Source organism: Phoenix dactylifera, chromosome 1, assembly GCF_009389715.1.
Source record: "Phoenix dactylifera cultivar Barhee BC4 chromosome 1, palm_55x_up_171113_PBpolish2nd_filt_p, whole genome shotgun sequence".
Taxonomy (NCBI): Eukaryota; Viridiplantae; Streptophyta; class Magnoliopsida; order Arecales; family Arecaceae; genus Phoenix; species Phoenix dactylifera.
Window position 1 is genome coordinate 31163383 of NC_052392.1, and position 72089 is coordinate 31235471.

The 72089-nt window shown below is 36.7% G+C and overlaps 5 protein-coding genes across 7 annotated transcripts in view; 4 read left to right on the forward strand and 1 right to left on the reverse strand.

The window, feature by feature from the left end:
- Window positions 1-3725, forward strand: part of LOC103704358 (tubby-like F-box protein 8) — a 4386-nt gene extending 661 nt beyond the window's left edge. For all 3 annotated transcript variants that reach the window (XM_008787608.4, XM_008787612.4, XM_008787613.4), the window contains exons 2-6: window positions 763-833; window positions 933-1420; window positions 1582-1669; window positions 2460-2592; window positions 2688-3725. In XM_008787608.4, coding sequence (XP_008785830.1) covers window positions 1064-1420; window positions 1582-1669; window positions 2460-2592; window positions 2688-3420 — 1311 coding nt within the window. In that variant the 5' untranslated portion in view covers window positions 763-833; window positions 933-1063 and the 3' untranslated portion in view covers window positions 3421-3725. The remainder of the gene's footprint in view (window positions 1-762; window positions 834-932; window positions 1421-1581; window positions 1670-2459; window positions 2593-2687) is intronic.
- Window positions 3726-11064: 7339 nt separating this feature from the next.
- On the forward strand, window positions 11065-23784 carry LOC103704359 (glycerol-3-phosphate acyltransferase 9). Its single transcript, XM_008787614.4, has 12 exons — window positions 11065-11491; window positions 11636-11693; window positions 13064-13182; window positions 15679-15778; window positions 19811-19906; window positions 19980-20076; window positions 20213-20300; window positions 20390-20486; window positions 21660-21745; window positions 22852-22971; window positions 23069-23167; window positions 23363-23784. Exons 1-12 carry the CDS (start codon window positions 11385-11387, stop codon window positions 23409-23411), a joined length of 1116 nt encoding a protein of 371 aa, XP_008785836.1. The 5' UTR covers window positions 11065-11384; the 3' UTR covers window positions 23412-23784.
- Window positions 23785-31259: 7475 nt separating this feature from the next.
- Window positions 31260-33269, forward strand: LOC103704360 (UPF0496 protein 4). The gene has a single exon (XM_008787615.4). It carries the CDS (start codon window positions 31571-31573, stop codon window positions 32780-32782), a length of 1212 nt encoding a protein of 403 aa, XP_008785837.2. The 5' UTR covers window positions 31260-31570; the 3' UTR covers window positions 32783-33269.
- A 7708-nt stretch (window positions 33270-40977) lies between these two features.
- On the reverse strand, window positions 40978-50693 carry LOC103704361 (bZIP transcription factor 12-like). The gene is made up of 4 exons (XM_008787616.3): window positions 49858-50693; window positions 49562-49633; window positions 49095-49124; window positions 40978-41398 (listed from the first exon to the last, which is right to left on the reverse strand). Exons 1-4 carry the CDS (start codon window positions 50545-50547, stop codon window positions 41318-41320), a joined length of 873 nt encoding a protein of 290 aa, XP_008785838.2. The 5' UTR covers window positions 50548-50693; the 3' UTR covers window positions 40978-41317.
- A 7423-nt stretch (window positions 50694-58116) lies between these two features.
- Window positions 58117-72089, forward strand: part of LOC103704362 (sterol 3-beta-glucosyltransferase UGT80B1) — a 26674-nt gene continuing 12701 nt past the window's right edge. The window contains exons 1-9 of the mRNA XM_008787617.4: window positions 58117-58706; window positions 58798-59132; window positions 61975-62126; window positions 62591-62833; window positions 66782-66893; window positions 67672-67842; window positions 68959-69022; window positions 70746-70803; window positions 70895-71072. Of these exons, the coding sequence (XP_008785839.3) occupies window positions 58844-59132; window positions 61975-62126; window positions 62591-62833; window positions 66782-66893; window positions 67672-67842; window positions 68959-69022; window positions 70746-70803; window positions 70895-71072 (1267 nt within the window). The 5' untranslated portion in view covers window positions 58117-58706; window positions 58798-58843. The remainder of the gene's footprint in view (window positions 58707-58797; window positions 59133-61974; window positions 62127-62590; window positions 62834-66781; window positions 66894-67671; window positions 67843-68958; window positions 69023-70745; window positions 70804-70894; window positions 71073-72089) is intronic.

Consider the following 72089-nt stretch of genomic DNA (forward strand, 5'->3'; position numbering starts at 1 on the left):
GTGATCTTAGAGAGAAAAATGCCTAATTTCGCTACTGTTTCCATTTTTTACACTTCTACTGCTCTGGGCGGGAAGATAAAAAAATAAACATCTCTTGAATTTGATTTTCGACAGCTTCTCTTGATCCCGAGGTCAGTTGTGACATCTTTTGGCTTCCAATTTTGTTATTATTTTGTGGATGGTGCTGAGATTTTGTTCCTTGGTTTCTTTTGCTCAATTACCGAAACATCCAGGGTGCTTTTAGTCATTTTCTCCCTTTTTTCCTGTGAAGTTTGATTTCCCCCCAATTCTTCATCTGGCCCAGATTGGTTTCTTCAACAGAGAGAACTAAGCTCGATGTAACTCTGTCATGACCGATTGTAATTTATTGATTTTGATTTATAATGCCTTTGATCTTAGACAAGCGATGTTCAGATCAGCAAATTTAGTTTCTAGGAGTTTTATGTCTTCTTCCTTGGCATCCAGTTTGGCCATCTATTTATGCAGTCATATGCAAACCGGAAAATACTGGAAGACTAATTATTTTGATTGGAGCCATGCTATAACCAATTCCCTCTATGAGCTTTGGGTTGTCTTTGCTTGTTATATCCAATTTTGTTGCTTTTTGATTAAATTGTGAACGACCTTATATGCTAGTATGATCATATCATCTATTTTAACCAGGATTTTGTAATTTTTGCTCAACATTTTTTCCACCTTTTAAGATTATTAAATTTACTGCTGTTCCTTCCTTTTTTTTCATTATTATTTTTCCTTTTGCAGCCATCTATATCTGGTGTGTTTCTGATTTGAAGGTTTTCCAGTTAAAACAGAACATTAAAATTTGAAGCAAGGTATGAAGTTGTCTTCTAGGTCTTCTGTTATCAGAGTTATTTTTTTGTTTCCTTCCTTGTTGAAGAATTTGAGAGACGGTCTTTCCATCTCATGTGTAGGTTGATGTTCTTATAATACCGAAAAAAAAAAAAACATCTGTGGTCCTGAGACGAGTGAAGCTGCTGTTTGTATGCCTGCTGACAGGCTCTAGTGATACTGGCTTGCTGCTTTGTGGTTTCAGTTTGCCTAGATGTCGTTCCGCAGTATAATTCGTGATGTAAGAGATAGTTTTGGGAGTTTGTCAAGACGTAGTTTTGAGGTGAGGCTTTCAGGCTTTTCAGGTCATCACAGGGGAAAGTCGCAGGGTTCTGTGTATGAGCTAGAAGACCAGCCTCCAGTGATCCAGCAGAGTCGCTGGGCTTGCCTTCCTCCTGAACTACTTTGTGATGTAATTAAAAGGTTGGAAGCAAGTGAAAGTACATGGCCATCACGCAAGCACGTTGTTTCCTGCGCAGCTGTTTGCCGATCATGGAGGGGGATGTGTAAAGAGATCGTCAGGAGTCCAGAGTTTAGTGGAAAGCTCACTTTCCCAGTATCCTTGAAACAGGTAATGTTTCATTTCTGTTGTCATGTGATGCTAATAATCTGATACCCATATAGTTTTTGATGTTGTATTGAAATTATAGGACTGCACTAACAGGAAAATGGTTGTGATATTTGTCATATGTAACTTTTTTTAAGTTATTAACTTCTGTTATATTTGTATAGCCTGGGCCTCGAGATGGAACCATTCAATGCTTCATTAAGAGGGATAAATCAAAATTAACTTATCATCTCTACCTGTGCCTCAGCCCTGGTAAGTATGTGCTTCCTTTTAATTGTTTTTGTGTACCCGATAATGTTTCGATAAACCTCTTTTTTTCTTTTTTAATGTTGATCAAATCTCAACAATCTTTCAGTGATTCCATGTGCTAGAATGATGTTAAATTCTTATTGATGTTGCAAGCTTGTTCAATTTGTGATCGAACAAACAAGAATGCTATCTATATTTGATGATGTTCATGCATTATAATGTCAATATTTGATATAAGAAGTTCATGTAACACCAAGTTCCATCTGTCCTCTATGGGACATTGATGAGGAAAAATAGATACTCTCTTTTTGCATAAAGGAAAAAAAATGATATTCTCATGTTTCTTTACCATGACTTTTCTCAAGTGTTTGACAGTATTAGTGAAAACCTGCTATTTTAACCAAATATTTTGTATATAGAATAGCTTGATTCATAGCAGGAAAGTACATCCTGTCTTGCTTAGGCACCAATAGTGTCATAATTTTTCATTTTTTTATTAGAGGCATGCTTCCGTTGATCAGTTTTTTTCTGTTTGTCTTCCCTGCTTCTATTGGTACCTCCCAAGATATAGCCATCTTCAGTCATATCAACAATTCCTTGCCATCTGTAGAGCTCATTTACCTAAATAACTTTTGATGCTGATCTGCAGAAGCATGTATCTTGTCAGTCATTTGTGTATACATTTAAGCTTTAATGATTCGTTTCTTGAAGGCTTAATATTTGTTTCTAGGCACCAACAATTTATGTCTATTTTAAAGATTAAATGTATTTGTGATTTTATTTCACTATGTAGCTGTGCTTGTTGAGAATGGGAAGTTCCTCCTATCTGCAAAAAGGAACCGCCGAACAACCTGCACAGAGTACATTATATCGATGGATGCTGACAACATATCAAGATCGAGCAACACTTATATCGGAAAGTTGAGGTATTTGAACTTAGTTGGCTGAAAACCTGTCGGCATTCCTATCTTTAAATCACGTCACAAAACCTTGGCTTGAATGCTGCCATTTTACATTACAGGTCAAATTTCCTTGGCACAAAGTTCATAATCTATGACACCCAACCACCATACAATGGGGCTGCCCTCTGTCCACCACCTGGACGAACAAGCCGCAGATTCTACTCCAAGAAAGTCTCTCCAAAGGTCCCATCTGGCAGTTACAACATAGCTCAGGTGACATATGAGCTGAATGTTCTTGGCACCAGAGGCCCAAGGAGGATGCACTGCATCATGTACTCCATTCCTGCTTCTGCCCTCGAGCCGGGTGGCACAGTCCCTGGCCAACCTGATCACCTCCTTCCTCGCTCTCTAGACGACTCATTCCGCAGCATGTCCTTCTCCAAGTCCTCTATCATGGACCGCTCCATGGATTTTAACAGCTCTCGCTTCTCCGACATCACTGGAGGGATCCAGGAGGGAGATGAAGAGGAGGAGAATAAGGAGGTGAGGCCTCTTGTGCTCCGCAACAAGCCTCCTAGATGGCATGAACAGCTGCAGTGCTGGTGCCTCAATTTCCGGGGCCGGGTTACTGTCGCCTCCGTCAAGAACTTCCAGCTCATCGCTGCAACACAGCCTGCTGCAGGAGCTCCCACGTCATCCCAGCCAGCGCCATCGGAGCACGACAAGATCATACTACAGTTTGGCAAGGTGGCGAAGGATATGTTCACCATGGACTACCGATATCCACTCTCGGCCTTCCAGGCATTCGCCATCTGCCTGAGCAGCTTCGACACCAAGTTAGCTTGTGAATAGAACAGTGAAAGCAGTGGAGAGAAGGAAGTTTTTATCACCAAAAGAAAAAGGAATAGCTTACAAAAGTGGGCATCCACAATGTGTTTGCTGTTTGTTGCTGATTTTTCTTGGTTGTTGGTGTATTAGGCACTAGCCTGCAACTGGGTTTTGAAGCATTTAGCTATCATCTGCTCGCTGAAGTCCTCTGTTATTGTGACAGCCTCTGGATAAAGTGATCAGGTGGTAGTTCCAATGGATGCAGTGGTGCTTTGTGTGTTTCTTCTTTCATGTTTTCCTTCAGCCTATTTATATGAAGATTTTATCTAGTAGTCAAAGTAAATAAAGAAAAAAATCTCAAACTTATGAGCAGAGGAATATCTTGAGAAGGTTTAAAATATTTTGATTTTTAATCAAAATTTTATATGGTAAATTATTCAATTATAATGATATAGAATTTGTACTTTAACAGTTGATATTAAGAATATTGATAAATGTCTATGTATGTTTATCAATTTTTATTATTTTTTGAGTTTTTTTTTTGCATGCATATTTTTTTAAATATATGAAACTGTATGAATATTTTTATAAAATTATTATTTGCATTTATTTTTTTATTTGTACTCGTATCAAAAAAATAAATGGTTTAAAACTAAAATGACTGAAATATTTTTATTAATAAATATGCCAAAAAAAAAAGTTATAAGGTATGCACGCATGTAGCAACTTTACAAGGATGTTTATGCAATTTCGCATATTTAAAAGAGTATACATTCAAAAAAATTATTAAAAAAAAATAAAATTTGTTTAGAACTTGCTAAGTTTTTTATGATTCAGTTGGATCGACAAGTCAAAAGAAGATTGAGCCAGTCAATTTTTTTTAAGGTTATGACTCAGTCAAATTGGAATATTAAGTGTTCGATATAATTATCATTATTGAATCTATGGCATCTATATATTCTTCATCATTTTTAAAATATTAAATCATATTAAATTTAAATTAATCGTAGATATTTAGATTAGTAAAATATTTTTTAGTGATTTATAAATGTTGAGTTGTTTGTTTTTAAGGCGAGAATTTCGTAAAAGCAACATGATTCATTCTATAAAAGTTGATATTAACATGATATCATGTGTCATAATAATATTAATTTTTTTTATTTTTTTATTAAGAACAATTGAATTTTTATTACTGAATTTTAATTATTTTTTTAATAAATTTTTTTTATGTGTATACTCTTCTAAATATATATAATTGCATGAATATTCTTGCAAAGTTGTTATTTGCATGTGTATCTTTATAAAATTTTCTTTTTGCATGTGTACCAATAAGAATATTTCAACCAATTTAAATTTAAAATATTTATTTTTTAAAGGTATTAGATGATATTGGTACATATATAAAAAAAGAAAGAAAAGAAATGTGTGCATGCAAAATAAATATTTTATGAACGTATACATATAAATAGTTAATTTTATGAGGATATTTATAAAATTTTATATATTTTGGAAGATATATATGTTAAAAAAATATTTATTTATTTATTTTTACAATGGTATGTTTGCAACAAATATATCTGTTATGATAAAATATGTTCTTAGTTGGGTTTTCATCCTCCTTTCAAAACTTCAAAAACTTTTTTGGGGGGAAAAATGGAGAGATCTGTTCTTCTGTTCTTCTTTGTTGTCTGCCAAATAGATGGAGCCATAAAATTTGGCTGGAGAAAGTGCTGTTTCTGGTTGTTCATTCAGATCTCGCTGGCACGATTTGGATGTATCCTGGCCAAGAAGTACAAAGGAGGACAGACTGTTGTTCAATGGGTTTCCTCAGTGGAAGAGGACAAGGGAATTACAAATACAGCTAAGAGAACTGCAAATACAGCTGGGAGAATAAAGCAAAAGGAAAACCCTGGTTCCATGATCAGAAAGAAGACAAAGGTTTACCTCAACAGCTGGTATTCCCCCACCCCACAGTAGCAGCCCTTCAGCCGTTTAACAAGTGTCATAGAGATTCTCCGATATTCGAAGTGAGCACGCGATTAATCAAAAAAGTATGGACCTGCGCTTGGAATAGTAGGTTTCTTGTAGTAAATGAATCAGAATATATAGGTGGCAACCATCTCAAAATAGATAATTTGTCAAACTAATAGGCAAGGATGGCTTTGGAATATAATTAATCTTTTGATACCCTCGATAATATAATTGATTTTAAATTTCTGCAAATACCCATTAATTTGAAAAATATAAAATGTAGACTATTATTATTGAAATCGATCATATATAAGATGATTTACTTATATAATATCAATATGATGGCTAATATTTTTGATCTCTTTTTCACCCTTTTATTGCAAACTTCTCAATGAGTAAATAAATGTGAGTTGTATTTCAGAAGAAAAAAAATGTGTGTGAATATTGTTGATCTCAAACCTACAATATAATTGATCTTTTGATACCCTGGATGTTAAAAATATTGATTTATTTGTTTGAATCTCGCAGACATCTTAAAAGACTCTGTAATTGTAACATATGCTTGCATAGCCTTTCACATACTCTTCTTGTTTAAACTCTGCTATGCTTGTTATGATAAAGGTCCAAATCTAATCAATTAAATATGATCAACTTATAGTTAGATACAAGAAGATTAGTGCTGAAGTGCTCCTAATTAATATAAGCTATGGGTCAAGTCTACTCTGATATTATATATGGTAATTCAAAACCTCACCCAAAAAGGTTAGCTAAAGAGAAATGTTGTATGGGTTCCTTGATCATACGTAACTACTCCAGATCTTTCTAATGCATAATCAATGTAGGACTAAAACATCTCTGCGTAGGCTCTCATAATAATCCTTCATCTTGGTTGAGATATATATAATAATCTTTCATCTTGGTTGAGATATGTATAGTTTTTTAGTGTTTTTTTTTTGTTATAAGGTTAGGAGAGATTAATCTTTCACCTGCCACTCTTATCTATCTTATCCTGCGTAGATTAGAACCTAGGCTCTTAGCAAACCGAGTCCAAGCTTGTAGAATTGTGGCTTTATTAATCAAAGAGGTACGAGGGTCCATACCATTTTGAATCAGACCCTAACTCTATGAACTCCAAGAATAAACTTGCTAATTTTACTTTTCAACACATACCTCATGATAAATAATTTAAAATCCGTAATCACATGAAATATTGAAAATAGATCTACCCATGATTTAATATGTAATTAGCATAATCAAGTAGGATATATGATCCAAAAGAATGCATAGTCCATTATATGGATCTAAATCTCGAGATCCGGATCATTTAGGATCATTTTGATCTGCACCGTAAGTTCCAAACCGCAAACCTTAAGATATTAATAATAACAATGAATATTACAAATAATTTATACATATAACATGCTTTTTTATTTTAAATATATAACTAAACTAGAATTAATTATCATACTGTCTAAAGGGCGGCCCTTCATACAATGCTAAGGTTGCTCCTTTGTAACTTAGGTGCTATAGGTTCGAAATATAAAAACAATCTCTCAATATATGAGGATAAGGCTGCACGTATCTATCCGGTTGTTCATTGCCAGTATAGTTGCTCGTTCAAATCTCTCAAACATGTTACCTGGTGTTTGAAAAGTTTGGAAACGGTGGCCCCTGTTATGTTCAATGTCGCCATGGTTTGTTGGCTGCCCATCACTTCACTCCAAGTGGCAGTGGTCATTTAGGCATTCCAATGAGTTAAAAGACGACGTGGAGCCCTCTTTTGGTGCTACCTGTGTCCTTGTGAAATTTGTTGTTTCAAGGGGCATACACTGGTTATCCGACATCTGTCCATGGAGTGGCAATCAGACAGCAAATCCATGAGGAATAAGTAACAATTCGTAAGGTAATATTGTCTCCAAATTGTTAGGGTTAATGATGGGTTTTTCTGAACTGATTCTCCATATTATTTTCGGGTAATGGGAATGCTAGTGAAGTATCATTGTTTGATGAAATTTCGTTATGTATCCTTAATTTGTTATAAATTTTGAAATGATAGAGAGGTCTCGTTCTTTCAGAAAGTAAGATATCTCGAAACTAAGCTGGAACGATTAAAATGTTCTCCCAAACTCTACCCCTAGAGTGGTTAACTGCATAAGCTATTGGCTTCTCGATATACATGATCAAAGTAGAGGCTATAAGAGGGCGTAGCTTCCTCACCCATCTAACCACTTTAGTGGGGTCACCCTCAAAAATAATGTGATCATCTCGTAGGATGATCAATTCAGCTATTGGAATGGTCGTGTCGTGTAAATGGCAATCACCCGCCGCCATGAAATTTGAATTAGGATCTTTAATTGTGACTCTCGCTCTAACACACTACCATCAAAATTGATCTTGAGGTAAATGGGGGACAGAGGCTCCTAAATGATGTAGATTGTCTGAGAAAGCGCAGAGTCTACCCTAGAGGAGTCCCAAATATCTCTAGGTTTCAAGTTCACTATTACCCCACGTCAATCTATCATGTGGGTCATATTTTGGGACAACTATTGAGAGTACTCTTCTAACCAAACATTCACCAGAAGTCCAACATACCAAGGGTTTGTTCCACCTCCCTCCATTGGTAGGTTGCTGACTCTCAGATTCACCACCATCTCATAATTAATTATAAATAGCAAATCAGTGAGATGGAGGAATAAAGGAGATCTAAGTGTCATCCATCACATCTATGGATCGTGACATCTATAGATTTACCACCACCAACTAGACAACTACCATTCTTTGAAACCATCGAAGCATGGGCACACATCACTTTCCACGTATGCACAAATCGAGAAATGGCCGGCAACTTATCCAAGCTCATGAATTACAAACTAATTTGTGGTTTGTTGTTATTGGTGGTCGTATTACTAATAACTATTGTTTTAGCTTCTTTTTCATTTGTTTTCGCATGTACAGATACATAAAATACAAATAACTTGAAATCTTTAATGTTAATTTATTTTTTTTAATGTTGATTGTGTAACTTTTCAAGTTTAAATAAAATGTCTGCATTTCTCATCGTAATGCAATTCTTTGATCCCTACCAAATTGTCCCCCAAAACTGAAATGACTATGACGACAAGAACGCAGTGACAACTATGGCAAATCCAGGAAGACTAGCTTCAAAATCTATTTTAAGCAAATCCAAGAGTTAATAGATGTAGTCAAGCTACAATAAGTATAGAGGTTGGTATCTGTTCGTCAAACAGAACTCTTAATTACCTTTCTTTCCTCAGAGTGAAGATGGGTTAATTGCAAAATAGTGACTAAGTATCAGAATTTATTCTTATAACTTCTCTCTCTCTCTCTCTCTCTCTCTCTCTCTCTCAAAATAGTGACTAAGTATCAGAATTTATTCTTATAACTTCTCTCTCTCTCTCTCTCTCTCTCTCTCTCTCTCTCTCTCTCTCTCTCTCCCACATAATAATATGACAAATAAGCATGGTGAAGATAGGATTGAAGAAATAGAATTAGCATCTAAATGATCATGGTCATAGATGAAGAACTCTGTAAATGGTCTGCAAGCTCCATTCAAAAATTTATTTTGGTGGGTGTACTTATACTAGAGCAGTGTGAGCAGCCGTTGTATCAAAAAATAAAAGTCGGTGGGCTAGCTCCATTTATGTAGGATTATTTGGGTTATTCGTTCGTTTTAACTCAGAAAATTAATTATGAAAAAGATGCTGATGACCATTTATTTTTTGTTAAAAATAACTTTATTTTTATAATGATTCTTCTTAAGAACTCTATTTATTTAAAAGGTACTTTTATTAATGACAATTCCGCTTCCTTTCGCTCGACCCTTCCCTACTGCCGTCGTCGAACGCAGTGACCTTCCTTCCATCCCAGCAGACCATCCATCTTACGTGGAGGCTGCGAGGGATAACGGTGAGGTTGGTGTCAAAACTTTTTATTCTTCAGGCGAAGCATGACTTTTTGGACATTTTTAATTCATCCATAGAACATTGAGTTACTGATACTCGTTTTGCAACCAGACGTCAAGGCTGTGTTTGGCTGCGGAATAACTTTGAAGGGAGGGAGAAAAAGTTATGTAGATAGTGAAGAATGATTGAGCTTATTGAACCAATAAACAAGAGAGAATGCAGTGGCCACTTTTAGATTGGGGCAATCAGGAGTCAAGCCTTAGAAGAATCCGATGAGTGCCATGCCATAGGAAGGTAGTGGAATAACAGAGGCAATTTAGGTTCCATGGAAGAGTCAGCATGGTGTAGATGATGGATTCTTGGTGGTGGAGAAAGGATCAAGGAAACCAAAGGCTATGGGGCTCTGGCTTGAGGAACCATGGTTGCAGTGATTGTAGTGGATATTGGTCAGAAATTGGTCATGGTGACCAATATGCAGAGCAGTAGTTTGGGCGTCAACGAAGAAGTGGGCAATTTGAGTTGAGGACAATTGTAATGGACTTAGCCGTAGGCTCATCGTATAGAGGATGCTGGCATGAGTGTCGCGTGGTGTTGCAGTGGGTTTGGCATGGGCCACAATTTATAGTGCTCTTTGATACTTTGAAACCCTCGAGGTGGAGTTTGAGTGGATGCCCGATTGGGGTATTGAAGGAAGCAATGGTTAGCTAAGGTGCGGCATAGCCATGGCATAATATCGGAGGGCTCAAGAAGTATGATATTTGACATTGAAGCGGATTGCCAGGATATATGGATACTTGAGGATTCCTCTTAATTGAGGAGGGGCAGAAGCTTTAGTCATGTTTCCGACTCCCCTAGTATTTTAGGGCTCGAATGGTCTTGTGTGGAGGTGTTCAAGGCAATGTTGATCGGACCAGCTGGCCATATTGCATAAAGAGGAATTTTTTCGGCTACCCTATGCGTTCTTGATCCCTATGATGGAGACAAGAGACAATAGGGGACTAGTCGGACAAAGAATTGGCCTACCCTAATAAGCAAGTCTAGTGAGCATTGCAGGGTGATATCTTGTGGGGATCCATAGGAGCTGGTCGCCCGTGGAGTATAAGTGTGGCTTACAGAATATTGGTCGGACCATATGCTTTGGAGCTAGGTCAAGGATCAAGGACGACTAAGAGGGTCATGAAAAGAAAAGGACAACTGATTTTAAGGATCAATCGGTCGAATATATTTACTTAATGGGTAGACTTAGATGCCAATGACATGACAGTGCATGATGTTTGAGCAAGTTGTGGATATAGAATATTGAGCCATATGATCATGGATTTTTGGGATCGCAGTAGTATGCAATGATGTGCGAAAAGGCCATGAACAATGTCGGACAGATGTGGCCACGGATGAAAAGGTACGTCGAGGATGCAAGACACAGATCGTGGTGCAAGAACTTGCGGAGAAGATTGGATAGCGAGTTCCGGTAGGGCTCGGACGTGCACGTTCAACTATAGCTCTTAGGGGCTACGAGGCATATCGGTTTGGTGGCTTTGCCGAGCGAGACTAGAAATGGATTTGTCTGAGCCCCATGCATAGCAATGGAGGTGTATGGTTGTGCCGTGATTTGATCTGTGTATTTTTGAAAGGTAATACGGTAGCTTGCGGATTCATGTTCACTTTTTTTCCAAGTCGAAGACCAACGATTTATTTATAAAATTAATTGAGCCATGTTATGCGGTGGTAGAAATCCATCCCTCTCAGATGCCTCCGAAACCCATCTTTATGCTCTCGCGAGTCTTCCAGTTCTTAGAGGGCAGGAGTTGTATCTTTCGCACGAAAGAAGGATTCACCTTCCTTCGCAGGCATCCACCGTTGGATCACGAAACATGAAATGACTAAAAGACTTCGGGTGCTTTGAGAGTTGTGCGTGACGAGATCCAACCGTGGATGTTGTGGAAGAACATTAATCATTCTTTGGTGCGAAAGACACAACCCGAACCCATCGAGTTGCTTCCCTAAAGTAGTAGAAGATCGTAATGGAGAAGGAGTAATTAGGGGAAAAAAAAAGCCCGACCTCCCCTTTCCTTCTCTCGTTCGGTGGCGGTCGTGATGGTTGGACTGCGGTCATCGAGCTCGGAGATGGATCTGGACCGGCCGAACATTGAGGAGTACCTCACCACCGACTCCATCGAAGAATCCCCCAAGAAGCTCCACTTGTATCCTCCTCCTATTGCTATCCTCTTCTCTCTAAAATCCCTCCCCTCTTTTGTTTTCTTGATCTTTATTTCCTCCTTTTCCGTGAATTCTTTGGTTTTTTCGTCGCAAAAAGGAATACTGACCTACTAATTCTTTTTTATCAGGAGGGACTTGCTCGACATTTCTCCCACGCTGACGGAGGCCGCTGGTGCTATCGTTGATGTAAGCTGCGCTCTCCCTCTCGTTCTCATCTTTGTTTCTTTTGATGCTGACCAGTGGATTTGGACTCCAGAATCGGATTATATGTATATAAAGGGTTATGCAATGAGATGATGCTACTGAGTTTTATGAAAATTAGGGTTAGTAAAGGTTCGAATTATGCGTCAAAGTGTCTGTTTTTTTTATAAGGATAATTCATTTTGGTTTTGTTCGATAGGCATGGTGTGTCAAGTGTTGAAGGCTTGAAGCTATTTGATTTAAAGGAAAGATGCTGCATGTATTTTAGAGTTCTTTGTGGCTTTCGTTTAGGTTCTTGAGTCTGGATGGTTTGTTTTAACATCGAATTTTTGATGTCTGCAATTTAGTTTGGGAGAGGTCTGTTCTTGACTATTTGTTGGGGGAAAATATTTTTCTTGATTGACCAGACTTGAATTTTCTGTTCTCCATATTTTCATGGGTAGAATTGTGGATGTGGATTGCAGTGTAAATATCAATTTTTGGCTCATCATTGTTGCTTCGATGCTATCCTTTTTTGAGTTGGTGTCAGCATTAAGTTGCTCAGAGCTTTACAAGGGTTGGAATTGTTTTTTACACATCAATTATTGTTGGGGGGGTCTTCCCCTTTCTAAACAGAATTTAAGTACCTCTCCTTATTGGAGACCTCTCATATCTTTTTTGTATATGCCTGTACCATCTCAATCAATTCTCCATTGTCCTTAATTTGTGCAACTCCAACAGCTCCTCTAATATGCAGACTGATAATTGAAGGTAACTATCATTTCTACACAACTATGGGGGAACTGGTATCTGATTTTTCATGGAGATTTTATGAACATAACTCTCTGGAAGGTGTTGTTTCTCAGGTCTGATTGTCATGCTTCATACAAAATTGGATTAGGAATTGGAAATTCTAGTTTAATAGTGGGTCTCATTGCCTAAGAATTCCTAGTTGTTGCCTTTACTTCTCCATGTAGCTGTATAGACTACTAGGTGAAGCGGTGAACTTATGCAAAGTTAGGTGAAACAAATGTTCATCTCACTGTAGTTCCATAAATGTTGACTTGATAATGGGAAACAATGCACATAAATCATCACTTTAAAATGTTCAACATTACTATGATTTTCTTGTATTAATGATGGAAAATTAGGACATGTATATATTGTTTATGTAGTCTTTTATAATGTGATTTTTATATTTCTTATTCAAGTCAACTTATCTGATTTTTATTTTGATATGTTAGTCATAATAAGTAGAGCATGTCTTTCCTGCCACATTTCTAATACTTGTAGATCCATTTTAAGTTTTTTTATTTAAAAAAATATATATTTTATTTTAGATAGATTGCCTTTGACATTTGTACTATTTCATCCAGGATTCTTTCACTCGGTGCTTTAAATCGAATCCTCCAGAACCCTGGAATTGGAATGTCTATTTATTTCCCTTATGGTGCTTGGGAGTGATTATTAGATACGGAATTCTTTTTCCCCTAAGGTATGAAATAATTTCTTATTGTGAACAACTAAACATGAATAGCCATTAGATTTTAATGGAAACAATACAAGGTGCATTTATAACTATAGTTCGCATCTTAGCTGCATAGTTTTCTCTTTATGTGCTAGTATATTTTCTATATTGCAATCTAGGTTGTTTGCGATGGCTACTAGGTGTTAACTACTAAGATGATGGATGATATGATGGATTGATTAGATGTTAACTACTAAGATGCTGGGAATCAGCAAACTGAGTTAGAGCCTTGTGGTTGCCATCCCTCTTAATGAATTATTCGTATAGGGTGACTTTAACAGATAGTTAAATGATTGTTAGGCAAAAAGAATAAACAGGGTCTATAAGCTTTGTAGACCTTTGTATTACCAGTCTTTGGTCTTAAGTGACAGCACTGTTAAATTAACCAACAATGTTATAGGCTAACCGTGTGGAGGAACTTTGCCTAAAAATACACTCATGTTCTGCATGTGTCCTTAAGCCAGGATGTGTTGAATGCTTTTGAAAAGTGGACCTTGTAAATTTCATGGTTAAGTTGAGAAGGAGAAGAGTTTGGTTTTTCGTGTTATAATAACTGGTTGCTCGACCACTTTCAATTCATATGGAAATACAAAAATAACAATCAGGGAAAGACTGGAGCCTTCATGGCTAAAATCTGGGTATTAGTCTACTTGGCCAAGCTACAAGTGTTGAGCCCTTATAATCATATCTATCTCGTCAGAAACAAAAGGTTGTCTTCTTATGCATCTGATTTTTTTTTTTGGCCAATCTTCTGCAACTGGATACTAAATGTCTGCAAGAGAGAACAGATTATCATGAAGCATTTTGAGTTGTTCTGCAGTGGGGAGTTAGTTTACCAACACCATTTTAAATTATATCAATGTATTCCACTCATCACATGAGGTTGTCGCCGAGCACTTTCCATGATTGGTGAAAAACTTGAGGAGCAAAGTCAGATGGGTTGCAGTTATATAATAGAACACACTAATAAAGGCAAACCCCTAACAAAATTTAAAAGTGGGGAAAGGATCAAAGTTGCACATGTTGCAGGTACATAGTACAACACACTAATGAAGGCAAAACCCCTATGGATGAAATTAAAATGGTCTATGACCTTTTATTCTGTCTAGGATTACAATATAATGAATTGTTTTTACATAGTATAATCCAACTGACCATCATATATGCTTATCTAACTCAATATGTATCAACATGTTTGCTTGGTTGATACTGAAAGCATGCATTAAGATGAGCCTTCATGAGGGTCACAATTTTGATCAAAACATTGGATTTAATGAAGCGTTAGTAGTAGGATGAACATTTTGAAGGAAGTGCTTTTGTCTGCTCATAAAAAGAATAAATTGCTTGAAACCTGGATAGAACTCTGGTTGGCACAATAATAGCAAACTTAATTTGGTCAGAAATTTGGTAGTGAAGCTTGACTATCACTCTGGATTGGAACAAGCCATAGCATGATATATTGCTTCAGTTTTGGAGTGTCTTCTTATTTCTTGCTCTTGAAGGAGATGGGAGCCTCCCATGAAGTTATGAAAGTTGACAAGTGAGGATTGATTAATAGGATCACCGACATAATCAACAAGGTAAGGTTCTAAGCTTTAGAATGTAAATGACAGAACAAAAACGAGTGACAATAGGGAGACTTGTACATGAAGACACTTTGACATGGGACAACAGCTATGAAACCCAAAAGATGACAGAGGGCCACTGCCTCTTATCTTAAACTGACGCTATAAATATTGGTTTAGGTGGTAAACTTCATTTCCTTATACAGTGCTTAACACTTAAACAGCCTATATCTTTTCCTATATATTGAACCTAAGGCCTGGAAGATGGTTTGGATTTGTGGTTGTCTTCTTATCAGCTATACAAAGGGATGAGGCTTTTTGTTTATGTTCTTTGCTCCAGCAACCTTATCATTTATAGGGAGGGTATTTCCATTTAATATATACAAGATTGATGCATTTAATATTAATAAGTGAGCGGTATAGGGCTGTTAATGGGCCAGTCTGGCTTGAGCATCCTGAAGACCCAGCCAGAAAACTTTGGCCCTAAAGCGTGGTTAGGTTTGAAAGTTAAAAGTGCAAATGAATTCAGTTGGGCGAGGCAAAACTATGTGGTGAAAAATAAATTAGGCTTGATTTTGGCACAGCATGCCCTAAAAATGTTGCCGAGGCTGTTGTTCAGCCCAGGCGTGGTATCCTCAGGCTAGGTTTAGTTTGGGCCAGCCTTGGGCTTGTGGTTTGGAACCCTTGCTTAAATCATGCTTGGGCTTAACCCAGCTTTTTGACACCCCTATAAAGGTAAGTCATCAGAGTGGTACATGTTAGTATCATGTATATGGTTGTCTTTTCTTGCATTTTTTTATGAAGATAATTAATCTTTTGCAGTTGAACTTTCAATTGTATACACAATCTTTTTAACTCCCATTTTTTCCCATTTGGTGCCATGCGCATACTGGTGTAGAGTTGCAGTCTTGACAGCAGGGTGGCTAGTATTCTTTGCAGCCTTTATTCCTGCACATTTCCTGTTGACAGCTCATAATAAGTGGAGGCGTAAAATAGAGGTGGGCCGTAAAACTCTTGTATTTAAAATACTGCAGCTGGACTTTAATGCTTGTATCAAATATTACTTTATTCCAAAAAAAATGTTTCTGTATTTGTTGCTTTATTTTTGTTTTGTTTTATCTGTGCATATGTGTAGTTTAGATTTGTAATTCTTAAATTGGTAATCAAATTTTAGTTTCATTTTCTAGTTTGTACTCTTCCTTCATCTTCCTGTTAACCTGTTCCTTTGTCACCTTGTTAACTAGAAGTGGACTTTCATCTTCTATCCCCTTTTTTCAGTTGATTTATATATTAACTCTTAGTTGTTTTCTAATAAGAGGTAAGAACAGAAAAAGAGAAGGGAAAATACCATTTCATGCTTAGTATAAAGCTAGCCATAACAACATTAATATGACTTTCCAAGCAAAACAAATAAGCTTTGTAAAGGTCAAATAATCAATGTAGAATTGTTAAGCATGACAAGTTGGTTTAGGAAGAGATTGCAAATAAATTGTGTCATTAAAAATGAAGTCTTTATGCCTATATAAAAAGAAACCCTTAATAAATGCTGCAACAATAAGTTCGTGTCCAAAATCAGTTTGGTCATTAGCTAGGTGTATATTTGTAGTCACCTTATGATATAGCCATACACATGAACACATGATATTATTGTTTTCTTGGTTTCATAGTACAGAAAGATTGAAAGATGGATTGAAATATCTATGATTTTTCATGTAGAAGTGTAAATGCATGCAAAAAGTAGGTGCTAATTATCTTGGTTATATTGTCAATTCTACTATTCTACCATATGGCACGAACTCCCGCGATGTGGCCATGTGAGAGGCTTGTCTAACCATATGCATTTTCGTGCCTGCTTTTCCCATTTTCACCCCTCGCCTCTCCCTATTCCATGTTTTAATGTCAAGGTCAGAGGTTCGAGTCCTTCTAGCATTTATGATTTATTTATATAAATTTTATTTTTTTAAAAATAAAATAACATTTGCAACCCATGCACCACATTCTAGTATTATTGTATAACAAGAAGTAGATATTTGTTAGTTGATCAGCTTTGAGGTCAATATAAGTTGTGAACAATATGAGTTTAACATAGAACGGATTATAGAGGTAGAATTGAGCACTACAAGAAAAATTTTGAAATAGCATTGGTTGCATAAGAAGCACGTGAAAACTAACTGAGAAGGCTTAGTTACCTGGAGGAATGTGTGTGGAAGTTGGCTTTGATAAATCAAAAAGAAGCAAGGATGGAAGGAGCTCTATTTCTTTGGTTTATTCTGCCTTAGAGATGATTGCGGTACCCGATGTCAGATAGTTTCTTCTTTCCTCTCTATCGAGATTTCTCTAGTGTTTGGTGAACTATGGAGGTTTGCTTTGAGTCCCATATTGGCCTATTAAGACCTGCTTTGTATGTCTAGATTATCTGCTTGTTAAGTGATAACTTCAGCATGCTTTTATATCGTTTAGGTTTTTGCATCATTGCAGTGGGCTTCTTGAAAATTTTTGGTTTGCTTAACCTGAATCTAGAATGTTGACATATGTCGAAAGATTCATGAGGCAAATGGGATTAGCATCCACTAGCTTGTTGGCACCGCGCTCCTAAGCCAATACTGGCAGAGTTATGCAGCCTGAGTTTGATCATCAAGAATTACACTTAGAGATCACACAAAAATTGAAGCCAAACTGGCTTGAAAAACCATTCCGATCCATGAGGCAAATGGGATTTGCATCCACTAGCTGGTTGGCACCTCGCTTCTCAGCCAATGCACTGGCCGAGTGATACAGCCCTAGTTCATTCGATCATCAAGAATTATGCTTCGTATATCACCCAAAAATTGAAGGGAAAGTGGCTTGAAGATGCATCAATTCGATAAAGGAAGTTCGCTCGGAGAACTGTCTTATTAAAATGTCAAAAGCCACCCCTTTTTACAATGTAATAGAAGCATATATAGGGCATGACCCATAACCCTAATTCAAGTATTAAATCCTAGGGCTAAAAACGGATCAAATACGGGCCGGATATTGGTATATCCATATTTATTCTAAACGGATAAATATATGAATCGGATATTAAGCATATTAATATTCATTTTAAATAGAAACAGATATAAGTTAGATATTAGTTATATCCATATTTTCTCTATCCGAATACGGTGATGAATCAGATACTATTTAGATATTAATCCATGTTAAGTGGAATTCAGTAATGAAAACTAAATAAATGACATATAATCGTAAAGGATGGAAATGAAATCCACTATCAAGATCACAAGCAATACACCATAAGTAAGTAATGGTCTAAAACATAGTTATTAAACTTGCACAAAGATTGATTTGACCAAGGTTTGGATCACTATCCAACCTGAGTTGTAATAAAAATGTATTAAAAATTAAAACTGTTTAAATAAAATATATAATATAAAGTATTAAAAGTTTTTTATATTAAATACTTTTTCATTGCAGCATGGATAAAAGAATCATGAATTATTTATTTTTAAAGAACCTTTAAGAAAACATTATATATGAATATAGGAATATGTTGAAATTTTTAATATTTTGAGTATTTAAAAAAAAGGTTTTCAAAATACTATAAAGATAAATGAAGTTATTCATTTTTTTATTTTTTGTCAAAAGGAAAAGGATTGAATTTTTATGAACATAATTAATTATTAAAATATAAAATACCACAAGATGTTTGAAATTATCACATTTTATAATGTGAACAAGCTTTGAGTAAGTATAATAAGTCATAACCATACAATAGAAATCAATCTTGTCACGATGGCTGAGTAGTATGCAAAAACTCAAGCTGTGTTGGGTTTGATCCCTTGTATGGGTGTGTATGAAAGAATTTTTCCCCCAATTATTAGGTGCTTGTGGACATTCTAATATACATACATCTGGATCCATATCTGGATCTAACTAGATACAAGAATTTCTATCCAAATCCAATCTGAACCGGATATGGAAACAGATTTGGTTGGATAATATCTAACCCATTTTCAGCTCTATTAAACTCCGTACAGAAGCATAATAGAAATAGGGCTCAGTGGTAAAGAAATATACTGAAATTGTTCTACAGCAAATATAGAAACCTAGGTAAAATTTGATATTGTCTCCAATAGAAAAATGTAGGAAAATTCAGTGATACTCGTTTACCGGATGGAAATAGAATCAAATATTTACTTGTCGAAGTTGTCATCTGCTAATCTGCTAGCTCCTGCGAAGCTTGCCATGGCCCAGCTGATCAGAGTACCCACTGGCTCTACCATGTGCTACATCAGAGAGATTCCAGTATAGATAGGTTGATAGATAGATGAGAGAGAGAGAGAGATCTTTGGTAAAATAAATTCTAATAACCTGCTCTGCTCTTTGATGTATAATGAAATGTCATCACTTTTCATAATGGTGCACAAATCTGACTTGTAACAGGACTGATTTTAAATGTTATAAATGTCTTTAACACCTTAAACCCACTCTTCAGCTCCTTTATGTAAATAGTAAATGACTTATTATTGAAGGAACAGAGTTATCATTTGATGTTCTAAATAATGATGCTCAGATAATCCAAGTCAAATATGACCTTTACATATTCTTAACAGTGCCAGTCATGCAAAATGCATAATTGAAACTTATGTGGCCATTTTGGCTATTGAAAAAGCAAACAGGTTGTCTGTTAACTGCAATTTGCAGTTTGAAGGTATGAATTAGTGAAGTGGCCTTACTTTGTTAAAATAGCAGTTCCATTTTATGTTTTGGATCCATCAACTCTTTTATTGTTCCTTATTGTCCTTTCTTCTATCACCAGTAATTTCAGATAATAAGTTCACGGTAAGAAACTCGGGGTGGAGGGGAAGTACCTTACCTCTCAGAGTCTCTAAATAGATATTTCTTTAAAATTTAATTTGGTTGTGCATTAGGTTGCCAATTCAGTTTGGGACCAATTTAGTTTGCTTCTTCTTAATAATTTATTGATATATGGTAGGATATCCTGGCTGAGTTAACTGTTTTCCCTTTTTCTCGAACATATTGTCCAGAGGAAGTTGGTTGAGATGATATGCAGTGTCTTTGTTGCTTCATGGACAGGGGTGGTCAAGTATCATGGGCCTCGTCCTAGCATGCGCCCCCAGCAGGTTCTTTCTATACATATTCTGCTAGTTGTCCATCATATGTTACTTTTATGTGAATACAACTTTATTTGCACAGGTATTTGTTGCCAACCACACTTCAATGATTGATTTCATCATACTAGAGCAGATGACAGCATTTGCTGTTATCATGCAAAAGCATCCTGGATGGGTCGGTAAGGGTCTAGAATGTTATTTTTTAAAAAATTTGATATCCTTAATTTTGTATTAGTTTCTTTTATGTATGGTTTTCAGATTCTCTTTTCAATATCTAGTGACTCTACTTCATTTTCTTTTTTGATTTTATGAAAGGATTTATTCAGAAGACTATTTTGGAAGGTGTTGGTTGTATTTGGTTCAACCGTACAGAATCAAAGGATCGTGAAGTTGTGGCACGAAAGTAAAAAAAAAAAAAGGCTTCTTTTGATTTACATCGTGATTGTCTCTGTGCATGTTTATGGTCTTGATAAGTCGAGCTTTCGTTTGTAGGTTAAGAGAACATATTCAAGGAGCTGACAACAACCCTCTTCTGATATTTCCAGAAGGAACCTGCGTTAACAACCATTACACTGTCATGTTCAAGAAGGTCATATTCAATCTCCTTCATATCATTATAGCTTAGATCAATATAATAAAACTTTGTCTGCTGAGGTTGAGTCACATCCTGTATTGCACTTTTTGAAAATTTTTGTATCATGCATTTAGACCAAAACAAGAAACGTTTGTTCTCTTTTTCCCCTATATATTACCAATGAAAAGAATGGTTTGCGCAGAAAGAAATTTTGTATCTTTGAAATTTGCTGATCTGCTCTATTAGTTATTAAATTTATGCTATTTATTCCGGAACTGAAAGACATTGGTAAAATTATCGTTCAATATAGCATTTACAGTCCTGAATGTTGCTTTTTCACTCAGGGTTCACCAAACTGAGGTAAATGAGGGCTTAGGCAATGAACATTAAGTGGTTAGGCTATCTATAGTTTAGCCCAAGGTTTGCCATACCGGTTGGCACCGGTGTATACTGACTTTACTAATACCGAAGCAGTATGCCGTATGGAGGGCGTACCGAATGTCGGTACGTCGAACTGAGTACCGTACTAGGCGTACCAATACTGTAATAGAATGGTACCGGTATGGGATCTAGTATTGGCAAGTCTGCATTCTCAGCACATATTAACAAAGCAGGAAGGGCACTTTCATGTTGGCTCACAGGTAGACCTTGTTAAAATAGAGGCAGTGTCCTGAAAATTGCATGTCCTTGCCTATGTGTAGTTGATATGTATTGCACATCACATGTTCAACCTTGAGCCAGATATGTAACAGGCATTATCTCTTGCCTTGAGCAAATGTAGTTGGCTAGGAACGTTGGCCCCATATCAGCCTGCAAACAGGCGTTCTATTGAGAAGTTATAGGGAGAACAGTGTATTTGTACAGTGGTAAGTTTAATAATTGTCTACTGCAAGATAATTCATGTTAATTATCATTATTCCATAATTATTAGCTGTTGAAATGTTTTTGTTGACCTTTTATTTGAGCTGAAAAATTATTAGTATTTTTCTGCCTTGTGTCTAACTCAATTATTTTGTCAAGGAGGTTTCTAAGGTTTTTTTAAATTTTTATTTAATATTGTCAGCATTTCCAGTAAGTCAATTAATTGTTTGGAATAGTATACTGTTCTCTTATTTTCCAACATATTTGTTACTTAATAGATGATACTGTTTGTTTCTGTTAATTGACTGATCTGATTGCTTTACACAGGGGGCTTTTGAACTTGGTTGTGCTGTTTGCCCAGTTGCAATAAAGTACAACAAAATTTTTGTGGATGCTTTCTGGAACAGTAAGAAGTAAGAAGCAATACGAGAAACAGTTTAGATAAATAAGCATCCTATGTTTTTTCGTTGGTTCTTTTTTTCCCTTAGTATATTGTATCAAAGCAAGAGGTACTTTGAACCAAGCTTTGCCGTAGAGATCTATACTGCCCCATACGAGGAGGTTACTGAGATTTGGTTTGGTATATGAGCAGAACCGGTCTAAATTGGTTCAAACCAAGGAGTCATATCTGCTTTCTATTACTACTTTTGTGATGGTATACCTTATATAGGAGATAAATTATATATTAGCAATATCCACATTATGCAAAACTAGCAATCCATTTTACTGTATCAATGAAAATTAATATCTTATGATCAAGGTAAGCTTGTTTGGGATTTCCAAGGTTAACTATTAGCATCGAAGTTTATCAAAGTGCAATTGGATGATCAATCTGAATTTGAATCATAGACTAGTTCCCAATTACTGATCAGCCACTGCATTCTAGCGTATATGGAAAATTGAAAATAGTAATGACTTCTGGCTTATCTGTTCGGCACCTTTCACACAAAATGACACAGGTTAACCTGTAACATCAAGGATTGTGCATTGATGCTTCTGTATTTGTACGCTATGTTTTACTGGTCTTACATAAGCAGGTGACAAATATCTTATATTAAGGATCATGACAATGTGTCACCCGTGGAGCTGACCATATGCTCTCCACATAAAATTGACCTATGATAATCACATGACTGTGTAAGTTATCAACAATAATTTGAAAGGAAAATGTTTATTAAAGTATGCTAGGATATTGTTACTGTGGGATAAGAGCCATAATCTTATCAGTATAAAAAAAAAACAAATGGACTAAATAGGGTGCACATGAAATGGATGGTACCAATAGGATTAGCATGCCAATTTGTGGTTGACCAGACAAATTGGGAATTGGCACTATTGATCCTTTTCTACACATTCAAAGTTACATACTAACTCATCATTGTTTGCCCACCTCCCCTCCCACCCACGGCCAGCTTGATGCATGACCTTGTCATGGACTACTGGCTTGTTTAAGCTATATGATGTTATTATGGACTTAAATTGCTTTGCTGTATCTGACAAATAGTTATTTGTTTGTCAGGCAATCTTTTACGATGCATTTGTTTCACCTTATGACATCATGGGCTGTTGTTTGTGATGTTTGGTATCTGGAGCCTCAGTACATAAGACCTGGAGAGACGCCCATTGAATTTGCTGAAAGGTAACATATTTTGCATCTTCAAGTATGATGCATCATCGTAAAAATGAGAAATTTGATCTGCTAACGTTTGGTCTGCTGCATTGCTTATGTCGTGTAGGGTTAGAGACATGATTTCTGTTCGAGCTGGTCTCAGAAAGGTCCCATGGGATGGATATTTGAAATACTTCCGCCCGAGTCCTAAGCTAACAGAGCGGAAGTATGCAAGATGTCTCCTTTTATTTGTCCACATTCCTCTCACAGCATTAACCAAAAAAAAAAAAGAGAGAATTTTTTTTAATCTGCACAGTTGGATGTCATATTCTGAGTTTCCATTTGCTTCTCTCTCTCTCTCCCCCTCCCTCCCTCACCCCTCCCCATATTATCTGAATCAAAAAGTTTGCCTCTTTTTCAGGCAGCAGATCTTTGCAGAGTCAGTCTTGCAGCGTTTGGAGGAAAAATAAAGAGCCATTGTGCGTTCAGCCTGAATGTGCCCCACTCTGGAGATCTACCATTACAGTATTGATATTCCTTCCTTCTAATTTTGAAATTCTATCTTTTACCGTGGCTATCATATTTTGATTTGGGAGCTCTTGGAAATGCCCAGCTTGCACTATGATGGGAATCGATAAGCTTTTGTAAATTAGCAGTGGTTATTATCCCAATGGAAGTAGTGTTTATATAAAGTGCATTTGGAGGCGTTAGGCATATTCAAGTCAGAAATATGAATTTGGAGCTCAATTAAGAACACATGCTGAGTGTAATCCAATACATTGGTTTCCTCCCTCTCTCTCTCTCTCTCTCTCTCTGTGGTAAAATCAATTGCCAACTTGTTTATATCTGTGATTTCTCATCTTAGATTACGACTTGTATCCATGCATGGTATTGCAGTGAACCATGAAGTTTATATAAGAGATCAATGGCTAGCTGTAGTAGCTTCAATTACTCAAAGAAACTCTAATCGTGCCTTTATCGGGTAGCCGGTGAAGTGTCAACAGCACGCCACCAAGGAGAGGGCCCCGCAGGAAAGTTAATGCCTGTGTGACTTTATTGGGAGATTTCTGCATTGAGCTAGTACTGCTCTTTCGGCGCTGCTTTATGGGTTGCCTTGTGATGGTTTCTGTTACCTTTTTTCTGGGAGCATCATCGGAGTTCTCTTTTTCATTTGAGACGCTTTACTCTTTTGTATCGTGACATCTTAGTTTCGCATCCGTGCCTACCGTCATTAAACATTTTCAACTACTTTTCCTCACCGGATGGAAACATTTGAGCAATGTTCCTCATAGCAGTGCTTGGGCACCCTTCTTCTAATCGTGTGCTCTTTCACTGTGAATTCCTCCAAACATAAGGATGGATCTTGTCACTGCCATGTTTGTTAATGCTAAGAGCCGGTTGGGGCCGACACGCCACAAAAATCCACGCCATACTGTATTTCTGACGGCACCACCCAGTTCTTTTGGAGATGATGATATGCCTTGTAGAGCTCAGGGAATGACTCCCTCTTGGACCTCATGTACTTCCATAGCTCTCCTAAGCTCAATGTGGCTCCTCCTGTAGTTTTCTGTAATTGTTAGGTAATGAAGGGCACCAATTATGTGCCGCAGCCTGCAGATGGTGTTTTTCATTTAAGAGCTTCCACCTCTGAGCTTCTTAAGGTCAATTTTGATGGATGCGTGCTAGACGGTGGCAGGAGGGATGGTGTAGAGTTCATCATTAGAGGCTCGAACTCTAAGGTGGTTTTGCTGGTGGGTGCTAGATCTTCGATATTTCTGTTTCAAATGTGGAGCTGACGACGGCTTGGGCTGATTTGTGTTAAGCCAGGCTTATTCTACAAGCCAACACAGTTGTGCTTGAGGATGACTCGGCCATGGTGATCGGTTGGATCTAGGAGGCATCGGTGGCGTGGGTAAGTGTCACCCTCTGCTTCGAGATATTTGGACTATATTAAGTAGAGATATTACCTTTCAGGCTAAGCATGTATATAGAGAGGCCAATGGGGCTGCATATTAAGTGCCCTCGTTTGTGGCCGACCATTCTGAGGGGCTCTGTGGGTTGGAGAGAGGGAATTGCCTAGAGTACTCCAAAATTTGTTATATTTTGACTTTGTTGGATGTATTCACACTAAATCTGTATGAGTCATCCATTTTAGTAGCAAAAAAAAAAAGCACAAGCCATGTAAAGGGCTTCCTCCAAACCTAGCTGAAACCACTGCTCACCCTTGTCGCAAGTGTTGCTCTGCCAGCCAAAGCACGAACCGTTCAGCTAATCAAGCCAGCTATAGCTCAGCTTCATGGAGAGAATTGCATGTAATTCTAATTTAGTCAGAGAGGACTGAAGTTGTGTAACTATTCTTGGCATGGTATTGGCTTCGGCAACATCTGCTCCTCCTTTTCCCTTCCATCGCCGCTTCATGATTTCCGTTGGCAAGTGTTAAAATGGAGTTTCGCTAGAGAGTTCATGTGGAAGAATTAGAATTAAGCAGCTGCAGAAGAAACTGGTATGGACTTATTGGACGTGGTTGGTTGAGGACCTATGGTGGATCGAATAAAGCGCAGAAGAAGAAAATAGTAGCTACTTCCAAGGAGCTAAGCCTCCTTAGATTGCAAAATGCAAGGGAAAACACTTCTGTAATATTTATTCATCATGCAGAGAGGTTATATAATCTCTTACAATGCTCTAATAAAGAAAACTACAATTCAGCTGGACCATTATTGTCTCAACTTCTAATTTCAAAAAAATCATAACTAATTGAGAACAATTCCCTTATTTAAGATACTGCAAATATAGATAGAATATAATCAGCTAATTATTGGCAATCCTACCTAACCAGTCAATTCTTGCCTCTCAATTTGATCTTCTAAAATAGTCAAGGCCAGCACATAACAGAAACACAAAAAGTTTTCCAATGTATTGGATGGCGTTTGATGCATGATGCAAAAAAGCTTGCACATAATTACTTTGGAGATGTTTCATATCAAGGTGGCCTGCCAAAACTGGTTTGAGCATTTTGAGAAACAATCAAAACCATCCTACAATTGGAGTAATTGCAGATGACTTAATAGTTGCATAACAAGTTCATCAAATATATTTCACCAAACAAAAATGCTTTAGTAACTCAAAACGGTCATCAACTCTCATGCATCTTAAATTTGTTTCAAGTTCCCGAGTCGGTAGACTCACTATTTTCAAGCTGACAAGAATTATGTGAAAAATCCATAACTGAGGTCTTGCGGCGTCATCGAGGTTTGCAGATTATTAATGGTTTCAGCACCTCCAATTACATTTATAAGAAGCAGGGAAAAAGATAACAGCCAGCATAACACATTATTCAGCACCATAGCAAGTCGTTAAACATAAATAATAGCCGTTATTTTCTCTCGTACCTTTCTCTAAATACAGTATAATTTTTCAAAATTCAAATATTTTGTATAAACTTTCAATGGGATCACAGTTTTTGTAAAGAAATCACAACTCTGTAATCATGTACCCCATCGATCATACCATTCCTAGTGTATCTATCTGTATGTGGTATTGAGGTTATTAAATCCAGGCCATGAAACAAAAGACAGATGGAATCGATACATAGAAAAGGGCAAGAAGGACTTGAGGAATTGGTGGACAATGATTTCTTCAGCTTTTGCTTTGATGTTGCTCTCAGAGGCAGTATCACATGACATAAATAAGTTGGTTGGCAATCCAAACAGGCTCTTAAATAAGACAGCTATCAGCATCAAAATTTTACATCACCTTTCTGCTACCATGATCACCTGACTTCACTGTTCATTGCAGCGTCCAAAAGCAGACGTTCTTACAGCATGATGTCATTCTGGCAGTATGTTTGTGGCTGAAGTCTTAGGGGTGCAAGAGGGGGAAAGCATGTGAAGCTACATAGTTTACCCTGATTTTTAACAGTAAGTAATTATAATTCTATATGGACTGCAGAATATAATTCTATCTCCTGTTTGATGCAATAACTCTATTCTGATTATTATAAAAACTCATTTGTTCTTGAGGCAGTAGCTTACCTTTTTCCTTTTGATTGTAGGAGTCTTCGGTCTCTCTTTTTTGTTTACTTTCAAATGGTCAATTATTCTAGATGGAAACAATGAGAGGTAGAAACTAATTCTATGTCGCGTAATCCGGTGCAAATAAGCATTGGGTCTTTCATGCAAGCATGGATCTGCTTCATGGTCTTGGTTAGACTAGTTTGAAATATGATATCCTGCCAAAATGCCTCACCATGGTCCCCTACCCAAGATTAGATGGATGGCAGCTATTGACATGAGAAATGGTGGATGGATGGATCATTGCTTTCTGCTTGCACCAAATTGGAGAACATCATTGACCATATGCTCTCTGTTGTGGTCCAATATAATGTTGTAGCACAAACATCAGTCCCTATCACAAAGCTAAATGGTCGGCAAAGCTTCGTGGCTCTGCGACCGCACGGAATGGGGCGGGGTGATCTTTCAAACCTTGCTAGTCCACAGCTGCACAGCCACAGGTGTTGAGGTGATGGATGTTCCTTGAATGCATGACAGGTTAGTTTCTTGTGCTTCCACCCAACACCATATTTTAGGGCTAATGACTTGTATGGTCTTCGCTGGACTTGATCAATGAGTCAGATATTGAATCACTAATTCAGTCTTCTAAGACATTTTGCATACGTTACCAAAGAAGTCAGAGGCATGCAAATCCTCCCCTGGCTTTGATTGACTAGTAGACACCTAGATTCCTCTAACGGTCGTTTGCATTCTTTTTCATTGAAGTCAATCGAATAATTCGGTGTTACGTATGTGTTTGTTAGTAATCATATAGTGGACTCCACCTCCATGATTTCATAAAATATATGCCAAATTAGCTGTCATCTTGATATGTTTCTAGCTCTGTTTCTCATAGCATTGGTAACCTGAAATTTTTTTTAAGCATGATAAATATATCATTCAGCATGCAGCCAGAGCATCGGCAGTTAAAGACCTATCAAGCAATCAAGGAAACATTCTGGTGTAGAGGTTAGACTCTCCTTTTCACTGTTGTCTCTTGATTAAAGAGGAGCATGAAATACAGGGTTGGTTCATTTACTGCATGCCGAATTGAAGGGGTGATAGACTTTTAAGTTTTAACAATGCATGTATTTCGAGGTTTTTCTTTTGTAACCTTCGGACTAATCTTATTGAACATGCATAGATTTTGATACCTTGGCATCCATCCATTCATATCTGGCAATACTTTTTCAGCTTGTTGCGTATACTGTTTCTTTGTTTTTTGTGAAATAGTTTTAAGGTGATCTTCCATCACATGTGTTTGAAAGGTCTCTCTGTTTACTGTGATTCCTGAAATCAGGATTGCGACAAACTGAAGCAGATTTCCAGCAAAGAGTTCATGACCCGAGGATGATGCCGGAGGCTATGGTGGCACAGGCTGGGGACTGCAATGCTTCGATCCACGTAATGCTGATACCAGTAGGAACCAACAAAACAAAGAACTTAAAAAATCTAGGATTCATATCACGTTCTATGTTTTAAATGTTTTGTTTTTTTAACATATTCAATGACAATGCAGCATTTCTACCTTAGTACAGTTGGAGCTGAAGCTGTCTAAAGGCTTGTCTCTGCCTCTGTAATCGAAACCATGTATAAATTAAGTAGAAATCCTTGTCTCGGAGTACTCCTGAGTCTCAAGAAAAAACAAAACATTGAGGGATTACTATAATGGCCGGCCATGGCTCATAGGTCTCAACGCTTATCAAGCCACTTGGTGCAACACAGCTTCAAGACTTGTTTTCTGAACAATTTGGTGATCTCCAACTGTTCTATTGGTTGATGTTCCATTTCTATCAATGTTCTTCAATATCACAACTGTGATATTATTGAGTGTTAACAAATAGAGAGGCTTCTATATTCCTTATAACTACTACATCAATATTATATACTGACCACCAGACCTCATCACCGTTACAAAAACTATAGTTCTGTTTTCATATGCTTTTGTTTATGGTTCATGGCATTTCAGTAATCCTTTATTGTGAGGAACCGTGCATGCGTGTCTTTAGCCCCACATCGGTCATTCGCTAGATAGATCTTGGGTACTTATATAAGATCAAGAAACCCAAAAAAATATCTTCCGACTAGTTTTTTTGGATGAGGTTCTGAATTGTTGGAAATGGTATTAGAGCAGACCCGGCCCATAACTTATGTAAACTAGGGAATACTTGACCACGGGCCGATCGTGATACTTGTGATTAGATTTGAATGGATTTCAACTCCTAGTCTAACAAGAACGTCAGGGCGTAAATGAGAGGAGCATGTGAGGAACATCGGTTATTCACTAGATAGATCTTGGATACTTATATAGAATCAAAAAATCCAAAAAAAATATCTTTCAGCTATCACAGTTGATATCAAATTTTTAATAGATCAATTGCAGCTTTATACTTTTATGTTCATAACCATGTCACCCAAAACATATGATGCTTCTATGCATGAAATGCAGCTACTTGATCATTTATTTTTTAGGGATAGAGAAGAGGACTATCTAGATCTGTGCAAGACTTTCACTTGTAAATCTAAAATTTTTGCTCAAATATCTCCCAGGTTCAAAATTTTAAAGATAATACCACTCAAAACTCAAATTTTGATCTATGCTTGGTTACAAGAGAGTGTGACCACTAAACTAATGCCATAAACCTAATGCACTAACTACCATTCACGTTATGCAAAACGGACAAGGCGACAGGTAGTGGGAGTTAGTTGCTGTCCGTCCCGGCCGCAGCTTTGTTCCTTTCATGGACTATGTGGTGCTCCTTTTGCTCCCATGTGAACTGGAATTCCCTGTATCAGTCTTCACGTGTCTTGTTATCATCTTAAACTTTAAATCATGTGAACTCAGATTCCTGCTTTGTAGCATATTTTATTCCAAGTCGGCCATAATATTCTATCTTCCGAACCACAAGATCTTCCGCCAAGGGGAGCGGATACTAAATAATAAGGCTCTGTTTGGAGGAGCTGTTGGCAGTGGAAGTAGAGCTGTTGAAAGTAGAACTGTCTGAAGTAGAATTTTTATAAAAATCTGTTTACTGTTTGGTGACTAAATTTCTAAAATGCTGTGGCACTTTAACATGTATTTGATAAACAAACTGAGAAATTGAATTAAAAATTTTGTAGAAATCGAGCATGTTGATTCATCTAGCTTACATTTTCTAACAACCTGTCCAAATCCACCAGCCCAGATCCTAACCATTGGATTGCAGAAAGAAAGGAAAAAAAATATTAAGATCTTTTTTTCTCTTTCTCATAGAATTTGGATTAGATGAAGCTTGGTTGATATAGGGCTATCGTTAAATAGACAACCCTAACTTTGTTTCATAGGTTAAACATTCTTATTATTTATTAAATTAGGTCATAATTGTGATTTTTTTAAGGATAGTGATAACTATGATCGAAGCTCAAATACCATCAATATCAACTTTCTGTGTATCTAATAGGCTCGGATTGCCAAGGAGCCCTATTCTTCAACATTATTATGAGTGAAAAAAAATTGTATGAAATTACTTAAAAGAAAATTGTAGTTTACCTTTCTTACATAAAATTTGTGATTGGTCGATTGACATCTAAAGTCTTCACCATCGTTAGCTATTTTAATGTATTGTATCAATCTCAACTGCCATATATAATTAATTAACTGATTGGTTAAGATTCGTAGACAAATTTGAACTATAAAATGAAAGCAAAACTCTCAAATACACCCTAAGCTCTCCCAACAATGATGATAGGAAGATATTTTTCCTTTAAATAAAAAAAAGAGACCCATCTTAATAAGTTTGTCAACTTCTCTTTGGACGGTTTATTAAGCACGATCAAGGTGTTACCGTCCTTCCCTTCTATCCACTCGCCACGTGTCCACTTGGTCACCGCTCATTCTTATCATTTAAACCATATTTTCCGCTATATAGCGTCCAAAATTCTCTGTCTTAATATTCTAAATATGGTAATATTTGCCCCAACAAGCTCACTAATTAATATAGAATTAATATAATCCGAGCGCCAACTAATTTCCCTTCCTCGCGACTTATTCCTGTCAAAATTCCTCCACTGTTATCCAGGATAATAAGAACTACTATTCCCCGCTCTTCCCGGCGAATCATACCGAAGACCGGAACCGGTCTTCGTCCGCCCGGCGCGCACCGCTCCCGACCGCATACGTGTGAAACCGGAACCGCCCTCCTCTCCCACGTGGCGCGGTCGCGTCTTCACTCGGTCAATTCACCGCACGCCATCCCGCCTTTTTTATAGCTTCTCCCTATCAAAATGATGGAAATGTTACGACGCTTTTCTTTCCTTTCTTTATTTAGGAAAATCCACCGGCCTTCCTTTCCCCTTTTTCTTTCCCCATTCGCCGTCGAGCCCATAAAGATCCGCCATTGCCGAACTCCTCCCAAGCTTCAGGGTTTCCTTTATATTTCTCTCTCTCGCCCTCCAGCTCCGGTCCCGATCCTCTTCCATCTGCTCTAATAATTCACTAATTCGATCGAATTCTGGGGTTTGTGATTGCTGAGGAGATTCTAGATCGCTGAATTCCGATGGTTTTGTGTTGAATTGAATTGATTTGATTTATTAAAGTGAGAATGCCGGCCACGGAGTACCAGGGCTCGTCGGTGCCGTTTGCGTCGATAGGGCGGACGATCCTGAGCATCCGCCGCGACCAGCTCCACTCCATGGACGGCCACGACGGCGGCTCCAGCCAGGAACAAGAGCTCGAGGCCTTCCAGCGCCACGTCGCCGACCTCTTCCTCGACCTCTCCTCCTCGGCCGCCGCCGGCGGCAGCGGCGGAGAGGACATCCTCTTCCTGTCCTGGGTCCGGAAGCTCCTCGACACCTTCCTCATCTGCCAAGAAGAGTTCCGCGTGATACTATTCAACAGCAAAGGGATCCTCTCTCGCCCGCCTCTCGACCGCCTCATATCCGACTTCTTCGAGCGCGGCGTGAAGGCCCTCGATGTCTGCAATGCTATTAGGGACGGGATCGACCAGATCCGACAGTGGAAGAAGCACCTCGAGATCGTTTTGGTGGCTCTCGATCCTTCCCACAAGACCCTCGGCGAGGGCCAGCTCCGCCGCGCCCGGAAAGCCCTCACCGACGTGACCATACTCATGCTCGACGAGAAGGAAGCCGGCTCCGTCCTTAATCAACGCAACCGCTCCTTCGGCCGCAGCACCCCCGGCAAGGATGGCAACCACCACTCCGGCAGCCGCCACCCCGGCGGTCACTTCCGCTCCCTTTCCTGGAGCGTCTCCCGCTCCTGGTCCGCCGCCCGCCAGCTTCAAGCCATCAACAACAACCTCTCCGCTCCTCGGGGGAACGAGATCGCCGCCACCAGTGGCCTTGCTGTCCCCGTGTTCACTATGAGCTCCGTGCTGCTCTTCGTGATGTGGGCTCTCGTCGCTGCCATCCCGTGCCAGGACCGCGGCCTTGGGACCCACTTCTCCATTCCCCGCAGCTTCGCGTGGGCGGCCTCTGTGCTGTCGCTCCATGAGCGGATCGTGGATGAGTCGAAGAAGAAGGACAGGAAGAATTCGAGTGGGTTGCTGAAGGAAATCCATCAGATTGAGAAATGCACTCGCCAGTTGGCAGAATTGATGGACTCGATCCAGTTTCCATTGACCGAGGAGAAGGAGGCAGAGGTGAGGCAGGGAGTGCAGGAGCTGCTGGCGGTGTGTGATGCTTTGAAGGAAGGGCTCGACCCGCTGGAACGCCAGGTGAGAGAGGTGTTCCATAGGATTGTGCGCAGCCGAACAGAGTGCCTTGATAGCATAAGCCGGTCTCACATTCCAGAGTGAATTGTTTTGATGCTGGTTATATGAGGAGTGGCATCAAAGGTGCGGTTTTTGCCAGTTTTATTATCGCGGGCTTATTTGTGTTTTGATTTTTTGGATGCAACCCATTAGAAGGAAGACATAGATAAGGAGAAGGAGCTGAAGAAATTTATCAAATGTCTCCTTCCACAATTAAGGTTAACCAGGTAGTGCTCCTGTATTTAGTTACCACTATACATCCCATAAAAAGTGGATTGCATTTTTCAGTTATGTTTCTGATGATGTTTCCATGTGCTGCTTAGGTCTAATGTATAATTATCCAACCATTTTGTTGATCCTTCAATCATCCATGATATTAGCAAACTCTGTGATTGTTTTCTGATTTCCATGGTACTATGTTCGCCTTGAAACTTCATATTTTGTAAATCTTCCAATGGGTGTGAAATACAATGTTACCCATTAGTGAACAGTAATGAAGTTCAGAGAAGGAGTAATTTACTTCTTTGCTTCATATTGTGGTTGATGTGTAAAAGAGTCAGGAATCTTTGTTGGGTTATGAATTACCTGCCAAATATAACTGTTAGATGTTCATATGCGTTCTCCACAGTGAAGACAGACTTCTTTCACATTTCCTGCAGCAATTTCTCTGGTTCATGTAAACCCTTATTTATACTCCTAAACATAATCATTAAATATTTTATCTGCATGCCAGTTATTCTTCTATTTCAATTTTTAATAGATATATTTCTTTAACTAGTTAAATTTGGTGAAACATTTGGTCATATACATGGTAAGTACAGAATTTAGGATGATTCCATCAAGACCAAATATTTGTAATTCATTAATTTCTAGGACTGGAACATGTCAGATTTTAAAAAGTGAAAGTGCAAAGATATAGAATAGAAAATACCAAAAACATCAATTTAGTCCAGAGAATCTTTAAAAAGTTTCCATGTACTTCATAAAATGTTTGCAAAATATCATGATTATTTGTAAAAGTTGTGAGAAATTTATTAAAATGAGCCTACTTGTTGACTCAGCGAAAAAATGGGGAAAATTTATGACAAAGTATTCAGATAATTTTTACGTTGGAGGATTTTGTTCTTACTGTCATGAGTATATGATTGCCTTTTTCCCCTAATGTATAGGCATATGCTATAACTGGTAACCAATGAAGTGGAATCTGAATCTTATGTAAGAAACATCTCCTAGTATGTGATCTAGAAGAACACAAATGATAGAAGTCTACAAGCAGCCCTAGTAGATGTTGAAGGTCCAGCCTATTAGCAACATAAACGATATTGGATGCTAATAGCCTTCAGAGTCCAAAATGTTCTTTTTGGTTGATCAGTTTTGCACTAACATGTGTTTCCCAATACATAATAATGTTTCCTGAACTATCGGTTTGGAGTCACTTATAAAAACTTGGGAAGAGAAGAAGCCACAACTTTTTTGACAGTTGGCAGTCAGTTCCTTGTATCTTTAAGTTTATTATATTTTACACTTAGTTATTGATTTTGTATGTGCTGGAAAAATCATAATTTTTTTCTTTTACCTAGACATTTGCTTGGATGTTGCGAGTTCTGTCCAATGAAAGAGCAAGAGCATCAGCTAATATTTTAAAAGACATTAGGAATCAGATAGGTAAGTTAATGTAATTATGGCTTTGTTATAGAGAAGCTATGGAAGATTGAGAGGAGAATAGTTAATTAAATTGAGGAGAATAATTTAAGGACAGAAAAGAAGAAATATGTATCAAAAATAATCAAAAGCAAATCTGGACATTTATATGTTGAAGAGGAACTATTTGCATTTTAAAGATAGAAGGTGAGCTATGAATGTAACAAGGTGTGATTTGGTATATGCTGTATTGAATGGTTCTCATGGTGTTCTAAAGATAGCTAACATCTTCTGTTTTTCACTACAAAAAGATACGAAGGCTTTAGCTTAATTACTAGAACTTCTTTTCCGGCATTTCATGAGAATCATTGTTGGGAAGACCATTCTGGTTAACCTTCTGAAAACATTGGGCATGCATGAGAGACATACCACAAATGTATGGAAACCTACCAGCTAAAGGGAGTAGAGGTAGCAGATCTTTTATCATCATATACTCAAGAAGGTTAAAGTTTGAAAACTTGACTGCTTCCAAATTTATTTTCTTGGTTAGCAAATTAGCAACTTGGCTCATCCTTATTGTTTTTGATCTTTGGCAGTTATAGATTTACTTGCACTGAAAGTTGTGTAGAGGCTTATTTAAAAAAAAAAAAGATTCCTATTCTTTCTATTTTTTGCCTTAAGTTTGCTATGGTTGCCTTTCAACTTCCAAATAATGATATACCTGTCTAGTTTTCTGCATCTATGATATGGATGTTTAGGTATATCCTACTAAAGGGACATAATCAAACATCATCTAGCATTTTCAGAAAGGGTTTCTTAATAGCTGTCTTTTTTTTTTTTTTTTTTTTGATTCCTACTCTTATATTGTAAGCTGAATCTTTATTTGAGTTATCGTGACAATTGGTTGTCATCGTGCCAATTCATAATCGGTAACCCTAACTGATTTATTTATGGTACTTAATAGTTTCCTTTAAGATGGCTTTAGCTTGGAAATCATATTTGATTGCATAGGTTGTCACATCTAAGGAATTTATTCTGTGGAGTAGAAAAGTTGAGCATTTGTCCATATGGATGTGATAATAACTTGAACTTGAACAAGGGAAGCCTGGCTTAAGCTCAACTTGTTTTGTTATTGAGCAGCTCATTCAATTTGAATCTCAACCTGACCTTCTCGTGAGCATCTTGTTTAAGAAATTTGGTGAGAGCATGAGATGCCTAAGTTATATGTGCGTATGTGTATATATGTGTGTTTGTGTATGTGAGTATATATATAGGATAAACACTAAAAATCATTAATTTTTGAGGCCTTTTATTCATGCATCAAATGAAAATAAATTGACCATTTCAACAATATATGATATCATGTGTCAGTTTTATCTGTAGTTTAGAAACATCCAAATTAGCTGCAATTTGATTTGCATTAAAACATTTAATTCAAAGTCAGTGGTTTAGACTTGCAAATTATATGGTTTATGCTTATTTTTGCTCACGAGCTATTTTTCCACCATTTATTTTTTGCCAGCTCAATGTAGAGGCAAGAGACCTCTAAAAAAATTTTTCAAAAAAAAAATTGCGAGCTCAATCCCAGCCTAACTATGTATGTATGTCTGTAATCTATATATTTCAATCTTGTAATTAAAATACATTATTTTTATGTAAATTATGTCAATTTTCCATAAAACAATATAAAATAATTTTAATTTATAATTAATAACTGAAGTAACATATAATATTTAGAAACATTTAGTTGAGAATCTTATGATGATTTTTTAGCTATGCTTAATACAAGAGATTCTAAATTTATTAGATGCCTATGATTGACATCTAAGTATCTTATCGATTATAGAGTGCTGTAAGGAGTAAAATGGCTCGTCAATGTCTTACAAAGCAACCAATTCCCCTTTTAAATCCAGTTATGTTCTCAAGGCACATGAGAGGATGAATGAGATAAGTAGTTTTGCCATAGGTGCAGAATTATTAAATGCCGTCGAATTTAGAATGATAATTCTGATCCAAAGATGTTGTCAGGAACAACCATTGATAACATGAACCATGGGAGAGTTGGAGAGGGAAATGTGGGGTTTTTGCTTCCCCAATTGGTGGCCATTTGACCAGGGCTGCAGTGTAAGGAAGAAAAAGAAGAGGAATGACTGACATGTAGCCATTGGCATGGCCATCAAACATTTCTCTAACCATATTGGAGACCAAATAATCAAGTTACAAGAACGGAGCTTGAGTTAGCTAGCCTAACCTCCAACAAAAAACCTCGTTCCCTCCATTTCCTCCTTACATGGTTGTGGCTTTTTTTTTTTTGAACTTTCAGGCTGATTTACACTTGTGCCTGAGCCTAAAACCTCGAAAAAATTTCAGTCCTGGGCATGGGCCATGTTTGGTCAAAAATTTTCCTGTCGCCAGGTTGAGTTTTGGTCCAACCCAATCACCCAAGTGCACCCGGGCACCTTGGTGGGAGATTGGCAAGGGGCTACTTTTTATCTCGAGCAAGTGTCTTCTTGTTTGATTTGTGAATGGCATTAAATTTTTTACTCATTCACTCTTCAAGTAACTGAGCATTACCGGAGTTCAAGTCTTATGACTTGGAGATCACTCCCCTCCTCCTATTACCTCCTCTCATCTAAAGTCTCTCCAGCCATCCTTTTAACCATTCTTTGTTGTGTGCTGAGAGAAAAGGGGTTAGGGCACCAAAAACATTGAGAAGGGGAGAGAGGAGAAGATAGAGGCTGTGAGCCAATAGGTATAGAGAAGGGGCACAAAGGGAAGATGGGGGGGGGGGGAGGGGGGTGTTGCAGGGGTTGTAGGGGCTGAGGAGAAGATGGAGAGCAACAAGCCCGTGATCAGAGAGGGGAAAGAGGAGATGAAGGACAATAGAAGAAGAGACCGGCGACCAAATATGTCATTTTCTCTCTCCTCCTCCTCTTCTTCTTCTTTTGTTTATCCTTCAATCCTGTTCTTTTTTAGTCTCCCCTCCTGTCCTTATCCTCTCTAATCCTTCCCTTCTAGCCACAGTAGCAAAAGTAGATGACAACCGGTAAGTCACTTCTCACCTCCATTTCTCCTTATATAACATTCTCCTCTTCTTTCCAATTTAATTTTCTTTTCAATAATGGAAAATTATTTATTTGTTTTATTGGGAATTATTTAACTTATCTGCCTGCCTAGCCACTTAAGCGTTCTTCCGTGTCTTTTAAAGGGATCGCTGCCTGGAATTGCCCAGGAGTGTTAATATGGTTTTGGTTGGGGTGGGGTCAGAATTGGTTTAGGCATTCTTTAGAAGGTTGAGAGCCTTAATAGATAGTTGATTATTTCATATTTTTTTCTCTTTGGCTTGATAAAGATTAAGTATAGTTAGAAAGACAGGAGGTTCTAATCTTTTTTGTTTCAGATTTTTTCAGAGAATTGTTGCATCATTGGCTGGTTCTAAGGTAGTGAATGGAGAGCTTTTGTTGTGGATGAAGTTTTTTTTTCGGAAAAGAAAGGAAAAAAACTTTATCATTATTTTAACTTTTGATTTGAGATTCTTTGATTTTATTTAAAAGTTACATCAAAAAGTTAAGATGACAGATCATTCAGTGTCTAACATTAGTTGTTCATTATGAATTCTGGCATGAATTGAATTATATATATAACAAAACAAGATAAATTTGATATGTTGGAGTGTGTTCTGCTTGTTAATTGAAATGCATATGATTGTATGACCATAGCCTGAGTTATAGGCTTTATATGTTCCTCTTGAAGGCAGACTGGTTAGTTAGGTCATCATGTAACTCAATGGGTACCAATAGACCATGGTCTAGGGAAAGCTTGCTTTTGGAAGCATCTTTAAGACAACAATATTATCAGCAATTGGATGAATTTCTTGACAGTTGATATTGAATAGTTTTCTGTGCAAATTCAACCTAGCATTTTTTTATCTGACCTGAACCCATATGGGAATAGAATAGGTGGGATGATGATGGTCACATATAACGTAGGATGTCTAATGGCTATTAATGCAGTATTAGAGATTCTAGCAATTGGCTATCATTTAAAATTTAGTGAAGAAGTCATCAGAGAATGAGGCAGGGGAGGGAATTGGTGATCATGTGCTGCTGCAACTTGTCATATGTAAGACATGAGAAGCTAGCTTGTAGTGACATGATTGATTGTCCTTATTCTTGGGGGATAAGACTCTCTGTGAATATGTTGCATACAGAAGGCCAGAGATGTCGGATCCATTTCTGTTTCTACACTTGGTGGAGGAAGGATTTCATGGATCGGCAGTGCTAGGTAATCCAAATTTGTTCAGCCACATTGATGGTGTGAACTACAAGGTTTACTTCTTTGATGTTGTGCAAATATCGTCTGTGTTATATGGGAGAATTGATTTATGTGCTGGTTGACTAACTTGTAAGCTGGATTTATTGCTTATTATGCCTGACTGTTCTCTGGCTGGTTATTGCAACTTATCTTTTATTGTTGCTTTCTTACCATATTAGTCATTTTTGTTCATACTGCTGAAGCTGGTTGTGATTGGCTGCCATGTTTTCCTTTCTTTTGCCTTCTACTTGTGACTTCGTTATGTGGAGAAAAGACTATCTTTGCTATCTTGACACAGTATATTGAAGGAAGAGAAACATGTATGTTGATTCTCCCAAGTGGCTAATGTTTCACAATTTCTAGCACATATATATTATAAATTGGATATTTTTGGGGGCAATGATGAATTAAGATTAAGATTTTTTCTTGCATGCCGGTGCTCTTGTGGAGCATGATTGGGTGTGGTAAACCCATTAGAGCACGTTGTTCAGCCTACTTTAGCCGCATATTATCATGGAAGGTGTTATGTTGCGGATCAGTTTGCTAATGGGTTTGAAATGGCGGTTAGTGGCAACAGGATTTCCCATCTTTTCTTCTTTTTTTTTTCGTCGTGGCTATTAGCCATGCATACAAGTTCACTCGTAGTAATAACATTTCTATCTACACTGGCAGTACTTAGCTCAGGAATCTGCACCCCAGGGGTCTCCTCATTCTCCTGTGGATCTTTTGGTTGCAATTTCTAACCTTTCCAATATATCAGGGTTAAAATTTCTATACCACTTCTTGCTGTTAGCTCGCCCCTTAGCTGCTTCGGTTGGATTTGTGCCATGGTGTCCTCTAATTGGTCAATCATCCTGTCATTTGGTTTAAATTCTTTCTCAGGGAAACAAATTGAATTTTCCTGATTCAGTTTCGATGATCTCATTAAGTACCATTTTGTGCTGATTCATTCGAGACTCAATTAATCTCTTGATATCCAGTATCCATGTGATCTTCTTTAGCGCATGCAAGTATCAGTACTAATATACAGGAACTGTTAGATGTGATGGTTTTAATGTTGTGCTGTTATTGGAAGGTAAAGCATTGTGAGAGGAATTCAAAGATTTGAGGAAACAAACATTATTTTTCGTTTGGAAACATGTACAGCTTGGAAGAATGGGTTGTTTTTCCAATGATGCAATGGAGAAAGAAAGCATCAATCAGTTTGCTGCTAGGTTAGAGAATTTGCTGCTACGGTGACAAACTATTTTTCAGAGTATAAGGCTCAGGGAAGGTATCATGAAGATTTTTTCATGAAACAGTTCAAAGAGTTGAGACTGACGGAAAGACTGACGTTGAAATGGTTTTGAGCTTTAAGATTTCACATGGTCACTTAGCAAGCTACTCATTATAGAACGCTTTATTTCCTGCAAGTGAGATTAGTTTGAGTTATAAGTCTAACCTAGCAGAGGGTTTCCGATATTTCCCATCCATGTCTCGGTAAGATGATCTTTGGTCTGGAGCGACGAATTCTAGCACTCTGAAGTTGTTTAAGCTTTTGAAGGACTCAAAAGTGGTTCTCCACGTAGTTTGTGCGATCAGGAAGCAAGCACAATAGTAATTCTCCACCAATTATTTTTGGATCATGATGATTATTTTACTGCCGAAAGACATGCATGCTTCTCACAGCACGATACCAATTTAAGCAGCTGAGTAAAATTCAATAGAATTCCTGATCCAATAAAGAATCTCAGTTCGGATTTGGTATTGGATAAAATAAAATAAAAATTCTTATGCTATACTATCAACGCAATGCGGTGCCGCTCCCTAACTGCTCCTTTCACCAACCAGTGTGGGACCAGCGGATTGATGCAGGTCCAAGGGGTTTGTGCAACTCAAAGGTTGGCAGAATCATCAGGTGCCATATCACAACACCATGTCAGATGAATAGCGATCAATAGCAATTTTCAATTTTTCACTTCACTCATTCATGGAACATGAGTGTTAAGATATCTTGCTTGCAGTCCACAGCTCTTAATCCAGGCAGGTGTTAACAGCATCTTGCCTGCGTTATGTAGCTACTAATCCATGAAGAGAATCAGAGCTGAAATTAAGAAATTTTATTGAGCTTTACAGGGGTATAGTGCAATATCATGACTTAATCAAAAGCTATCATGAAAATCTAGCATACACATGTAGAAACTATGATACTGGCAGCTTTAAACAAAGATGATAGAAGTTGAACTAGGTCAGTTTCCTACTGAGAGGTGAAGTTCATGCCATCATAATAAATTTTTTGCCCACAGTGAAGATGAGAATGTTTGAATGGTGAATTATTTTCTGTGAGATTTTGTATATTGAGAAAATACATATAAAGGTCACATCTAAGCGGCCTGCTTATTCAAAAGTCTCTTTACAACCCCCTTGTTCTTTCACAGCATAAAATTAAAACGGAAAAAGATGCAAGTCCATCAACCACTTTCCCTCATCCATCTAGAATGTTACCTTCGCTGCCTCTGTTGGCTGCTGTTCTACATTTTTACACATACTGACTTCCCCTCAAACAGTCACGGCTTTCTAAATTTCTTCTAGAGTTTCTATGAATGGAATTAAAAACCACCACTCAGGACTCCGTTGGCACCCTTCCTACCATTGCATGGAACAAGTTCTTCGCAGAGGTGGCTTCGGTTTTTTCTTCTCAGTAACTGGGATTACATTTTCCATCAGCTGCCCGAAAAAAATAGTTCAAGCCATTAGCCAGACAAAACCGAATAACTACTACCGTGCAAATAAACACGCTTACGTAGAAAAGTGTTAAGAGGACAAATTCGGGCTGTGCTGCCCCTCATGGGATGAACTATTTGACATTTTAAAGATTTACAACACCTGGACTGTGGCAGATATAAACAAAAATAATATATGTAGCCTGAGATATGACAGGAATGGCAAGCATGAGAAGTACAAATAATTCTAGATGGACGAGTCCAAAGGATGTACTGTTCCAGGGGGAAAGCAGCTAATCCCAGTTGCTGATGTCACAAAATAAAATGTTTCATATTATAAGAGAGGAGTGTTAGCTATAAAAAACTATATCATAGTCATCGGATGGAAGACCTAAAAAATTACTGCATCAGTTCCTGGTTTTGGAGACATACACAACAATGTTAAGAGAGTAAAATCAAGATACAGTCTCAAATACAATTAATCAAAAACAGCATATACATTAATCCAGTCTAAAATGCTCAATTCTGCTCCTAAACATAATAATTTAAAATTAAAAAAAAGTCAGCAACTAATCAAATGGTAAAGATTTTAATGCTACTTAGTACAAATTGATGGTATGAAAGTTTACCATGATCTTAACAAATAATACCTAATGATGTTAATTGATGGGGTTAGACTATTGAAAATACCCAAAATAGTTGCTAACTATTGGAAATACCCAAAATAGCTGCTTGCACAATAATTTCTTTCATGTACATGCATAAACTTGGAAAACTGGCATTTATAATATACTCTTTTGCTAATTTTGCTAGAAAACAAAATTGTTTCTTAGTTCTTAGAGAGTAGAAGTGCATTGAAGAGCATAACCATATATACCATAAAAGATTGATCAACATTATGGCATTTCACGTATTGTGTATGAAAAGATGGTCAACAGATTGCTTGCATGGTAGAATATAAGGGATTATAAATGCAAAAGCAATAAATCTTGGTTCATGTAACTTGTTAAACATTGGATCTCCAAAATGATGCTGTCAACAAGTAGGTGAAGAACTGATAACCATAAACTTATCCCCTCACATACACAGTGCAGCAAGGCATTTATATACTAATTGTTTGACTGCATATTGAATTCATGTCTGTTGCATTGCTATGTCTTAGGTACTAATTTATAGTGTGATAAGAAGTTTGTATCAGGTGCATATATAGGCTAACTCCTAAAATAGTTGACATTATACTCACTGTATTCACCTCCCTGTTCCTAGCCTGATTGGCTTTAGAGCTGCATCATTATGTGATTCAACAAATCATTGCTGCGGACTACCACAATAGAACTGAACCATTTGACTTAAAAAAAGGATGAGATTAATTTTTTTAAAAAAAATGAGAGACAGCTAGTTGCACACAATTGTCTTGGGAGGCTTCTTCCCTTGTAATATAGCTGTTTGTGTAGACAAGTACATGTTGACCTTTTTATTTTTAAATTATGATTCTAATTTATAAACACCACTTCACGTTAGGTTTCTTTCTGTGCAAACAGGTAAACCCCATATACTGATTTCTTTTTAAGTAATACAACTTTTAGTGTAAACTGTAGAGTAGCAAACAGCTTCTTAAAGTAGCAATAAATAGAGAAGGTAGTGTTCTAAACTTCTACTAAAAGAGAAACAAAAGAACAATTGAACATAAGGTAGTTATCATTACGCTATCACAGCAAATGGCTAAGCCACTACTTTCAGATCAAATGCTATTCCTGTACCTACTGAGATTCTCATTAGAATAATGTGTTATTGTGCTTAAATAAATATATATCATTACCATGATGCTTTATAAAGTTAACCTAATCAAATAAGTTAAAATGAATATAATAGACAAACAAAATAGAAGGGGATAGCCAAACAAGTATCACAGGGCTAGCCAATGTTACCGTATGTTGAACAACCAGATTGCAGAAAGTTTCAGAAAAAAATGAGGTAGCTATGATTAGAAAGAGACTTGGTAAAAATAAGAAAATGCCTTAAAAACAAGCCTTTCTATATGGTCTCTACTTTCTAACCGTAATGGGGATTGGTATTTATCCTAATTCATTCTCTCATTATCTGTTCACAGGGTACAAGCTATCGTACCTAATTAGTAAGATAAAGATTTGCATTAGTGAGATAAAGAGTCTTATAATTCTTTATTTTAAAGATTTTATAAATTGTTCACTCTACAATGCAAATAAATAAATAAATAAATAAAGTGAATTAGAATTTTAATGAGATACATTTCAAGTTTTTATTTTGACAACCATACAATCAAGGAGGTCATTGTAATTCACCAGAATGAAGACAAAGTCATTGCACTTTCACGGAGCAAAGCTTTTATGAGAACTACAATCCACAAGCCTTATCACATCATACAAGACCAGTTCTTGCCAACTTATATGAAAGATTATATATTTTAACAGAGCAAGCAATTACCTAGAATCAATTTCCAACACTCACAATCCAAGCCTTGACTACATTATCCTCACGACAATTGATGAGCTAGAGGCAAGTGAGTATCATCACTGAGTGAGGACAAATGTGAATACAAATGAATGACTAGACTGTTTTTTAACATCTCCCTCACTCCATCCCAGAAGTGCTTGTGTACTGAGCTAACCTGTTAGCTAAACAGACTCAATCTGCTTTAAGCCAGGCTTGGACTCAAGATGACAAACACAAAATGGACCTAGTCTAGAAAAAGAAGTCATTTCTTCAATGAGTCAGACCTAAGCTTGGTCCTAGATATCAAGCTTGATAAGCCAAGCGTACAATGATTACTATCAATCAAGGTTTACTGTCTCAGTACTGGACCCCGTACCAATACTATCCTATTGTGTCAGTAATGCAGTACAATACAAGACAGTGAGGCATACCAAGTGTTAATATGGTGAGATTGCGTACTAGTTTGGTACCTATGTGATACGGTACGTACTGTACAGTATGGTACCAACCGATACGACAAACATTGCTATCGATAACCTTTTAATAATCACATATTAGTATTATGACAATCAAAAGTTTAAGTATTATTATAAAATCAAAAAACATGGAAACATATAAATATTTCTAAATGAGATATATCATTTCTCAGTTCCCCTTCACCTCTTCCAAAGTGATCCCCGACATTGTAACAAGAAGAAAATCCTTAGCCAACAGTACCATTGCGCCCCATTCTATTCTATCCCTCAATCGCCCTTACTCGCTTGCCCAACGCATGTAGAGAAAACATAGAAGTGTTAGCCTAGAAACTTGGCATGTGTCACCAAGTGACAGACACTTCATCCTCAAAAATCCATAACTAAGGGACATTTCTATAGAACACAATCTAAAAAAGAGCATCCTGGTGCATGAAGTTCCCACCACTATGGGAAGGGTCAAATGTATGCAGCCTTACCACCATGTGCGTAGAGACTGTTTCCATATTTCAAATATGTGACACTCAAGTCAAAATAGAGCAACCTTACTGTTGCAACAAGGCCCACCCTCAGTACAACACAATATATAAAATAAAAATATGCAAGCATCCTAAATATGCTAATGACAAAAATAAGTTGACCAGCCAATGGCAACTTTTTATTCGAAAAACACATACACCATAATTGAAGAAAAAGGAAATAGCACCACACTTCAATAGATGAGTCTAGAAACTTTAGGCTGATATTATTTAGCAATAAAATAATAGAGAATCCTTCATTGATTGCAATGAGGTGCTTTTAGAATGTATACTTCGAATAACCGTACCAAGTATTGTAGTTGTAGCCTACAATACTCAAACTTCGTGCTTTACCCTGACATATCCATGATGACAAGACATGACACGAGTATAGGATCTTAAGTCCAGCACAGCACTCTGAAAGTCTAGAAGCGGAGATAGGGAAGGTGAGAGAAGGGGGTGTGTTAATGGAAACAAAAAAGCTAGAGAGAGAGAGAGAGAGAGACAGAGTTCGAGAAAAGAGGTGCTAAGGTACGCTACCTAGCTAGAGATGCACAGAATTGGGTGGATAAGATCGGTGATGGATAAAGCATACTAGTGGATGGATCAAACTGCAAGATAGGATCATAGGCGATAAAAGCCATGATAGGTGGCACATTGAAACAACAAGAGAAAGGGAGTTAGAGTCACGATTTCAATCCAGCTGCTACAACATGCATCATGCATCGTTCATGCAAGAGTATATGATGGATGGATGTGATCCCATCAATCAAGAAGCTCATTTGACATTTTGATGAGCAGATTAACTGGTGCCTAATTTACATGTTGCCATTTTGCATTAAGAGACTACTGACCAAAAATTTTTATTCTTCTTCTCTTGTTTTGATGATAATCTAAAAATAATTTTTAGTCCATGACTGTAAAACAACAAGAATCGGTCTGCATTTTTTTAAGCATAGGTATGTTCAAGACAAGCATACATGTATATATAACAAGGCACAAGTCTGAATTAACTATTAACTGCATAGAGCATAAAAAAGTTGCACAAAGCAATGTTAGGCACTAAAAGATCAAGTGATGTACAGCATATCCAGATCACTGCTGCACAATTTGCATCATATCAAACCCACGTAATATAGCTTTTAACTATCTAAGCAAGTAGGATTGTCAAACGAGTGAGCATTTTACAAGCAGCTCATGTTTCCCTTGAAATTCAACTCAAGTTTGATTTTCTTGATTAGTAAATTGGCTACGCTAGAGCTAGGCTCAATTACACAAGTTCAGTTTGATTAAGATAAAGATACAAATAAATAAATAATTTATATATATTATTTTACTTATTGTTTATATGTAAAGGTTATTTTTTATATTTATCCTTGAAAGATATTTTCTTTTATACAAAACTAGTTATAATGTGCATGCAGATGCATATGGTTGCTAAAGATTTTAGAATTTAAATAATTATTGAAGTTTAATTTTTAAAAAGATATGGAAATAATAAATTCATAATTAACTTTTTCTTTTAATGCAATATTTCACCTTCCCTTAGTTCATAACTTCATATTTTTCTCTTTGGTTTAGAAGTTAGTATGAGTGCCTCTTTTCCTTCATGCTGTGTCTACTCTTCCTTTTATCATTTTGAAAAGTCTAGCAATGGTAGAATACCATCTTTGCTTATTCTCAAAAGTCCAGCAATGTTAGAATCCCTTTGTCTATAGAAATCTAACATGTTTTAAACATTTTCGAGATAGAAATCTACTAGAAGTCTATCATGTTTTAATCCTTTTCAGGAAAGAAATTTAATTACATTTATTATATGAATATTATAATATTTCAAATCTTTAATGGAGTAATCTGATTAGGGTAATTTTAGGAATTCAAAAATGAGGAACTCAAGCCACTTTTACATGAGTTTAAGGATTTAGGATAAAATATGTTTTAATTATGACATTGAGGAGTATATATGTAGATATATGTGTGCATGAAAATCTTGAGGTACCTTAGCTTTCACCTAGTTTCTTAGATGAGTTGTTTCTAAACACATAAGTTTGTTTCAAAATTAAATGAGCTTGACTTGACTGCAAAATGCAACCAAGCTGAGCTCACCCCAACAAGAAGGACAAATCATTTATTAGAGTGCCACCAAGTTTCCAATATAATGCATGTCCCTGTGTCTATAATTATTAGCACTCAGAATTTCAAAAAATAGTATTATTTTATTAGACATCCCCTCTCCCCAGTTTTTGATTTTTTTTCTCCTATCTTGATATAGTAGTTTGAAGCCTCTACCAGGACAATTTAATCTAGCCTAAGCCTTGGACTAGGATGTTGACTTAACATGGCAGAACCACAGCCTAATTTATTTGCATTCTGCATACCTCCCATCAACTCACCTAAAGCTACCATTAACTTGCCTTAATAGCACAATAATATATCTTGTATTCCATGACTTACTTTGAGATTAATTAAATTGCATGGTTTTGTTCAACTTGTTTCTTAAAATGTTTCTCTATGTAGTTTACAATACATAGTTTAAGTGCATTATACATGTTTCTTCATCTCCATACTTTTCATATGTGTTGCTCTACATAAAAGGTCATTTGCTTGGCATCACATGCATGAGCAAATAGGACATGTCTTTTAGATGGTTTTTGCATGATGAATTCGAATTGGACTATGATTTCATGTTTGATGAGCTTTGAAGAGAAAGGACTAGATTAAATTGTGCAGTATGATATGCGATTCGAGTAAATAGCATATTTACATCGAAAAATATTGGGCATAAAACAACATCTTGGAAAAGTTTTGAGCTTGTATAAAGGGACTCTTTTGTGGTGCAAAGCTCCTTAAATAATTGGCATTTAGACAACACTGCTAGTGACCTAACAAGATCTATTGTAAGCAGAATTTATCTATAATTAAAAGGAATACAGGGTGACCAGCCATCACTCAAATTTCTTGAACATTCAAGAACATGCAACAAGGTTCATATAGATGGTGTATTAACCGAGAAAAAAAAATTCAGAATAGGCAACAAACATGTATGAAAAATGGGAAATTAATATTCAACCAGCTGCCTAATATGGACTAATTTTTGGCGTAACATCGGAGAGAAGAATAAATAAAAATCCTAATTTGCTAAGCCTCTCAACTTGAAATCCTAACAAGCACCTAGGCACCTACCTAATGCCTAGGCATCAACCAGGAATAGGGCCATCCATCCAGCACCTATAACTTTTTTGAAATCATCGTAATATTCACCCATGTTTTTGGAGGATGACAAAAATGGGATGAATCATAAATGTGGGCATGCATTAAGATTGTTGAACGAGACAAGATAGTTAAACAAAATTTCCAAGTGCTAAATCACATGGGCAAAACCATTGTGATCACTTGTTAATGAAGTTTGAGCGCTACTAGGAGGGTTCAAATCAAACTCTTGAGCCACAAGGTTGAAATTCTCAAGTTGATGAGCATGTTTGGTGCAACTATTGGTAAATCTCTTGCTGGAACACCATGATTTTTCATCACATTAGAGTGCACTTATTGTATGATATTGATAAATGGTCTAACTCAGAGGGATAACATGTCTGGTTTTTACATACCTAACGATTAAAAAATTAGCACTAGATCCACATTGTAGTAAATATACACTGAAATGTCTCTTTAGGAAATGTACAACAAAAGACTAGTTTAGATGGGAGAAAAAACGTTGTTTGAATGCTACTAATGCTACCAAATCTGCGCCACTGTCATGCCATGTGCCATAGGGGATTAGTGCGATTCGAATGGTCAGCCATCAGCGCAGTTTAGGATAGGTGGTCGTATAAAGCTTAGATTCCCTCATGCCACATGGCTTGCAAATGGTGAAGGGAAACTTTTGGCAATAGATCTCATAGCATTTTTCATATGCTTTTAAATTTTGTGGAATGTTGAATTTCCCGCGCAACAAAAAAATCATCATTGTAGTATGTTTTTCTGAAAAGACATCCAGATGTTTTAAATTTCCAACTTTGGCAGCCATCCAAGCTATGCAAAACAGACTTAGCATATCAAATCAAATCTGATCAAGGAAGATAAATAAAAACATTCATAACAAAATGTGAAGAGACCTTTGAAAAACTTTGACATGAGAACTGCACATATTTTCTCATTTCTGATGCAGCAAATATCCAGAGGCAAATTTTTTTTGTTATATAAGTTAATATACAACCGGGAGACTGGCATGCATCCATACCTGCTGGAACCTCTCGTTGTGCTGCTCCACCTGCAATTCACAATTCAACCAGACCCCAACATCAGAAGAAATTGACAAGTAATAAATCCAGCATCATTAATCATTTAAAAATTGCTGGCACAACAAAAGAAAAACTTGCTCAGGTCCCTTGTTCATACTTATGGGCAGAATATTATAGAATTAAAGCTGTGTTTCAGAAACTCCTTCACGCTATTGTACACAAACAACCTATAGGATCATGAGGCGCAATTCAGTTTCTTATTAAACCAAACCTTCTCATGAGATTTCAAGACACTGACATCTCACTTCCCAAAAGACATTATGTTCTCCAGAGAAATCAAACTTGTTTAGAAGAAAGGCAAGAAAATTCATCTTTTCCCAGGTGATAAAATTGCATTCTTTGGTAGGAAGCTTGCTTTTACTACAATGACATTTATTTAGATTCTAGAAAGAACATGAAGCAGTACCCGATATTTCAGTAGTTGAGCATTTTCCTCCTCCAGCTGTGTCACTAAAGATTCAAGTTCCGCAGTGTAGGCCTATAAGAAAACACAAACATATGCAAATTTGACATTTTTCACACAGCCAATAAAAAAACATAAACATGCACAAATTTAACATTTTTCACACCACGAAGGATCAAATTATTCATTGTCTAAGGATAAAAACACATACATATACACAAATGTGATACTTATAGCCCTAAATTATTCATCCATTAAAACGGAAGAATAAATTAATGGGAAAATAAAAAATCTTGGACCTGTTTCCTCTCCCTCGATCTAGCAGCCGACTCCCGGTTTTTGATCATCCTCTTCTGCCTCTGAAGCGCCGCCCTGTCTACTGGATCCAACACCGCCCTCTTCCTTCCCCTCCCTCCTCTTCCGCCGCCACCAACCACTTCATTGCCAAACCCTAGAACCGGATTCTCGAGCGGCAGTTGCTGCTGCTGCTGGCTGAACGCACCGTCCATCACCACCGAATCCAACCCAAAACCCCCCTGCGCGGATCCCGAAGGAACCCTAAGCTCCTCCTCCCTCACCGCCCCAGCCCTCGCGAGGAAGTCCTCCAGTGTCATCTGCCCGCCCGATCCGTCCCCGCCGTCCGCCTTCCTGCCGGCGGCGATCTCCCTCCAGACCTCTTCCACCGTCTTGCCCTCAATCTCCTTCGGCAGCGCCAAGCTCCCCTGCCGCGACCCCGGCTCTGACGCCGACGCCTCCCCGCCGGCGAAGGGCGCAGCATTCTCCGGGTAGACGTTGCAGAGGAGGTCCTCCATGTTCATGGATCCGAGGGTCTTGATGGAGTCGCCGCCGGCCGAGCTATGGAGGTCGGCGACAGCCGGGGTGAAGAGGGAGGACTGGCGCGCGAGATCGGAGTTCGCCGACGAGGACGACGCCATCACCCGCGACGACGCCATCCGGGGGATTCTAGGGTTAGAGCTAGGCTTTGCCATCCATCTGCAACGCCGACTTCCTTTCTTTCTCTCTACCTCTCGCTCTGTCTCTTTCCTTTCTCTCTCTAGGAGACCGTTTCCTTTTCTTTAATGCGGGAAGCTTTCGTCTTCGCGTGGCATTCGGGGGAGGAGGGATCAAAGTCACCCTTTTTCTCTGTTTTTTTCCCCCCCGAGTTTTTTTTAATTAGATGGAAACAGGGACCAGTGTTCACAGGTCTGCTGCAAACCGGGTTGGACCGCGATACGACCAACCGAACGCGTGGCAGCTTCTGATTGGTCCTGAAATAATTTTTCTAATTTTTACATTCATCGTTTGTTGAATATCATGTGCTTATGCGGAGCCAAAGTGCATGTCCAATTGGAACATGTAATATACCTTATTGACTGTAAAAATTTTCTATATCTAGGGTTACAAAGGATTCGCACTTAGGAATGACACCTTCTTAAAATTGTTACTCGATGTCGAGATGATTGTTAGTTATTCAATTTTTCGTTGGATGGAAATCAATGTGATAAAAAAATGAAAAGATATTGATTCATCGTAGGATGGGCTCGGCGATTCATGAAGAAGATGAATTGGAGCAATGTTGAGGAGTATTTTTCATAATTTTACAAGTCATGGGCATTACCGGCTTAACTTAGGTTGCTGGGCATAAAGGTTCATATCCTAGCTAAAGTTGATTCAAATTGAAGGCATATAATTAGAAAAAAAAATGCCAAGATTTCAATTGTATCAAAGCATGATGGTTTGACAATGTTACTAGAAAAATGCTTCGAAGAGCTTGTTGTCTGTTCACGAAAAATTCATCAAGCCAATCGTTGCTAATTTGGTAACTCTATGATCAACTAACCCCCTATATCTAGTCATAAATGTCACGAGTTACAGCAATTCCCTCTTACTATGGAGCAAAAGAATTTTTTTATGTAGTAGGAAATCCATAGCACTGCTACTGCCGTTGTGGTTTGGTGATAAGACTCCTCGAAAATCATTAGTGTCAAAGTTGTCATTATTCAATGCAACTATGCGAGCAATTCAATCCAGTGATACCTACGATTTTTGTTATTCAAGGAAGGAGGCAGCACTGATTTGAGTTCAAATCCGGACTTCAACCAAACTTCCACCTATCATCATTCTCAAATATTCGGATCTTAAAACTAAATTTGAAATACTATTAAAGTGTTATTAGATTGGATTTGCAATTAGGTCAATCCATACCAATGATAGATTGACATAATTAAAATCATAATCAAAATCCAATTAAACCATGAGATCTTGTAAACCAATGATAATAAATAGGTAGTGAAATTCAACATGTGTGATAATCGAATTTGATCACCAAATCCAATATCACATCCATTAAGGATGGCGATCGGTGATGTCAATGATACTCAACATTCATAAAATGACATTTTATGTACATCTAGTAACTTGAAACTAATAAAAAATGTGCTAAAAATAGTGCAACAAAATATCCAATTACTATTTCTTGGTCAACCCAATTTTGATTATTTTCAAGTTGACCACTGCACGTCGATATCAAGTTATGAATAGTTTGGGTCTAACATGTGTAATTGGGGTTTGAATATGTACATGAACAAATCCAAGCCAAGCTATATATGTTGCCACCCACAATCATCAAAACTTTTCATTTATTTATGTCAACTTGAGAAGTAAACTCCGACTCTTACACCATTACTCCTATCTCACGCTAATAGAGCAACTAGCGATTACTTATATCATATGAATAGAGATATATCAAGCTAATGTTTGGACCAAGAAGCAAAGTAGGTCCTACATATAAAATGTAAAAAATAGCAATGCATGCAAAAGCAAGCAGCTTTTCCTCCAACGAAATTTCCAACCCTTCTCCTATTTAAGTGATAGCGCTTTTCTTCCAATAAAATTTCCACCACCACCCCTATTTAAATAATAGTTTTAGGGACCTTAGACATGAAATAGAATCTTATGGCAATCGAAGACTAGTTACAAAGCAAACATAGACCGTCAATAAGCCATGCCCAATTAAACCATTTCATGCTTATTTTTGTTGGCATAACTTTTCTACATCCACTTTGGAATAACCTTATGCCTATTTTTAATCCAATTTCTTATGTAAATATTGCTCTCATTTTGATTTTGTGTTCTTGATTATAGTGTGTGTGTGTGTGTGTGTGTGTGTGTGTGTGTGTGTGTGTGTGTGTGTGTGTGTCGCACATAACATTACCAATATAGTACAGTATACTAATACATTATATATTTAATAATGAAATATGTTATTATAATATCTATATTTACAAAAAACATCTTGTATATCATAAACATATTATAGGTTGACAATATGAACACAAAATATTATTTATATATTATTATGACAATATATTATGTCGCATAACATCATATATTGATATATCAATTATAGTTCTATGTAGTAAATTACATATAAAATATTAATATAACATATAAGCAATATCTTGATTAAAATATAAAATATTGTAGAAAAGTTTACATTTATATTAATTATAAAAATATTTAATACTAATACTATTGTATAAAGTAATCCATATTAAGCAACAATAGTTTTTCTATTCAAATAGCACTCTAAACTGCTCTAAGTCTAAAATTTTGATCGACAAACAAAATTTAGTATGAAGTAATCCATTATTTTTTTTAATGGAATAAATCATGTCTAAATTATAGGTCAAGCCTAAGTTCATTTCGATGGGTTCATGCACAAGCATGGCACATATGTCCAAACCATGTTACATGTGAATGATGAGCATAGACCATAGGGGTGGGAAAAAAAAACAAAGAAGAAAATATTACTGTGTAAAAACAACAAATTGCATTGAGAGGGAACTAATATATTGATTTTATTCAATTGATTGATCGAACAGATGCAATGAAAATGTTAAAAAAATAAAAACATACAATTTTTAGCATGTATAGTTAAATTTTGGATAAATTTCTAATATATTGACTTGATTTAATGCAACTGTTTTGATCCACATTGATAAGTTTTGAATAAAGTTGATATCACCAAATATTCCCCTCCAAAACTTACATTTATCAATTACTAAAATTATTTTTCATATTTGTCTTATTCATCGTTATTCTTTTAGAGGCAACAAAATGACATTGCAAAGCAATATAATTTGATTGCATGACTAATCATATAATGAGAAATATTATCTTTTTTAAGTTAAATTCGAAGAATATTTTAATTAGATGAATAGTGCGAAATCAAAAAGAAAAAATTATGCTATGTAAAAGCTAATATGACAAGATCATGATTGCACAATAATTGTTACTCTTTGACACTTGAAAAGAAAAGCATTTCTAATTACAAGTCATGCAAGGGGTTGAAATCAAACTTATAGATTTTTCAAGGTTATGGGAAAAATTAGAAATGGAATTTAGATTTTGCTGCAGAAATTAAAATCTGGAAAGTTTCGAGTGTCTTTCTCATCTCCAAGTATTCATTTAGATGAATAAATTACTCTTCATTGCAGTAATTTTGTTGCAGAACAGCATACTGGTTATTTCTTTTCTTTTTAAATGAAAGTACTGGTTGTTTCATTGTAGGCCCCAAAATCCCCCACCCAAACCCAAGTGCTCACGTCGGCACGCACGCATACTTCCCTTTATTTCCCCTGCTGATGTGGCGCTCATGGAATGGTTGAATCGCCATTGACCCCTCTTTTAGATCTACATGGCTCTTGTGCATTGCACCAATCCACAACTGCTGCATGGGTTGAACATAGTATGTATCAAAGGGCGATAGCATAGCTCAAGTCATAAATGTTTCTTATGGAACTTTAGAATAATGGATCTCCAATTTGGAAGTCATCAAGTTGGAAATAGACCAAACAAACCATTATCCTAGGCAGCTACAATGATGCTTCATGGCACAACCTTGGTAACATAAAATCTCCTTTGCCATATGTTACAATGGATCGGTGTTCCTTGAGAAGTAAATCAGAAAAAATTAAACCATTCTATTATAAATACATCCATAAAAATCAAAAAATAAAATATTCAAAAATTGAGATGGTAGATCAGCTGTGGAAATCCATAAGATGGATTCTATATAATTGGCTACGTAAGATGTCATCCAATCTGTTGCACTATTAGATTCTTTATAAAAATTATGTTTTGTCATAATTTTAAGCGTTGCTCCTATAGTTTAAATACCATACCATTTGCCTTTCACTTTTTTGGTTGGGAATATCTATCTTTAATTGAACAGAGGATTTATATGTGCTGCTTTCCCTGTAACTTAAACTAGCTCGAGCTTACTTGGAGCACATTTCTGGGTCAGGCCAAGATTGCATGGTGGAGTTGATGGACGATCTATGAGTTGGGCCAGGCCTCCCCAAAGCTATGTAAGCCCATGATGAATTAGGTTAATTGCCCAGCAAGCGATGTAAGGCCAGCTAGTTGTGGCCTCGCAAGAGACTAGATTCAAAATCTTTTAGGTCCTGGTCGAAACTTCAAATGCTTCCCAAAAAGGGCATCAATTGTGGTGAGAACTCTTCAAAAGAATCCAAATTAATACATGCGTGAGAACTCTTCATTTTGGAAAGTACATCAATTGTGGTTCCATAGCCTGCCTTAGACCATAAATAAGTTAACTTAAGCAACAAAGCTCTTAATATTAGTTCTTTGCAGTAAAAATTTTTAGAGGTATCTACTTGCTTGAGAGATCTAGATTGTTTTTTCTTGGCATGTAGTTCTTTTCTAAATTCATCAAGATCAAGCTTTCGAGTTTTGACCCATGGTACCTCCTTCTTTGGTACATATTATATCACCTATAGCTAGTTTGGTCATTTTCTAAATTTTTTCTAATGTGGTATGTAAGTCTTATTTAAGTTAACAATTTGACTAATATTCTGTTAAGTTATAGGTTAAAATATTGGATAAAAATAAACCTTAAGAAGATAAACGTAGGTTTTTTAAACTATTGGATGTAAATATATTTATCCTTAATCTCAGTATTTTTTGTAATTTACTTATCACTCAGGGTCAATTTTTACTTTTCACATGAGGAACATGGATTCACTAACACCTTTAATTTAACGGAATATAATTATAGGTTTTACAAACTATTAAATGTAAGTATAATAAATGTAAACCTCAAGGAAAGTTTTTGTAATTTACTCTAAAAATTTTGCTAACCGACAATCATCTCTAAGTTAGCTTACCAACCTAGTTCCTTTTAAGTATTTCCAAAAAGGGATGCAAATGGCCATGATATGTCAACCATAAAGTTATGTCCTACTTATAAGAAAGAACTAGGTTAGTTTATATCATGAAGCAGAGTGCATAATTTACAAGAGCCAGCTGTTTGTCATGAGCTTGCTATTTTCTTAAGTATCCGTGCAGCACTTAGAATCTTTGCTTCTCTGCAATCGTCTCTTCTTCTCCAAATGCCTAATCTTTCATTTTTAAAGTAAACCACTCAGGTGGATATTTATAACCGAATTGGTAGGTTCGATATAGTTTTATCAAAATAAGCAAGCTCGTTATTACATTGGATATGGATTTATATAAAATAAGTAAGCTCATTGTAAATTTACTCTCTAAACCCCATTATAAATCAACCAATAATGGATTGACAGGTTTTAAAGCCTGGATCATAATTGAAGCGAAGAAAGACCAACATGACACAATCCATTGCAACCCCCATATGGTTTTAGAGGATATAGGAGATGGAGTTCTCACTCATTACAGCCATGCATCCAAATAAAGCACATATATATTAACTCCCAACCATAGAAATTGAGTTGCAACACCTCTACTAGATCGCCAAAAAATTCATGACAACTAGTGTAATTGGCATGTATGCATTTTTACAAACTTTTGCTGATTTCTGCTTTAAGAATCGTGATGGCATCAAAGTATATTCCCTATATATTAAACCCTGCCCTCACATGGATTCTCTTGAGCCAATTCTACTTGGCTCCTCGCATTGACTAAAGGCTGGAATCATAGGATGCTTTTGCGAGTGAAAATCCCATCCCAAGAGCTGTCTTATTTGGTGTCCAAAAGCATGATGTGATCGCTTGATGGAGTTGTATGTATGAATAAATATAAACGCCATGATGACAAACATTTTTAACACTTTTGGGACAAAAATATCTCGCATCCAGTGGTCCCTGGGAGCACGATGGTGTGCGTTTTTTTTTTCCCCTGGAAAGAGAGTGTGATGCCTGAGATTTCATAGCATCATATAGTCATGCTACCGAAAGATACAGCCCACAATAATACAAAACTCATATTTTATTTAATTTTAAAATTATTTTAAAAAAATAATAAATAGAAATCAATATTCATTAATAATTAAATAGAACCAATACTGGTTCAGAATGTATAAATTCAGACATAAATACTAAACCGATAATCCTCAACATTCAGAAAATCATTAACTATAGATTCATAGTTAATTTAAAATACTAAAATTTTTCTACAAAATCACCAAGCTTGTTAGCGCGAGTTCTAAGCCGAGAACATCCTTCGTTCTTCCCGACCCTATTCATCTGAAAAGAGAAAAATAGAGATATATGAACAACATAGGGAGCTCATACTCTAAAAGCAACAAGAGTATTAGCTAGGTCCCCATATATTGGAGTGTATCAAATCAAAATGAGATATGGAAATATGTTCACTTTTATTAAATGCAAAAACATGATACTTGGCCAATCCACAACTAACACATGAGGGAACACCCGAAAATTGAAGTGATCGTAGCATTACCATTTGTTATGGTATAACACAACCTAGAGAAAGATACATGACCTAACCTATTGGCTATTATGCTAAAGTAAAGAAGTTGAATAAGTATAACCAGCAATATGAGCTGTGGTAGGTTGCCTAGGATTATAGTCTCCCTCAAAATATCACTTCATATCAATCCAGATAACAATACTCATTGGATATATGATATCAGTGATGATCGCATCCTAATGTAAATTAAAAAAAAAAGATTTTTTACATGAATACCTTTCTAAATATCGGATTTTGCATGAATATCTTTTCAAAATTAATCTTTGCATGTATACCCTTATAAAACTCTATTATTGTATAAATGCCTCTAATATAATGATTGTTCTAATGGTATTAAAAAAATCATATTTATATTAATTAAAAATAAAAATAATTTTTTGAAATTATGCTATTGTCTTTGTCTTTTTCTCCTGCCATCAGAATTGTGATCACGATCCCTTATAAATGTTTCTGTTTGCATGTCTATCCATTAAGAGTATTTTAGTTATTTTAATTTGAAACGGTTAATTTTGTAATGGCGTTAGATGGCATGAGTACGTATGCAAAAATAAGAAAAAAAATAGAGTAGCAAAATAAAAGAATATACATATAAATATTAATTTTAGGAAGATATTTATACAAAATAACTAAAAAAAGAAAAATTTTTCCAAAAGAAAAGGACAGCACGGCCAAACGGATGCCCACAGCCGAGTTGCTCCATCCACACGTGACGCACCGCCCATTCTACTGCGGTATGCATTCCAACGATCCAACGCAAAAGAACAAAAACCCGAAATCTTGGAAGGAGAGCGCGCGAGAGTCACGCTCCCCACGGCCGCGCCCCGCTCGACGATTACTCTCCTCCGCCGGACCACCTTAACTAATTCCCATTGATTCGACCGGCTCCGCTCACGCATGAACGGATCTCGAGCTCATTGACCACCCGTCCCATCTGTCCTGCCGGGGCACCGGACAGGAACCGTTACAGACCCGTTCGTGATCCGGATAAAACCCGGCGGCCCGCACCACGCCGTCTTCTTCCTCCCCGACCGTAATAAATTTGACGGCGGACTTCTTCCCGCGCCTCTCGCTCCGCCTCTCCTCCCCTCTCCGTGTGAAAGGGATCGTCAGGGATCAAGACTTTCTATTCCCCACCCCCAAACGTTTCTCGGTTCCTCCTCCGTTTCCCCTGAGCCCTCTAACCCCCCCCCCCCTCAAATCCCCCTCTCTCACGATCTCGAGCAGTTTATTTCTAGGGTTTCGAGAGCCGGCGGAGAAGCCGAGAGGCTCGCTCCTCGGAGGGTTTTCCACGGTGGTGGAGCACTGCGCCTGATTCTTGGTGGTGATAATATATATTTGACTGGTAGTTGCGAGGGGGGCGATTCTTTAACGTTAGGTAAGAGTTGCTCTACTACTCTGTTTCAATTCAGTTTTGTTGTTGTCTTGATCTTGGAGTGTCTGTTTTTGGAAATCTGATGGTTTGGCAGCTGGGACGGTGGAGTTTGATGCTTTGATGCGACCGCGGCGGACGAAATGGCGAGCAACGGGGTGGGAGTGAGTTTTGATGATTGCGGGGTGGCTGTGGGTTTAGATGATTGCGGCTTGGCGAAGAAGGGTTTGATAATTAATTTGGAAACATCAAGGGAGGTAGGGGTGAAGGAGGGAACTGGTGGTTCTTCTCGTTTAGAAGGGGTTGGGTATTCTTTGGCCAATTCGTTGCATTCAAGTGTTTCTGGATCGAGGGTGTCGGCCTCCTGCAATTCTTTGGATTTGGATGTTTCTGGATTGAAGGAGCCGGGCTCTGAGTCATCGCCTAATTCAGGTTTGTTTCCTAACAGACATGGTGTAGTAGATTTTGTTCTCATGATAGTTGGAGTAGATATGAAATCTTATGATTTAAGTTCCATGTGGGGGCCATATGATTCCGTAAACTGTAACTTCGCCAAGAATTGACATACAACTTAGCTGTGATGCAATCACTCGGAAGATGATTATATTTGTCAAACTGCATTGTAGCATGGTACAAGAAGGTCAGGAAATGCTGGACAAGCATTTCAAGTCATCTACATAGTCACTGCCCACAACTAATTTCTAGCTGAAATGGTGCGTTGCACAGTATCACATGCATAAGCACTCTATTCCAGTCATAACAAATGCTCCTTTAAGTGATTTTCCAGTTTGCTTCTTTTAAAATATAATGATTTTGAGTTTCCGAGTTAAAATTGTACTTATTGAATTACACACTACCCATTATGCAAAATATGGCAATAAGACTTTTCTTAAATCGTCTGTACATTTGTGGGTTCAATCTTGCTAATGGTTCCTAACCATGTCCAGAGCCGATAGAAGTGCCTATAAAGCTCCTTTGACAGGTTGTGCTGGTGTTCTTCTCTTACCCCTGTTCGCCCCTTCATGTTGGAAATCACGTGTGCCGATAATGCTCCCCGTGGACCATGGTGTATGCGGCCATGGCACTTCTAATAGTTCTTGTTTATCCTATCCTCTGGTTTATAAGATATCTCACTAAGATTTTACTAAGATAACCATACTTGTACTTTTTACTCTTTTATCTTTTGTTGATGTGCCTTCTTCACCAGCGCATGTCAGTCACTTCAAACGCCACAATTTGGCAATGTGTTTATCTGTATGTTTGTACTATTAAGTGCCTCCTAATATTGCATAGCTACTTCAGTCCAGATCTTTTTTGTTGCTTTTTGTTTCATGATCCTTCAAACGTATAATCCATTGTGCATGCTTGTTCATACAATAGCATTTGTGTCTTTTCTTGGGAAATTCTCAGTTGGTAAAAGAGTAAGATCATGTATCCTTTTCGCCCTTTCCAATTTGTTGTAGCATAGTAGTAGGCAACAATGACATACACTATAACTTTGCAAGTAATTTTTTTCACACTAGTATTTTCTTTCTCCAAAATAGCGATCATATAATACCATTTCTCTCCAACAACCAGAGGGCCAACTGGTAATTTCTGATAATCAAATTTTAGTTATGGACCTTTCTTATTCTTATTGGTTTGGATGTGTAGAAGTTTTTATTTTAATGATACATTCTCAACATCCTATTGTATCATATGTATCTAAGCTCACAGTATTTCATCATGGTTTGACAAAGGCAACTGTGCTTAAATTTGCCCCTTGGACTATCATTTGTTTATTTTTAATGAGGCAGCTCCTTTTACCAAACCTTTATAGCTATTTGTCATTACTTGCTGGACACATTGTAAATTCGAGTGAACAATAGAAGAATGTTCCTTGGTTGCATGAGCTTGAATTGCATACTCAATAAAATAGCACTCCCAACAAACTGGCCTTTGAGTTTTCATTGGAAGATCCCTTGCGTACCCAAAGTTCTCTTAGCCATGAACTGGACATTCAACCCTAGACAGTCAATATGAAGTGCAGGAACAATCATAAAATGCTCTCAGGCCTTGTAGGATCAGATATATGCTTGGAAAATGCAACAACCATTAATACGTAATTCCATAGAAAAGTAATATGAGGTTTGATTGTTATATCTTGCAATACATAAACCTAAATACCATATATGTGAGGAGTTCACTACTCTCCTTCCAAAGGATTGAAGCCTCAATATTACCAATTTAAAATTGATGCTGGGCATTCTAAATTGAGAATCCACACCGTCTATCATGATCTACATCATGGAAACTATGAAGAAAACAAAAATTAGATGTTTTGGAAGCCTCCTAACCATACATTGAATGTTCATGGACATTGATGGTTGTGATAGTGCTAGCATGCCAAACTATATAATAGGACATATAGATTAAGAATCCATACCATTGATCATGATCTACTCGTCATCATTAATATATATATATATATATATTCAATAGATTTGCATGCTTCCAGACCATAAATCATGGTCATTCTAAATTGAATATCCACACCATCTATCATGATCTACGTCATACAAATTGCCAAGAAACCAAAAATTGGGTGTTTTGGAAGCCTCTTGCTGTCTTGCCCATACATCAAACGGGCACATACATCAAAGGTTGTGATGGTGTTAGTATGCCAAACTGCATCATAGGGCATATAAATTAAAAATCCATAGTTGATCATGATCTACACCTCATAAATCAAACATGTATCAATATTCAATAGATTTGTATGTTTCCAAACCATATATCATGCAAAACATCATATTGAGCCATTAAAACAATATATTTTTGAACCACTTGATGGGCGTTCAAAAGACATGATTTTGGTTTCAAAGTAGTTTTTGTGATATGGACCATAACCAATGGTGCAGATCCTCTATATCAAATATCCATCTTTTTTATCATAGATTGGTACGATCGAGGCTTCAATTCTTCTGGAAAGAGATTAGAAAACTCTTCATTCTGGATACCTGATAACATGCTCGAGTGGTTATGCTAGAAAGATTTTGTTTGTTGTTGTAATCTCTCACAGGCATTTTAAGTAGTCTATGAACTCGTTATCTGACACAATTGATTGCAATTCTATTCTGGTAGAGAGTGCATGCGGCATATATATTTCACATTTTTAATGCATTATGCTCGAATCTAACTTTTATGTGTAAATTTACCCAAAAAGTTAAATTCTTTTATTTGTGTCTGCATAGTCCTTTAATATACTATTCCATCTTTTAACTTCTACTTTCAGGCTTGGAGCATTGTAATTCTGCACCGGTGCGATCTAATAGTAGTAGTATTCTAGTTAAAGGTCCAGAGCTTTCTTTTCCTAGATCCAAGATGGAAAAAAAGGAAACCCCAAAGTACGACTTGAAATTGGATAGATTATCAGAGAATGAAAAGGTAAATATCTTCAGACAATAATCTTTTGATGTGATTGCAGTAATGCGCTTATATGTCTATAAATTAATACTTTCTCTTTATATCTAAACTTGCATGTGAAAAGGTAATGTGTATTTTTTCAAGATGTGATATTGGATGCAGCACATTTGCAGAGACTAGGAAGATCCTGCTTAGCACTTTGCCTTCACTTATTGGTGCATATGATATGTTGAATATAACATACCATTTACTGTTGTTTTTTACCTGTTCTGGAAATGATATTCCAGTATGCCTTTCTCCTTATGCTTATCCATTTTCCTGGTCGTTATTTGTCTTTTCTATGTCTCTAGGGAATTTAAACATTTCCACACTGTATCAAAGAAAAGCTTCCATATATTGGTTTTTCTTATTTATTAAATTATATATACTTTCAAAGTTCAATTTTTCCTTCTTTTGTAGTTAATGAATTATCTAAAATGTTTCAGAAAAAGATCATTGAGAACCTAGTGAAGATCCAGAATGATGGTACAGTGGAGGTGGATGTAGCTCGTAGTGCGCCTGTAGCATCAGAGCTACTGGAGCTTGATGCCGTTGATGCTACACCAACAGATGTTGAGAATACTGTCTTTGAATTCAGCAAGTCGGTCCCAAAATTGAAGATTGTAATGCTTGTCGTTGGAACAAGAGGAGATGTTCAGCCTTTTATAGCTTTTGCAAAGAGACTCCAGGCATGTATACCAAAATCCTCCATGATACTGTAATACATGGATGCTTTCAACTTTTGTTTACTCTCTTGAGTCCACTTGGTCATTCTGGCATGATTATACATGCAAACTTGAAGCCTTGCGGCATTACTTACCAGCAGTCAAATTATGCTGATCTGTGAGTGATTTTTGTAATTTTTAAGTTTGTTCTCTCAAAAAAAAGAAATTAAAATCATCTAACATTTACTTGTAGAAAAATGTAAATACAACTCAAATAATTTTATATTGGGGTTGACAAAAGCCATATTGGCCTTTTGACAAGGTTTGAAATCTTGGTATCACTCAGGCCTGAGAACAAAAATGGTTCAGTGTCTACATTTCTTTTTCTTATTACCAGCAACATATTGTGAATTAGCTTGATATTTGTGCTTATAAGAAACAAAAGTATCATAGACATATAATCATAAACAAGCATGAAAGCCTCACCTGTTTGTCTGGTGCTTCCTTTGGGAATCCAACTTAACTGTTTAATCCAATCCAAAGTCATGTCTCAAAGCATTGAAATTTTGTTTAAATTTACCTTTGAGTTTTATCCAAGTGTTTGTATTGTTAATAGAAGAGCCACCCCCCCCCCCTCCCCCCACCATGAAAAGCATGAAAGATGTCTTTAATTCCTTTTATTACTTAACCAAACATTTCTTAGTCTCTTCCTATTTCTTTCAATTCTTCTTCTATAAATTTCCTCTGGGGTTTCCTCTGTATTTTGTTCCTAATTATAATAACTTCAATAGTAGAGTTTTGGAGGATGGAGAACTAGTTATGGGCTTGAAAGTTAAAATGTGTCTTTGGTGCAAGAACATGGCTGTAGCATTTGTTTAGCTTGTATGGTACATCAGAACAATTCTTTGACCAGGGACAGACCCTAATAAGTTACATTTTGTTTCAGTTTAATTCTGTTTTTGTTCCCCAACTTGCTTGAAATTCAAGCCTATGATCTTAGCATTATAAAATATCGGCTAAATAAATTATGTTGTTCACCAAACCTTGTGTACATAGGGTTAAGGAATATAAGCAGAATTACATTAGTTGGAACAGGGCGTTTCAGGAGAAAACATGAACAATGATTGGTATAGCCCATAAATGAGGTTTTTGGTTGTTATTTTTTGTGTATGCATGTACATATATGTGAATGCATGTATATGTATTTATGAATATATGCATGTTTGTGTATATGTATGTATGCATGTGAGTGGGTGGACTGCTGGGTGGATTCATGTTTCATGGGTTACTTGGCAATATTCAGGATAATAGCAAATTGGAGAAGCTTTTTTAATTACCAATAAACCTTGTAGTTTAGAGTTTAACTGAGTGTTTGAAAGGACATGTAGCATGGAGCAATACTGATTAAGAAATACATTCCTCTCTGAGGCCACAATTGCAATTTAGTCAGCGATTTAATCATTTAGAAAGGAACTTGGTTTCCTGATTAGGATGGCACTAGAAACTATTGATTGTTGGTGCATCATTGATTCTCGATCCAATGTAGGGATGGACAAGCTTGACATTGGATGCACTTCAGTTGTATGTTGCTAACTGGCTATTCCTGACAGCTTTCATCAATACCTGATTACAGCGTCGCCTTCCTATCATCTTTCTAGAATTCAACATCCAGTATTTGACTCCTACTATCTCCTTGAACGAGAAAAAAAGATCTAAGGTATCTTGAAGAAAGTAAAGCAGGAATAGATGGCCTGCCCCTAGCTGGAAAGAATTTCTATACAGGAGTCCTTTCATTCCCTGCCGCCTGCTTTTATAATCGGTCATTCCTTCTGGGCATCTCAAGGAAAAATCTTTCACGATATATCCTAGAATTGGATGGATAATAGTTGTTTATTCCACTGGGAGCGAGAGGCAGGGGTGACATCAGAAGTAGGATTGTTGAGCAGATAACAGCATTGCATTCTGATGTTGCTTCTCTTATGTTTTGCTTGATTGGATACTTTAGCTTGCTTGTTTTCAGGAATAACCCACCTGTCCTCTTCTTCATTTAATTTTGTCTACTTCTGTCTTTAGCGGTCTAGAAAAGGATTTTTCAAGTGAGTATCTTACAATTAAGTGTTATTTCTATGCAATCTTGATCATCACATTTTCGATGGTCATGCATCGTTTTGGTAGGACTGGATCTCATGTCTCAGGAATACCGAGTACTGCAAACTGAATAACTTGGTACCACATTTTGATAGCATGGACAGATGAATCTATTAAGTTTGCGGTTGAGAGTGACGATGCTTAACTTCATATGTGAATGAGGATGTCAAATTTGCAATGCTGATGATTCTATTGTTATGGTGATATGATATTTTCAGATCTTTCATGTTAGAGACCGAAAGAAAAATGTTGTCAGTGTAATATGAGCCCTAGTGATAAATGGATTAGGATTTTGGGAGCAACACTAGATGATGTTAAGATGAGCTGACCACATTTGTGATTTTTTTGCATGAATGCTTCTTAAACAGACTAAGTAGGCACCCACTAAAATATGTTGGTGTTCATATTTCAAATGATGAAAGTATTGTAAAGCCGATCAGTCTACTATATGGCCTTCTGCATGCCACAATGGCACATTCACACACACTTACATGCTCAGAGGGGTCAGTGTGAGTCTTGTTTTAATGATTGCTAGGGGGCAAAATGGCTTAATATTGTAGATATGGAGTGGTTTGATTCAGAGAGAAAGTCGGAATTGGCATGCTAAAGAGGGGATTCAAATTAGTGCAGAAGGTTGTACAGCGGAAGTAGAAATATGGGAGTATTTAGATTAATATTGAATCTTTCTCAAGGTTTTAGATACTGGTATTGAACCTCATAGCATTTTTCCATCGGATTGCTATGATTCCGGTACCAATAGTATGTACCAAAACTGACGACATCAAAAAAAAGAAAAACAGTTGACACTAATTGATACAGTCAGTATGCACTGATGTGGATGGTTTCAATGTTTTGGCATTTGTACCAATTCCAGTTATTGATCAGAAGGGTGTAGTACCGATGGTACCAATACCCACCTGCTGGCTTTTAAATCCATTGGGAGTAGCTTAGGCTAGATAGTAAACATGAATCATAAAGCTAATCCAAATAGATAATGTAAGACCTATTTGTTTATCTCATTTGATAGCTAAGATTGACATGGATCTTCATTTCACATAAGACAAACTCATAGTGAGAAGAATATGTTCGCAACTCCCAGGATGTACTACCACCTCTCGGAGGATTCTTTATGTTGGCATGGTGTTTTTCTCTTGTCTCTTAGCATGTGGAGTTATTATCCCATATCATGACTTTGGTATGTGAAAAATGGAGATATTATCTATGACATGGTTTCCTTCAAATGTTATGCATTCTATGCTACACCAGCAGGTAGGGAAAAAATCTAAAGTATGACCATATATATTGAGTTGCGTACACCAACTAGCAATTGATTGACACCATTAGAACTTCTCACATATTAATTAATGGTGGATTATGACTATGACGATGCTTGCTTTCTCGAATTATTTGGCAGGCTGATAAAATCTCTCTCTCTCTCTCTCTCTCTCTCTCTCTCTCTCTCTATCTATCTCTCTCTCTTGTCTCGCACGAATATCTCAAAGAAATCTATGCTATATTTGATTGAGTAGTTTGTAGCATTTAATATGGAGGAAAATATAACTAAACTTGTCCCTACGATATGGGATTTTAATACTGGGCATTTCTTTATAAAGCCATTTCTTCATATGGTCTGTTAGCTTCATAAGATAAATCTGGTATTTAGCTTCTTGCTCTAAAGATAGCAATATTCACAGTAGCTGAAAAAAGATAGTGTAGTTGGTCTTCGCCATATGCATATATTTTCTGTTATCCATAAATGTGGTTGTAGCTGTTTCTTTTTGGTATTTTTGTTTTTAATTAATGCAGTGCTATGTTTTCCTGCAGGAGTTTGGTCATCGTGTTCGATTGGCAACTCATGTTAATTTCCGTAATTTTGTGAAGTCGGCTGGTGTTGAATTTTACCCTTTGGGTGGTGATCCTCGAATCATGGCTGGATGTAAGGGTTCCTAGAGTGTATCAAATTTCTTTGATATGCATCATTACATTTCTTGTTTATAATTAGTCTTATGATTGGTCAAATATTCTTCCTATGATCTTTATAATTTATCACATTTGATAATTATAAAGTGATTTCCCACTTTTTCCATCTTGTGTTTTAGCTGGAGAATTGTCTAGTTTTCCAAGTGGTTTGTGTACTCTGTGTGACAACATTTTTTTTATGATAAGTCTTCCCAAACTTGCAAAATTTAAGAACAATATGAAAGGCTAAAGTATATTATAAATCTGGAAAAATAGATTTTCTTATGCTTTTTGAGAATATGAAAATGCATGATATTGAAGTTTACAGACTAGTGAAAGGCTAAAGTACTATGTGAGACAACTTTTTTATTTTTTAATGAAAATCTTCCCAAACTTGCAAAATTTAAGAGCAATTTGAAAGGCTATAGGATATTAAAAATCTGGAAAAAAATAGATTTTCATATTCATTTTGAAAAATATGAAAACACATGATATTGAAGTTTATGGACTAAGGGGTTCTTTCTTGGTTTCATCCAGTTCTTTCTTGGTTTCATCCAGTCATTTCTTTTAGTGAAAGTCATCAAGTTTGATATTGCTTCCCGTTTCTGAAGTGTCTAGTTAATGTTGTTTTAAGTAACTCTTAATGGAGCATTGATAGAACATATTTCTCATCATTTTCTTGTCTATCCTTAATAATATTATAGCTAGTCTTCAGTTTATCTGCTTTATTAAGTCTAAATATTTATAAATAACAGATATGGCAAGAAACAAGGGTTTCCTACTAGCTGGACCAGCGGAAATATCTATACAGCGGAAACAGCTGAAGGAAATTATTAATTCTCTCCTTTCAGCATGTACAGAACCTGATTTGGATTCTGGGGCACCTTTTAAAGCTCAAGCAATTATTGCGAATCCTCCTGCTTATGGTGAGATTGATGCTAATGTGAAATACAGTTTTTTGCACCCATCACTCTCTCTCTCTCTCTCTCTCTCTCTCTATGTGTGTGTGTGTGTGTGTGTGTGTTTGTGTTGCTTCTTAATTAGTACTGGTACAAATATTTATCATGGAATTTAGAGCTAAGGATGCTTTTGCATACCCTCTAGGTCAAGGTCGACCGAACCGGACCAAACCGCCCAGTTCGGCCTGTACCGAGCTGACCTGTTCCGATACGGTACCGTACCGACCTGCCCGCTGAATCCGCCGACCAGTACGGATCTCAGTACCGGTTCGGCAGACCTTGCTCTAGGTTATGGTGATTGTTATGATCAATTAAATAATGGACTAAAAAATCACTTCTCACAATTATGCACTTGTTTATATTTTCATTATCTCACTTTAATGAGTATTTGGCAGTATTTTGTTTCATATAGACTTCATTTCATTTATAATCACATGCCACCATGTATTATTTTTTGTGAAATTCAAACACCAACTACTGCTATTGCGATTATGCAGTTACTTTGCTGTGCAGATTCTCTCATTACCATTTGACCCATTTTATAATAAATTAGGTGACATCTATGCTCCACAAGGAATTGGCCTATCATTCTTATTGCACCAGTTTTTTTTTTAAGTTTGGAGAGGTTGGAAGCTTGTGTCTATGTTAAACATTTATACACACCATGAGTATTGCAGAGAATATATTTTTCTAGTTTGTCTTTGTAAAATTTTCAGGTACTTTTTTTGAGCACATCAATGAAGAACATATGCCTTAATAGGCTTAATGAGTCATGATAACCATAACCCTACTTGTTCGGATGGGTGTTCACCCCAAAGTGTTCCCGGACTGCATGCATAATCTTCAATTTTATCATATGAACCAATTATGGCTCACCCTCATCTGACAAGCGCAAAGCTTGCATATATTACATCTCAAGGAGGAAGATGATCACTACTTCTGTACAGATATTTAGAGATCTTATTTTCATGATCCCATCAATCAATATTTTAATTTAAAGCAACTAAACATCTTTATATGCAGCATGCAAAATTTGTTTGAAGATTTTTACCCTGATTTTCAAGTATTTGGTCATGCCTGCAGGACATGCACATGTTGCTGAAGCTCTTGGTGTTCCTCTCCACATTTTCTTTACAATGCCTTGGACGTGAGTCCATATTACTTTCTGGTTCCTAATGTATTATATGCTTTAACTTTCTAATCCATTGTTAGTCAATTTCCACTAGCACTATGGATGCTACAATCTCTTTTTGTTCAATTTCATTGAATGTTATATACACATAAACTTTTTTACTAAAATGTCATTGTTTGCCATGTAAAATTTGAAAGGTTGCTGATTTTAACAATCTGAAATGCATTAAGCATGCTAAATTCATTACTACAGGGCTTTCTTTATTGTCTATACCGATTCAGGACCTGGTATTGGCACCCATCTTAGTTTGATCCTGTGTTGGTATGGTGTCGGAATGCTGTTGTCCTGACACTCAAGATAGGCTAGCATCTCTATACCTTATGGGGAAGCCTCCAAACCCGTCTTTTTATTTTTTTTTAACTTTTAGGATTTTTTGTTGGTTTTAATGATTTTTGAGGTCTTTTGAACCTCCTAAATGGGCCTTTTCTTAAGCTTCTTAAATGAGCACAATATTGAGATGCCCTTCTTGTAGGCTTTTTTTTTCAATATTTTGTAACTCTTATTGTCTTCAGTGAGCTTTTAATAAGTATTTACAAGTTTTAAGATCATTAAATAGGGTTTTGAGTTGATCGTTGGTATCGTTATTAAAATCTTATAATTGATAATCTGGATCTTACGATCTAGATTAAAATGGTCCTAAATGATTTGGATCACATGTTTGGATAGGGAATGGTCAGGAAGATAGGAATTAGATCCATAATATGAATTATACAGTCTATTGGATCAGAAAGACTGACTTGATTAAACCATTTAGACATTAAAACATATGCGATTCCATTTTCTATAATTTGTTTGGTTACATGGCTTTTAAATTACTTAATACTAATAAGTCTTGAGTAGTAAAATATGCAAGCTTGTCAAAGGAAAACTTTCATATTTTTACAATCATTAATTAAAATCCTGCTCTTGTCTTTATTAAAAGATTGTAACTAAAATACTAATTGAATTAATAGGTATATGTGAATATTTTGAATAACCAAACATGATGTTTGTTTCCTTAGACATGTTGTATATGGACTTCTAAACTGGCGCGCGTTCCTTATGAGATGAACGTATAAGACTACAATGTCGTTTGGTTAGAAGGGTGGATTGATGTGCCTCTTGACTATGATAATGATCTGGATATCTACGAGAGCCATCGCTACTCGATCCGATTTTAGATATCGTTGTGCATGTTATACTTTAAATGAATGTAATTGATTGTATTATTTTAGAATTTTCACGCCACTACTTGATTTGAGGATATTTTATGTTGTTCCTTGTAGCATGCAACATTTTATTAATTATTTTATGATTTGTATCATTTTAAAACAATAAAATACATCATTTAGGTTAAATCCGAATCATAGAAATATCAAAAAATACCAAAAAAAATATTAAAACAATAGCTAAAAAGCATCAAATTATACTTAAAATTATTGAAAAAGTTCAAAAAGAGTGATTACCAATTAAATATTCTTGAAAACTCAAAAAAAATGAATGTGCCAATACGGAACCAACACGCCCTACCCGTACCGGTACTGGTTCGGCGGACCTTGCCTCCTAACGTCTTGGGCTCGAGAACTTTGAGCATGGGTTGTCTTCTTTAGTCATATTGCTTTATGAAGCAGCTCTACTTTGTTAGATACCTACATTATTGGTAATGATGCACCTTCTCACTTCTCACATTTATAGGCAGGCCAACTAATGAGTTTCCACATCCATTGGCGCGTGTGCCTCAGAGTGCAGCATATAAGGTATGCTCTCATTCATTTGACTTATTCGTTTTGTTGTTTAGACTTTTTCCCCATAAAAACCAGTCAATTAATTATACCCTTTGTTCTCCAGCTATCATATATTATTGTGGATTTGTTAGTATGGTGGGGTATTAGGGGATTCATCAATGACTTTAGAAAAAGGAAGTTGAAATTGCCTCCTATCGCTTACTTCAGTACATATCATGGGTCCATATCACATTTGCCAACAGGATACATGTGGAGCCCCTCCATTGTGCCAAAACCAAGTGGTAAGTTGGCTCTTTGGCTGTTACTATGTATAATGGATGGTTAGCCTTTCATAGTTCTTTCCTAAGAAATGCTGGAAGCAAATTTCTTTATGTTTCTCCTATTCAACATGTTCACATGCATTCTTTACTATAATGTTACTCAAGTTGGTTATTTTCTTTGTTGACAAATATGGTTTATCCGCAATGGTTAGTTGTGTTCGTCACACTGATCTATTTGTGAGGAAAACCTAATTGCTCCGTCATTTACTGTAGTTTCTAAACTAAAATATATAGTGTAAATACATATGTATATGCACATAGATACACATGATACACAATGTTTTAGTTCTCATTACAAGACACTGGTATGGTTGGTGTGACATGATATGCCTCTGTACTGACACAGGGTATGTTGTTGGAGCCGGCAGTACAAGGATGTATGAAGTACCCAAAATTCCAGTACCATACTGGATTTGTGTGGTACAACTTGCACTGGCCAGTATGGGTACACCTTGTATTGGCTGGTATTTAAAACATCGAGTACGTACATATGCAGATACTTAAATATGTGTAGGGGATGTTCCCAGTGAATTAACATGGTTATGCGGCTTATGCCTAGTGTAAAATGCTAGTGGGTGCTCAACAATGACTTGCACCATGCATCATGTTAATCATATTTTTATATATCTTGAAATACATATTGACCAAAATGCATGGTCTTGATAGTTCCAAACCATAGATCTAAAAAATGATTTGTCCTATGTTCTGAAAAAATCATTTAGTTAAATCACGATGCATAGGTGATAAATCTGTAAGACACTTGCAGTTGTTTTTAAGCATATATATTTGTAGATCATTATGAATGGTATGGATCATCTGTATGAATGCCTCATCATCCATTTTGATAACAAGGCATGATTAAGTTGGTGTGTCTGTACTCAAGTATATGTGTTTATAAATTTATGACATGTATAATAAATTTCTATATATGTGACTGATCTGTTCTACAGGTTGGATTTGAAACCAAATTCCATCGGT

What these genes read in the sequence shown, in the direction of transcription:
- LOC103704359 (XM_008787614.4), top strand. Translation starts at nt 11,385, where the DNA reads ATGGTTGGACTGCGGTCATCGAGCTCGGAGATGGATCTGGACCGGCCG. An exon ending in GCTTTCTGGAACAGTAAGAA is followed by an intron (nt 21,746 to 22,851) that starts GTAAGAAGCAAT and finishes TTTGTTTGTCAG; the next exon opens with GCAATCTTTTACGATGCATT. An exon ending in CCTAAGCTAACAGAGCGGAA is followed by an intron (nt 23,168 to 23,362) that starts GTATGCAAGATG and finishes CCTCTTTTTCAG; the next exon opens with GCAGCAGATCTTTGCAGAGT.
- LOC103704360 (XM_008787615.4), top strand. Translation starts at nt 31,571, where the DNA reads ATGCCGGCCACGGAGTACCAGGGCTCGTCGGTGCCGTTTGCGTCGATA.
- LOC103704361 (XM_008787616.3), bottom strand. Translation starts at nt 50,547, where the DNA reads ATGGCAAAGCCTAGCTCTAACCCTAGAATCCCCCGGATGGCGTCGTCG. An exon ending in CTCAACTACTGAAATATCGG is followed by an intron (nt 49,125 to 49,561) that starts GTACTGCTTCAT and finishes TGTGAATTGCAG; the next exon opens with GTGGAGCAGCACAACGAGAG. An exon ending in ACAACGAGAGGTTCCAGCAG is followed by an intron (nt 41,399 to 49,094) that starts GTATGGATGCAT and finishes TTTTTCGGGCAG; the next exon opens with CTGATGGAAAATGTAATCCC.